Consider the following 72,089-nt stretch of genomic DNA (forward strand, 5'->3'; position numbering starts at 1 on the left):
ATCTTACACAAACTAATCCAAAATATAGAAGCAATGGAAATCTTTCTCAATTATTTTTATACGTACAACTTTACCTTGATACTAACCCCTAATAATCTTACTCATGAACATAGATATATGTCTTTAAAATGTATTACCTAACCAATTCTAGCAATATGCAAAAAGATAATGTCATGATTAATTTGGTTTTACATAAGCAGTAAAAGGTAAACTTAAGATTAATAAATCAATTAATGTATTTAACCATATTGACAGGTTAAAGGAGAACATGTATATAGTAATTTCAATAAGATGCAAAAAAAAAAAAAGGTGAAAATGTAACAACCCATTTATACTAAAAAAGAAATTTAGCAATCTAGGACATGAAAAGATTTTTTTAAGTAAGGGATGGGTCATGCTCCATACTACAGCAATTGCCATATTTAATGTTGAAATACTGAATATTTTCCCCATTGAGATCAGGAAAAAGATGAGGATATTCATTATTACTTCTACTCACTATTATACAAATGGTCACAGCCAACACAATAAGGCAAGAAAAAGAAATTATATAAGGATTATAAAGAAAGAAACTAACCAATCATTACTGTACTGGAGAAAATCCAAAATAATCTAGTGATGGATAATGAGAATTAATAGTGACTCTAACAAGTTTCCTCATATAAAATTGATATGAAAAATAAATTTCATTCCTCTATGTCAGAAATAATATGCTAGAAAACAAAATAAAAAGATACTTGTAATAACATCAAAAATGTTGAAAAAGTAGGAATGTTAACAAAATTTAATTTCAAAATCTAATATATTAAGAGATGCATAATCAAATTAATAATCATGGTTTTACAAATAAAAACCACAAAGTGATACCATTACCACTAAGTTGTCTAAAATTTAAAAGTCTGACATTACCAAGTATTGAGAAATCTGTTGAGTAATGGGAACTCTAAAACACTTTCAGTGAGATTGTAAATTTTAAAAATCACTTTGAAAAGCCACTTGACATTTAACAGTCAAGCTGAAGACGTCATAACTAGAGACCCACTATATCTACTCCTAGGAATATATGTTCTAGAGAAATTCTTGCACATTTGCAGCAATATACATATATAAGAATGATTATAGCAGCATTTTTTGTAATGTCCCAAAATGAAAGCAACTGAAATGTCCATAAAGAATAGAACGGATAAATGAATTTTGATTTAATTATGGAATACTGTGCAATGGTGAAAATGAATGAACTACACCTAGGCAAACATTCAAATCGTGTTTGACAAATTGTAGCTTCAAATGTGGCCTGTTTTTGTCAATAAAATTATTCTGGAATGCAACAATCTTTATTCATTTACATAGTCTGTGACTGCTTTCCTAGCTTTACACAGCAGAGGTAAGTAGCTGGGACAGAACTCATATGACCCACAAAACCCAAAGTTTTTACTATCGGCCTTTTACAAAATAAGACCCTACCATTGTCTTAAATGAATCTTACTAGCACAATGCTTACCAAAGGAAACAAGTAACAAAGAATATATACTAAGTTATTCCATTTATATAAAGTTAAGAACCTGGCAAAAGTAAATTATATTGCTTAGGGATTTATACATATATGGTAAAATTTTAAAGCTATTTAAAGAAGTGATTATCTCAAAAAGCATAATAGGGCTTATTTTGGGAGAGGCTGAAGGGTTTCAGATTGTGAAGGACACTAAAGGGGGCTTCCAGGGAGCTGACAGTGACCGGTTCCTTAATCTGGGTGGTAGATACATAGGTATTCAGTAAACTAAATACATATGTATTTAATACGGTTTTCTGAAAGTATGCTAAATTTTATACTGAAAAAAGTGAAAAACAAGTAAGTACTGCTGCCATTATCTAGTTTATAACTTTCAAAACAAAATGTATGGTATTCTAACTATATTCAAATTTAAATGTGAAAGGCTTAAGTACCAATACATTTTTAAAAATAATAATTGACTCAAGTTCTGATTACTCTTTTCTCACTGTTACTAAATTTCAACATGATTTATATCAAAATGTTAAAAACAGCCAATGTAAAAAAATAACTTGCACAGGTTCATTCACAAAATAAATTATCATTTCTATTACAATAGAAATGCAAGTCCTGGATAGAATGTCAATATGCATAACATATTAGCCAGAAATTTCACTCTAGCTAAAGTACCTTTAAGCAAATAATAGTTTTCTTTTTCAAAAGTAATCAGTAAAAAAAAAAAAAGTCTTTTTTCTTTGCTCATTAGCATTTAAGATACAAATGTACAGATACAGGTGCTAATATTTTTTGTTATAGCTTTATTGAGCTATAATTCATATACCATATAATTCACATATTTAAAATGTACAGTTCAATGGACTTAATATACTCATAGAGTTATGTAACAGCCAATTTTCATTATCCCCAAAAGAAACTAAGTTAATCTTTACCCCTAAACACACTACCCTCTCTCCCAGCCATAGGCAGCTTCTAATCTAGTTTCTGTGTATATATATTTGCCTATTCTGAACATCTCATATAAATGGAATCACATAATATATGATCTTCTGTGTCTGGTTTTTTTACTTTGAATAATGTTTACAAGGTCCATATTGTAGCATGAATTACTACTTAATCCTTTTTCATGATCAAATAATATTCCACTGTATGGATATATCACTTCTTGTTTATTCACTCATCAGTCAATGGACATTAGGTTGTTTCCATCTTCTGGCTATTATGAAAACTGCTGCTTGATGATTTACATACAAGTTTTCATGTGGACATATTTTTATTTCTTGTGGGTACATACCAATGAATAAAATTAGTCTTAACATTTTAATATTTGACTTGTACCTGACTACAACAAACTATATACTTCAGAAGTCAAATTACAGCATCTTTAAATTTTTTTTTAGAGAATTGGTTTTATGAAATTACTTTTTATTTAGCTTTCTAAAGTTGATCACCACATCACTGAAAGAACATATAACTTTTAACATAGTATTACAATTAACATCACATTTATTCTTCACCTACTACAATTAAATATGTTCAACTACAACATACGAATTTTAAGAAATAGTAGTGCTTTAAGCTCACAGAAAGTTTCTAAAAATATTTCTCACACATTGAGAATTTTCTCAGTTAAAATGAAAATGCTTCTAATTATCTTTATATAAGAATCTCTTATATGACCTATCATCCCACATAGATTCAGAATTCAACTGAATAAATCCAAATACATTTACCATTTTTAATGACACCAATCTTCTGCAATTTAGAAAAAGTTTTCTTAAAATAGGCCAAAACAAATTGACAATTTGAAAATTTAGTACAAAACTATTAACAAATACTAAAAAAATAAGTGTTCCATGAAACTACTTATTTGTTCAAGATTTACCTATTTGCATAACTGTAACAACCAAAATTTGAATTCTGGCATTATAATTTTACAAGTGAAAATAAAGATCCTCAGGTCATCAAAATGAAATGGAGGGATTGCAAGCCTCTCTACTGCCTTCAAAAATACAAAGTGCTAAAAATTCAAAATGAAAAAGAAAGCAACAATAACTAGAAGTAAAGAGAACTGTGAGAGGTTAAGAAGAGTAAAGGAGATTAAGAGTTAAGGGGAGTTAAGGAGAAAAAGAGACAGAGAAAGAAGAGAAGCAAAAAACAACAAAAGAATGGTTTCCTTGCATTTTCTTGATGATGAAAGTCTGCCCAGATTTGCATAGTTCCCAGAGATGCACCACAGCTAGATCTGCAACTAACAGGCAAAAACCCAAAGTGGTGATATGGCAGAACAAAAATCTGAACATCATATTCAGCCAATCGGCCTCAATGACAGGCATGAATTCACACACACTACTGAGTAACATTTTCTGCAGCCAAATATGGATGTGTGTGTGAAAAACACAGTGCATCTGCTGGAGGACTCGGGGAGGAGAAGGACTCCAAAGTGGCTTTGAAGAAATCAGCATCCTTCACTCTAATTAAAACCTACTTTTATTTCATTTGTATAAGGGTGTCAGGTTCGATTAGAAGCCACATATAATTTGGCTCTGAGAAGAATGGTGGCTTTCTTTCATGAAGAAAAATAGGGGAGAGGAGTCATTCTTAAATGTTATCATCAGAGGTACTGAGGGCAGCATGCCCACTCACAGGGTCATTAACGTCCCCGGGGAGGGGTCTAAAGGGTCTGTTGTCAGCTATGGAAGGATTTCAGGCTCTCTTGATAAAGAAATACAGTAACTGTGTATCCAGTTAACTGGATACACAAATTCATTAAGGAAAGCAAAGAATGGCAAATTTTACCCTCAGTTTGCAGTTCCATGGCCCAGCAGAAGAATGTAACCGAATTCCTCTGCGGTTCTTGTTTTCTGTGTACACTCATCTGGGGGTGTATCACATAACATGCCTTCTTGTTGGAGGCAGTTCCAAAATACTTAATTCAAGCTTCCTTATTAGCAGCAAGTGGGTCTGTTGAAGCTTAAGAAAGCCATTTAATAAAAATGAAGCCACCCAAATGAACATGGATTGAAAAAAAATTTAGATTGATGGAGCTAGGTTGGTCACTGTAATTACGGAAGGTGTATCATTTCCTAAGCTCTCTTTGCATTAAGTGTATGCCATACATTTATCAGACATAATTAGCACTTTAGGTGACAATGATTTGATTTCTTCCCTTGTAATAAAAGCTCCCTGTGTTGGCATATACATTCAGAATGGGAAATTGAACACTGTTGCTGTTTATTCCCCTGAGGCAAAATTTAGGACAAACTGGGGAAAATATGAAGAGGGCTTACAGAACAGCCCTTTGTGAATTTTGCAAACAGAAAAAGAAAATAGCTCAATAAAAGCTTTTAAGGATCACAGTCAAGTGCATGCTTTTTGAAAGCAAAGGATATCTATGGAACATTTCTCCACTTTCAAAGTCAGCATTTAACTTTCCTTTAGAGGTGAACAAACCCACGCTAAATTGATTCGTGGGCACGACTGCAAAACTGGACACATTTAAATTACTGTGTCCGAACCAGGAAAGTATCTGTGCTGCTGTCTCTGAGGGAACAGAAGAAAATTCTTCTAAAAATTATTTCAAATAAACATTGATTCTTTCATTTCCATTTCTATCGCCACAATTAAGAATCCCCTCTTCTGTGAATTAAAGTGTTCATATAAAGGTTGCGAATTTTTTTGTATAAGGGAAAAAGGAGATATGCAAGCTGCTAATCTAGTGTATCTAACAAATAAAGGTTACATACTCTTGAAATCTGGAGCCCCATGAGCAATACTATGAAAACTTAGGCTTCTGCATTTAAATCTTCTTGGATAGCCATTTTCTTCTCTTTTGAGTCAAAAACAAAATGTGACGTTGAGTTAGTTGATTCTCCTGACTGCATAAATTAATCAGAAAGGTAGTCCCTGGTAATGATTGTTAAAATAAAGACTTCCAAAGTAAATCTAATGTTATTAAGGAGCTTAATGCAAATGTTCCCACTTACACTGAACTTGCCAACTTTGTGCTTAATCCTAAGATTCATTCTACTAAGAAGCTGATATACAGATAGACGCCTCTTAGAGGATGACTTTGCAGATCTGCCTCTATTCCAATGATTCTGACATCTCACAATATCTGGAAGTAAAGACTATGTGAGAGTCGTTCTAACTGCATATATCACCTTTCCTCAGGGAATCTTTATTTCATATTTTCTTAACCTCACATGGACTTCTTATTGACCTAAATAAGAATAGGTTTAAAGAAATGCTTCTGAGTTTAATATGAGTTCACATTTAAATCATGTGTAAGTAATAAACCAGAAACACACAGTGAAATTCTTTGAAAAATTAGTATGAAAAATTTGCTTATATTGTAAAAGAAAAAAATAATAGAAAAGGCAACTGTTTAGACCTTTTCAGAGTTAACTTATTAGAATTTAGAAATGTGTAAGTATGATAAAATTTCAACAGTTGTAGTCACCCTAGTGTTCTAAGCGTAGGTGTGAGTAAAGGATGTGTGAGGTATTTAAAAAATAATTTCCCTTAGCTAATTTTTAACCTGAGCCCAGTGCAGGTTAAGGCCACACAAAGTACTGTTTATGTATTTTCCCTGATAGTTGTTTATTATTTTGTTTTTTCAACATAATAGAGAGTTAGTTTAGAAACGCAAATCTGATCTCTGTAGGTTTGTATCTGTAGCATAGGTTTTTTTTTTGTTTGTTTGTTTTGGTTTTTTTTGAGTATGGGCACAAGGGACTGGAAATAAAAAGAAAGGAATGAATCACATTACAGGAGAACTCAGGGTTACTAGGCAAAGCCAGGCTTAACAGAATGTGGCTGCCGGTGATGGCCGACGTTCACTCCCTGATCCATAATTACAGAAAGAGGTATAATGAACTCCCCAAATTACAAGGTGATGTAATCACCTGTTATAGAAACAATACTTGCTAAACCTAACTAGTTCCTAAACAGGTTTACAACCAGTTATTGTAAGCACTTTTATTCCAATGCAAAGCCTTCTCCTGGATTTTTTCCTTTCTCTCTCTCTTTTTTTTTTTTTTTTTTTTTTTTTTTTTTTTTTTTTTTTTTGCTTTTTCCACATAATCTTATTTTTATAATCAATGCCATGAAATTTTCCCCTCTCAGGTGAAAATGTTAAATAGCCATGACCTATGATCATGAAGTCCTCTGTCATTTCTCTTTAGATGAATGTCTTTTACCTTTATGATAATGTAGGCACATGTACACATAAGACATATAGGCAATGTCTGAAAGCACTTTTGATTTTTCTCTTATACTCCCCTAGGAGGATGTAGGGAACCTCACGTCAAAAAACCTCACTTTAGAACAATAAATAAATAAACCAGCCCCAGCCTTCCTGAGGCTGGCCAACTCTAGCATAAGTAATTCAAGAGGCTGAGAGATGCCAGATAAATTTGATTACTATAAAAGATGGGAATATGTTTCTTTCCTTTGAGAATTCACAAAAAGGGGTCAAAAACAAAGCAATGCTGAAAGCGAACAATTTCATTTCGCCTGCAATTCAAAGTGAAAATTCAAAGGCAATTTTGCAGGAACATTTTATCACAATTTTATAGACCCTCATTTCCTGCACACATCACAATCCTTAATTTCTGAAAGAGGAAAGCAAGAAAAGGGGAAGTGAGGTGGGGGGAGAGGGTGAGGAGGCTGAGACCAACCGTGAGGGGCTTTTTCTTCCTCTTCTTTAAGATATAAATGCAGATATTTATAAAGCAGTGAGGGATTTGTAAATCTTTCTTCAAAGCTGAACCTACTGCTGGGATTGTGATTTGCTAAAAGCTGCTATAGGCATACTCCAAAACCCAGCAGGGTCATCCCTCCCCTTCCAAAAAAATGAAAATTAAAAATAAAAGAAGCAAGGACGGAGCAGGTGGAGGGGGGAGCTACTCTGATTAGTAATGTCTCGACAGACATAAGAGATGGGGAAAACTGTTTTCATTTTATACATTCTCCTTGAATCATATATGTATTTTTTTCCTTTTCAAATACACAAAAAGAAAATTTTAAATTCAGTACTTTGCTTCCCATCCTGTTGTCTCATTGACTCTCCTTGATGCCGTTTGAAAACGGCAGGTCATTTCTCAAAGACAGAGTGTTCAGTGGTTCTTTGGAAGGTCACAGTCCAAGGACACATACAACAGGCACCCATCCAAAGGGTACTTGGACCACTGCTACTCCCTGCCCGCAGGTTTTGTCTGGTGTAATGAAAGGTGTGGTTGGTTAGCTGGGAGCATGAAGATCTGATTTCCAGTTTCAATCTTGCCAGTAACTTCATGTGTGATCTCAGAGGAAAGCCACAGACTCTCTCATTTCCTACTGGGGATAATAAATAAAAATCCTACTGGTTTCTCAGGGTTGTAAGGATAGCAGAAAATAACAAGGGGAAAATAGTTTGCTCATTTTGAATACTGATGTACCTGCAACACCCAAAAAGCATCTGGGACAGAGAAGCAGCTGAGGAAATATTTGTTGACAAAAGAATGAATGCAGGTTGAAAAACATAGTCATGAAAATCAGAGGAAAGGTTACAATAGTGGATTCTAAAGTGAAATCAGTGATGGATACTGCCATGAACTGATGTGGCAGGTATTTCTTTCTCACTGGGAAAATTAACCACTACTGGCTGTAACCATCTCGCAGCCCAACCTCACAGCCTTACATATGTCTGGACTCAAAGGGCACACAGTGGGACTGCAGGGAACATGGCCTGTTTGGAAATGTGACATAGTGATTTTACGTTTATCTCTGAATAGATACATTGTTTTCAGAGAAAACAGGATATAAAATAATTTTCCATTGGGAAGGGGAAAATGGTTTTAAAAAGGAAAAGGAAAAAAAAATAAATAGGAGAAAAACAAAATCCTTTCGTAAGTCACTGCTTTCCAAACAGAACCAGGCACTGCTGCCAGTGAGGAGGGAATGTAACTTTGCCAATGGTGTTGCTGACCTTCCTCTGCATGTCTGGCACCCTTGTTTTCTGGGGGAAATTCTTGGGATGCCCTGGCACTGTTCAGTGCTGATTTAAATTCCCATTAAGAACAAACTGCAACAGTAGATGGAGGAACTAGGCTTCTGATGAGTGCATCATTAGCTAATACAAAAATCCAACATGGCTGAATTTTATAGTTAAAGGCTCTGTATACAGCTGTATGCAGTGTATAAGTTTTGTGTAATGGCTGCATATTTATATTCTTTCAGGAACCTAATTTTTAAAATGCTAGTCCCTGATCCAGTGATTGCAATTGGCTTAAAAAATCAATCAATCAATATCTATAAGTAGCCACAGATTTATACTGAAACTTGAAATCCCACTGCCATCTTGGATCTTCCATCCTAAAGAGCTACCACATTCATTTACATAGGAAGAGACCACCCACCAACTACAAACTATGTGCTACTCATATGCCAACTACAATGAGACACAGCACATACTGTACAAAACACTCATTTGAAGGAGCTGCCACCTGGTTATATCCAGCCAAAAAGAAAAAAGGAAGAAAGAAAGAAAAGAAAACAGGCAAATATACAAACCATGTGTCAAAGATGAAATCTTAGCAAAGCATTCAGATATCTCCCCCCAAAAAGTTATTTTATGGCAGTAACTTTTCTTTTCCATACCAACAATACTTTTCAGACAGATGATAATTAAACTATTTCCAAAGGTATTTAAGTTAAAATATAGAATGGTATAAACATGCTGTCAGTAGCACAATTATGACCTATTAGGGAGGGCAGGTGCCCTCCATTTATTCATTTATTCAACAAATACTTTGCTAGTGCCTCCTGTCAGCTGAAGATACAACAGTGAATAAGAGAAGTATGGTCCCACAGAGCTTAGAGTCTAATAAATAAGGAGATGAATAAATAAGTAAATAATTAAATGTAATGTGACACATGTAATGAAAGGGGACATAACTGGTGCTTTGGGACCACTGAGAGATGATCTCTCAGATCATGATTGTACTCCCTCACTTTTGAAAAGAGAAGCTGAGACCCTGAAGGAAGGCATTAAGTTATCCAGGATGATACAGAGAGACTGTTCCAGCAAACTGAAGGATTTGGAAGTGGGAGTGTGGCCTAGCGAAATGGATAAATTTCAGAATATCTGCTTTACCAAGAAGAGCCACCCCAAATCCATTTCAGAAGCAAATGAGATACAAACATTTTAAACCATAGGTAAAGGGATGGTGTGGTGTCCTGGAAGAACAAATGCTTCTTTATTGTACCACCATAGCAAATTTTGTGATTTTTCATCAATAACCTTTAAGCAGCCTGAGCGGAAGTTTGCAGACAGTGGATTAGAGAGTTAATTCCTATCTGGAAAAGTGTATGTGCAGATTGGTTTAAAGGCTTCAAACCTCTACATCTTATAAGGCCTGTAGGTCTGTTACTCACACAGCAAAAAAGTTACACAAGATTCCATCCTATTATAACCATGTCTCAAAAGAGTCACCTACTGTATATGAAATAGCCAATCCTTCTAAAGTAGTTCTTTATGTACATACAAAATACTTGTGTTTCAAAGAGAGCTCTGACCATCAACTATTAGGTCTCTGAGCACCTCCATCAAAATTCTAAGGGAGTTTAAAAAATTTCTTTAAGGGATGATGGAAGTTTATAAACAAAACCCTTTAAGAAGGAGAAGATGTTACTATGTGAAGCAATGAAAATTGTACCAAAGAGTACCAATGAAGGGCCATAATGTCAGATCTGTAAACATCAGATGGCTGGTCACTTCTTTTTTAAAGTAAGGCTTACTGAAGTATAATTAACATGAAATAAAATCCACCCATTTCAGTGTATGGTTTTTTGAGTTTTGCCCAAAGTGCAGTCAAGTAACCAACACCACAACCAGGATACTGCAAAGTTCCATCACTCCCCCAAAACGACCTTGGACTTTCAGTCAGCCCCTTCTCCCAGCCCCAGTCCTTGGCAATCACTGATCTGTTACCTTTCCCTGAAGTTTTACCTTTTCCAAAATGCAATGTAAATGAAATCAATAGGATGAAGATTTTTGAGTCTGGCTTCTGTTACTTAGTGCAATGCATTAGAGATTTATCCATGTTGTTCATTTCTTTTTATTGCTGAGTAGTATTCCATCGTATGGATATACCATTGCTTATCCATTCACCAGTTGAAGGACATTTGGACTGTTTCCAGCTCTGGGTGATTATGAATAAAGCCACTGTTAACTTTCATAGACAGGTTTTGATGTGAACATAATCTTTTCTCTTAGGCAAATCCCTATAAGTACATTTTCTGGGTCATATAGTACATGTATATTCAACTTTATAAGGAGCTGCTAAACTGTTTTCCAAAGTGGCTAGACAATTAGCACTCCACCAGCATGTATGACAGTTGAGTCACTTATTTAATGTAAGGAGCTAAAGAGCTGCTAAGCAAGTTGAGTTAAAAGTATTTAAGAAAATACTGGGCCCTGATATTTGGACCTTTGAGAATATTTTTAAATTACATTAATAGAAAGGATAACAATTAGTAAAAGAAAGATTAGCTCCATTTAATATGGACGGAACCAACAATCCCATTAATAATTCTTCAGGTGAGAATCTATGTTAGAAGTCACAAAATCCATCCCACTGAAGTTTTGCTGTTACTGAATGGTAGCCTTGCCTTAGCTTACATTCATCAGCTCCTCTCCCACTCACTTTCGCTCCCCTTGCCCAAATCTCAGGTTTCCAGAAGAGTCAGTTTGAATACCACTTTCTCCTAAAGCACTTTGGTCAATAATAATCAGTCCCTTCTCTGAATTTCTACGGCCCTTCTAACTCCTCATAGTTTATAACTTCATTATATACCCCATGGCTTGTATTCTATTAATAACATGTAGATTATTTTTCCTCCTTGAGAATCATAAGCTTCCTATATCAGGACTGCCAACAGAGATCAATTCACCTAACTTAGATATATCATTTAGGCCAGGATAGGCCTATGTACACCAGACTATTTTGTGGTACAAATGTCCATCATGTTCAAGGTCAAACACAGTAGCTACAATAAATATCCAAGAAGACAAAAAAGAAATGTTCGACTCCAGAGTCAATTCACATCCACCTGGATAGTCCATGCACATAAGTCATGATGCTTATGTCTAAATTTTCCATTGGAGATGTGGCTTAACTAAATTCAACTAGAGAAACCTCCACTTGATCTCCAGATAACTATCTAAAGGGAATTAGAAGATGCACCACACATTGTCCTTTGGTTCTCCAACCAACAAAGAAACTCAGGGAAAGGTCACCTATTTTAACAAGATGTACCCATCCAAAGAAGCCAACTACTTAAAGAGGGCTAGAGTAAACTGCTAGGGAGAAATAATTCCATGGATTGACAGTCAGGCAAAAATGTTAATGCAAAGACTTGAATGCTAAGAAAGGGAAGAACACTGCCCATACATTTAATCTGCTTTTCGTCTTTACTAGGCCTAGAAAAAGACATCTTAACTACTTTCACTTTAATTTCAAATTAGCTTGCTTCCTGGTCTCTCAGATGCCAACTCAGTGCTGCTGAGACTGTGGACGCATTACTGGTAAATGTCATAGCCAAACCCCAAACAGCTTTGCTGGAGTCTCTTTTTTTAAATCTCAGAAAATCACCTTTTATACCTTTATTTAAAACTGTGATCTTGAGCTAAGCTGTTGTACTTGACTGTGTCCCTTTAACCTAGGAGGGAACTTACTGCCAAAAAATGTTATTGAGGCCAACAGCTTAATAAGTTTTATAGAAGATTAAATATTTATATGAATAAAAATAGCACCTGCAGCGACACCAGGAAGGATAAAATTACAAGGGCTATGAAATCTTCATGCTTCAGGGCATAAATTGCTTACCAGCTGGATGAGGTGGTTTTCCTCACGGAACAACTCTGCACTGCTAAATGTGTCTTCCTGAGAAAGATCGCAACACCGACCACTTTCTGGACCAAAGACTAAACCAGAAGGGCCATTAAACTGTTGGTATGCACCCAGTTCAAGGTGGCACAGCATTTAAGAAGAGGACATGATACCATACCAACCTAAAATACGAAAAGAAGGATGTGAGAGGCCAACTGGGTTCAAACTGAATGGATATAAGAGGGAATTAAATCATGAAAGACTAAAGGACTCAAGAAGGGGAAACATTTCTTATTTTGGCAGCCATTATGGGATCACTGCAATGAAGAATTTAGGACCCCAGATCTTAAAGCTAGTTAAGAAAAAAGGGGAATGTAGGTCATCGGAAACTGCTTAGGCTAAATCTGTTCTTTCTTTAGCATTTTCCCCCAAGGTAGAAATAGAACGTGAAGATTATCAGTAATACTTCATTCTTCTAACCTTGCTAGAGCCAAGGCCAACATTTGACTAGAGAGGAAAACAACAGGGGAAATAAAATGAAATAAGGAGAAAAATCAGGAGAATAATAAAATATGTGCACCAATTTTTAGATGCCAGCTTTGACTTCTCCCAGCACCAACTATACAATGGCATTTGCAAATGACTCCTTTTTCTTTGTGTGTTACAGGAATAATAGCAAATATCAATCAAACCATTTTATAAATAAGATAGATATTCAACCAAGTAAAGAGTAGCACCCAGCCAGGCAAAGTATGGTAATAAGGTTAATATCTTGTTAGCTTTACTGAAAATTCACTTGACTTCTCAAGTTTAGATAACCCAATGAGCATACACATTTTCTAGTTACTAATATGACTCAACGTACAATTGCATAATTAGTTGCTTTCTACAGAAGGATTATTTAAGAAACAGTTACAGGCTCTGGGAAGATGCTCTTGTGTAAAACAGTGCAGAGAAGTACGTGATGGGTGGCCTTCAGAATGACTAAATGAACAAAAGACTCCTGTGGATTCTAATGACACTGATCCACTTATGAATCGTAAATCAAATGGGGACCCTCTTGCAGTTCAAAGATTTCCAAGATTTCTGGAGAGAATGTGCCATCAAAGCGGCATGTTATCAGCCAGGATTAACCATATTTGCTCACCTTCTTTTAAATACAGTGCTTTACAATCTCAGACAGGTGCTGGCAAGGACTAGCAGAGGTGCAACAGCAGGAAAGATGAGGGAAAGGGGGCAAAGTAAACATCAGGGCCTGGACTGGGGTCTTTTAGAATCCAGAGTTTTGCACAGAGATGGCCAGGGCTGAGAGAAGCAGAGAAAATCCAGGCTGATAAAGATGAGCCGTCACGGCCTAAGTCAGAGAGACAAATGAATGGTTGGTATCAACAGGAGCCGTTTCTTATTATTTTTAGAAAGTCTTTAATTTAATGCATATTTTCTTGGCTGAAAAGGAAATAGTGATATTAACAAATTGGTTTTATTTCTAACCTGGCAGGCTGCCTGCAGTGAAATGTAAATACATGTACATGGGAGCTGGGATTAGCATTTACTGAAGAAAAAGAGTAGTCAATATTTTAATGAGGAAGTCTAAGAAAGCAATTGCATGAAACACACTCCGATGTCACAGGGGAGCTTTTTAAGTTAAGCCAACTAGTTCCAAATTACTACTTTTCTCAGCTTCCTTTAAGGGGAGTTTAGACTTACTTAAAAAAAATACAATTGTGGCATTTAGTCTTAAATATCATAAAATAGCTGTAATATTCATCTCTATACATACATACATTAACCTATATACATCTCTCTCATTATATATCAGAAAAAGAATGACATGCCATTCTTCAGTTAAATGGCCCATTTAACAGTGTCATCCTTCTGCTTTCTTCAAAGACAGAAAAACTAGATGAAGAAAACTGATAATATCCAAGATAGGGGGAGAGATGCAGGGGAGGGAGGATGCGTGATAGGGAATACGGTTAACCAAAGCAAATGAAAATTGATAGTTTAAGGACAGAGCCATGTGTATAAGACAGGTTTGGGAGCAAACAAAATAGTTAAGAAAAACTCTATCATATAATTTCTAATGGGGCACACTTAGGAGACCTGTGTCCATCTTCGATTATGATTTTATCAAGATTTAGGAAAAAAGAAAGGAACAAGGACATTCTGGAAACAAAGTGAATAAGGTAAACCTAGGAGATAAATAAGAAACCTAAAATATCACCAATATCTCAGAAATTATTCTTCATGCTTAAATGAAATCAAGTGATTCTAAGTGTACAAGACTTTTGTTTTAACATTTCTGAACTTCATGGTATCCAATAGGATGAATTACTTCAACAACACTCATTAAAATAGCATTTCCAATATTCTCATGAGTGCTATCAAGACCATATTATGTCTGACAAATATTTAAGGATTTTACGCTCTTAAATTGACCAAATTTTACCTACTCTTCAAAATTCGGTACCAACATTAAGTAATAAAGACAAGAGCAGAAATTAGTAAAATGGAAAATAAACATTACAGAAAATGATCAAAGTCAAAAGCTGTTATTTTTGAAAAGAATCATAAAATCAATTAAAAAATCAATCACGATAAGATAGAATAAAAAAAGAGAAAAAGTATATATGATCAATACTAAGATTCTGCAGACATTAAAATGATCATAAGACTTAAATTGTTTATACTTCATACTTTCATACATTTATATTTATATACTTTTATGAATATGAATATCTGTATATCTAAAAGAAACTATTACACATAAAAATGAGAAGAAATATACCCAAATATTCAAAGCCATATTATGTTTATTAGACAAAAACAATGTTTCCAATTTAATTAAGAGATTTTTAAAAACATGCTACATTCCCACAAAAGGTCTATAGTATAGCAGTGGAAATGAGTAAAATACATTTACAAGCAACAAAATAAATGAATCTTGGAAACATAATATTGAGTGAAAATTTGTCACTCGCACCAGTCTACATTCAGCATGGTACAATTTTTATGACACCCCCAAATTTTAAGAATCTAAACAATATATTCTTCAATTCAACATACATATTAAATAAAACTGTTATTTGAAAGGCAAGGGAGTAGTGAGCACAATACTCAGAATAGTGGTTATTTCTTGGGGCAGGATGTAGGAAGATGCCAACAGGTAGATGTCAGGGCCCTGCTAGTGTTTCTCTTCCTAAGCTAAGTCATAAGTTTGCTGGTAGTCACTTCATTATTATGCTTTATAACATACATATATTACATATTTCATTTTGAATATATAAAATATTACTAATTAAAGTGGTTGTAAAAACATCACAAAACCATGCGCATAAACAGAGCAGACAGGAAGAGAGCTCCTATTTCTCCTATTGCCAAATGACTCCTCCACCCCCCATTATCAGCAAGTGAGAGAGTCCTCAGGGACTCAGCCTGCAGATCTAGGTGATCAGAAGACTAGAAGCTGTCTCTATTTCAGGCAAGAGCTGCTTGAGGAAAAGCTGGAATATTTCCCCACAAAAACATCTATCCACTAACCTACCTGCCATCCATCCAGAGACGCTAAATACAGAAATTTTAAGAAAGGGATTGGGGGACAGAGGCAGTATAAAATCTCCCTGGGAAGTATCATTCTCAGAATTAAAGTACAGAAGTTAGGGCAGAAGAGGGAGAACAGGAGTGTATGCTGGGAATTTGAATTTTGTATGTGTTCCATTTGAACAGAGATCAAGACTTTCAGGAATTAGATCTCTAAATGACACTCCCTGTAAACTGGGAATTGCACACTAGGAGGTATGCACATAAGTACATCTTCCATATATAGATCAAAGAAGGAAATCTGACCCTCACACAGGAAGACAGACACAAGAGCAAATCCCCAAGTCTGCTGACAAATAAATACCAAACAAAGCATCTATGATAAGACTACTGCATAAAAAGGTAACAAAAACATCCCACAAACTCAGAGGAAAATCATTGCCTCTGAAAATGTTATACTTGAGGAAATAGACCTCATTATAAAAGGTACCCAAAACTGTAAGAAAAATGAAATATGAAAAAGTAACAATAAAAAATAGAAAGATGGATGTGGTAGGAAGAAACTACATGTAACCAAAAATGCATCGGCAGAAAGCAAATCTACATTAAAGGCAGTAAATACCAGAATGAAAATGTAGAAAGAGCACAGTATAACATTTTAGAGAGACTACAAATCAAACACACAATCTAAGGTTAGATTAATTGGCCAAGAGAGCAACATAGTGAGGAATAGAGAGATGTTCGGCATGAGTGCCTTTGGTTTCCAGAGTCCCTAATAGGAGTAGAGTGAATTACAGAAATGACCTCAAATTTGCCCACTCCTTGCATCCATGACATCATAATATGACATGACAGCTCTTCCAATTAAGATCTAGAGTTCGTTTCTCTACCCCATGAATTTGAACTAGTCAGGTGACTTTCTTTGACCAAAGGAACCTTAGCAAAGTACACAATCAGAGGTGTGAAAAGTGCTACTGCATTGGAGTTTACCCTTGCTTGCTGATTTATGAACTCTGACTTGTGTCTCTAACATCAGACACTTGTGTAAGACCATCGGGATCACATACAGTTGACCCACCCACTGGATACAGTCACATGAGTGCACACATGGGAGACTTACAGCACCGCCCAGCTGAGCCCAGCCAGAGAGAATCCCAAGCTGATAAATGATTGCTGTTTTAAGGCACTAAAGCTGGAGTGGTTTGTTATGCAGAAAACCTAACTGACACAGAAGCAGTCAGCTGTCAGTGATATTCTCTGGCCCAGAGGGAGACTTTGGATCTGAGCTCAGTCCTAGCTCACCTCCTCTTCCTTCTTAAATCCTCTTCCTGTTGGATTTAATCATCTATTGGGAAGAATCTGAACTAGTTGTGCATTAAGAGGGAATGTTTCAGAGTTATGAGGCTTTGCTGATTCTCCAGCTAAAGACAGTTCCATTAAAGCCATATTGTCATAGAAGGGCAGGGAAAGGGGGCAAGGGAAGCAAAGTCAGTGCCACAGTAACCTTGAGTAGGTTAACCTTTAAGTAAAACCTTCAGCTTTGTGGTTTCCTGGGAAGCCTATTTCACAAAAAATTCCTAAAAGCAAAAGAAAAAATAAGATTAAAAGAATCAGAGAGGAAAACGTACACATGAAGGTAATAGATGGGGTTTACCATTCATTCATTCATTTATCTGTTAAAAATATGTATACATTTATTGAATGTCTAGAATGTGCCAGGCTCAGGACCTATATATCCAGGTACAGAGTAGTGAACAAAACTGTTATGGCTCCTGCTTTCATGGAATTTATGGTTTCAACATCCAGATCACTGAGGTTCTTGAGAAGATAAGAATAAATGTGACAAACCTAATAATTTAAGGTATAATAGGTGAAAACATTCAACAACTGAAACAATTCCAGTGGATACAGATGAAAAGGTTGATTATTATCAAGGCAAACCCATATTCAGATGCATCTGGTCAAATTTTTGAGTTACAAGAATAAAATCTCACAAACATCCAGGCATAGAAAAACAACAACACACACACCAATGATTCATATACAAACAAACAAACAAAAATCAGCCTTGCTTCAGATATTTCCTTTAATGCGGATATCAACACAACAAATTACAGAATTCTGAAGGAAAATGGTGCAACTCAAGAAATGTATATCTAAACAAGGAATAAAAAAATCTGCACAAATGTGTGATTTCAGAAAACATACCAACAGTGCATCCTTCCTGAAAAATTTTCTAAAGCCATACTGAAATCCAATGAAGGTGTAATAAGAATTAGAAGCTTAGAAAGAAGAAAGATAAGGTATAATGATCTAATTAGAAATAGTGAAACTAGTTAAACATAAAAATAACAAAATAATTACTGCACATCTATTTTAAAAGCTAAATAAAAATCAAAAATATTATTCTTAAAAAAATAAGGCACATGCTGGATGAATAATGATTTTTTAAATAATATTTTTTCTAAAACCTGAGATTATAGAAACAAAATCCAAAATATAGGGCTGGGAGAGAGCAATGGTATGTACGTGGTGTTGGAAAGTGTGCTAAATTCTTCCATTTAACTAGAGAATGTAAAAATGTTGTTGGCCCTTAAATCTGACAGGGATGTATAAATTAAAGAATGCTTTGGTGATACTTCAATGAAAATAGAATTTAATACCAAACATGTCCTCTATTAAACATTAATAAAGAATGGTATAGTCTACGTGCTCAAAGATAGGGAAGAATGGGAAAAAATCACTCAAAGAATTTAAAATAAAACATAGTGAAATAAGTGAGGCTAATATATTGTTTATGACAATATTTGAAAATTACTTAAACTTCTCTGTGAGAAGTCAAAAGTAGAAAACTGAGCCACAAAATAAAAGCCAACTACCTACTTATTACAAAAGATACACCTAAGACAAATGAGTACCAGAAGGATGAGTAAAAAGATGCATGAAGATATGTTATAGAAATACAAATAAAAAGAGAGGAGAGGTTCTAACATTAATATTAGACAAAGAAGTTTCAAGGCAAAGCACAGTAAAATGTTCAAAGAGAGATTTTATATTAAGGCAGTAAAACTCAACACAAATATACAATGTTTATGTGTCAAATAGTAGTTCTTTCAGAATTTAAGTATTTCTATAAGTAAGAGTAAAAGAATAACAAGAACAAATTACTAAAGGACTTCAGCATCCCTCACATGCTTCCCTTCAGCATGCTCAAAGAAGATCAACAAAGACAAAAAGTGAATTATGATATAGAACTTGTTAACATAATTAGTAAGATTAAACTCTCTACTCTGGATAAAATAACTCTCATCTCCAGTGCCCATGGACTCCTTCCCCAAAATAATCATACACTCTATTCCATAAAGATAATGTCGATAAAATTCAAGTAAAAGTCATACCAGGTATATTTCAGAGACTATTAAATAAAACTAGAAATTAATAATAACAGATAAAATCTTAAAATTCAACCACTTTAAAATTTAACATTACTCTTTTGAAAGAATTTTGGATCATAGACGATATTAAAATACTACTTCAGGTTATTAAACAATGAATGAAATTGGTTTTTACTAGTAATTAAATTTAAATACATTATTTTAAAGTGAATGAAAACAACATATCAACAACATATCATATGGCATGGCTATATGACATGGCTAAAATGAAAACCATGGGAAAATTAATAGTCTTAAACAATTTGAATAGTAAACATGAACCAAACATGCAACTTAAGAAGATAGTAAAATAGAAAAACTATGGAAATAGTAAGTAAATTCAATAGTTGGTTCTTTAAAACTAACTTTAGCAAAGCTAACCAAGAAAATGATATCTCATTAAGAATGAGAAAAATGATTTAATAATAGATTTATAGGAATATTTTTAAAATTATAAAAATAGTTTGTATGCATTTATAACAACAAATTTAACCTCTAGATGAAATGATATTTCAATAGGAAAATATAAATTACCAAAGTTGATTCAGTAAGGGACACAAGACAACCTAAACATAAAATAACTTCAAGAGAAAATGAGAGGTTTCAAAGAACTTATCCCCCCAAGAAGCCAGACGCAGACATTAATTCTCTCACATCTACAGAAGAGGGTGGTAACTCCATGCTATCTAAACTCCTCCAGAGCCTGGCGTGGAGCAGGGATGGGGGCTAGGGCAGATGGAGAAATCTTGCTAATTAATATTATGAGGCTACGATTCCCCTCATTCAAAAAATTAACAAAAATAACACAAAAAAAGAACTTTATATATATAACTTAGGCATTTTATGTAGAAACTCTAAATAAAATTTTATTGTGCCTTAGAGATGCTTATTTCTGGTATGCAAGGATGGATCTATATTAGGAAATCTACCAATAACTAGACACACAGTATCTTCTCCAGTGGAATGACTCAGTGTTACAGAGATGCCAATTCTACTCCAATCATCTACAAATATAATCCAATTGTCATCAAACTCCAACATGAACAACATATATAATAGTCAAGAACATCTGGAAAGAGAAGAACAGAGTCAAGTTTGGCATTACCAAATATATACCAAACTTAATGAAATCATATAAACAGTGTACTACCTATATAGGAAATTATTTACATTAGCAAAATTAGAAACAACCCTACATATCCACTGTTTAGTAAAACTTCTTTGTGCTACACTCATGTAAATGAATAGCACACAGTGATAAGAAGTTACATTGTAGAAGAGCATAGAAAGATATTCAGACTTTATCAGTAATTGGAAATAAAAATTTACAAATAAAGACAACAGAATAATTTTTTTTATAGAGTGCAATCTAATCACAGGGGATAAAAGCCTTAAAAGATATATACCAAATGTAAACAAAAGATATTTTTCCATAATGAGATTAAATGTTTTTTAATTTTACAATTTGGGGTCTGCAATATTTCCCCAATTTTTCAAAACAAATATATTGCTGCATTTTCCATAAAATATTATTTTTAAAGGTTTTGTCCTCTCAAATACAGTATTCTATTAATTTAAGTATACTTATTCATGACTGGAATTCATTGGAAATATATATAAAGGAATTGGTGCTCTGTGCCAATGATAAGCATCTGGATATGACTCACCAAAAAAATGACTATATGTCTGAAGGAAATATTAAAACAAATAGCCCAGCACTGCAGTGATTGCGCAGAACTGTATATATTCTCTCTGTGCACTGGACAGGAATTTTTCATTTCATACATCATTTACAACTTGCTGCAGTGATTCTGCAAAATCAGTCCATAACATTAGCACACATAAAGAGAAACACCCAATGTTCTCATTGTTGGAAAATTCAAGTGTTTTGGGCTCCAATGTGCACAAATGTCAGTATTTCATTTAACCAGATGTTGCTCTGATACCCAGGCTGAGGGCACCAGATGATCAGACAGGGATTAAATTTCCAGGGTCAAGCACATTGACTTCTTAAAGTCTACAGTCCAAGTTCAGCTTATGCTCATATATCTACTTAATTTTTAAGACACAACATTGTAAAATGACTATAACTCAATAAAAAAAGGTTAAAAAAAAAAACCTACCTGAAATAAAAGAAAACAAAATGGTGAAGGTCATAAGCAAATCCCTCCAGAGGGGTGGATTTTTTTCATGGGAACCAGCTCTGATTTCTAAAATATTTTATCAAGGCATTTGATACCAACCATCTGGTTTACTCAACACTTCATCAAATCAATGTCTGATGTAGTCACCCAAGTCCTTGCTCTTTCTTAACAGTTATTTTCAAATCACAGTTTGGAGGAGTATATTTCCAAAGCCATACAAAATCTTGCCTTATATACTTCAGGTCAAAGAGAGAGATGTTTTCCTGGACAATGAAACACTCTCAAGGTCAGAAGCATTGTGGGATAGGAAAGAGGCATAGGAATGGCAAACTTCAACTCGTTTCTGCTTCCAGTGTCCCTTGACACTGAAGCTCTTTCTCTCCACTTCTTTTCCCTACGTAGAAGAATCCAGTCCAGTTTTTCTGGTGAGTACATTTGCCGTATCCTCAAGTCTAGCTACAGCCATGGAAATGAATTCCAAGAAATATTCAATGAATTTCAAACAACATCCTATTTTACTTCTTTATGGATTTTCCTATTACTGTGCTTCATTCATTTCCAGAATAAAGAGGGAGGAGTCCACAGTTAACGCACAGTCTCAACAAGGAATGTAGCCATGAACCATCTATATGACACTCACCAAGACCAGCCATAACTAACCACTGAAATTACCAAAGCTTAGGACTTAAAATGATAATACTTGCCTTAGAAATTGCCAACTGTCCCTACTTACATACTAACAGAATCTTTAGCAACTGAATTCATTTTTTCAGGACCAAAAGTTAAATAGTTCCCGAGTACATCATACTGTACAGAGGGCATCAAAGCACTAGTGACAAATGTCAAATGCACATTGGAAAAATCAGAAAAAATGTACAGGAGCTTGGAAAGTAAAGCCATAACATTTAAGTTACTCATTTTAATGTCACACATATTCCAAATCATGTGTAAGAAATCAGACAAGAGAACACACTCCCTGCTGAAATCAGACTTCAATTAGTTTGAGTAAAACAAGGCACTCTGCAAAAAAGATTCCAAAGGTAATTCTAGGGCATCCCATTTGGGATGTGTGTACATACCAAGGTGAGGGTTCTTTTTCAATTTATTCTTCTTTTGTTCACAGAAGAATTCAAGGAATCCAAGGTCTGTAAGTACGAAAGAAAAAAAGTTTGGTTTAAGGAAAAGATCTAGAAAATAGCAATCAAAATGATCAAGGAGAATTGAGACTTGAAATATGTGCCATTGGATAAAAATGAGGTATTCTGAGTGGGAAGTTGATAAAAATCTGCAAGTCACGGAGGCCATGGCTAGAAAGAACATGGACTGCTTCATCACATCTCAAAATGCAAGTATTGTGTCCAACTGAAAAGAAAGCCTATGAAGTATTATTCATTGTCCTTCCCTTCCAAAAAAGAGGTAGAAGATGGTAATAGAAATTCATTTCAGAAATAATAAATTACTAATGATGGACACATTTTAATTTATTAATAGTTTAAGCACTTACTTAGAAAAAGACAAATGAATTTGTGTTTTTCTTATAGGTCTCCATCTGAGAAAAGTGCAAAGTGACAGCAAATTTCTTCTCCAAAAATAATTAGAGACGAGTTCTAAGTTGAGGATGGAACTCCATGGCAGAGTATATTACGTAAACCTGCATAACCATAACACAAAGGTGTAATGTAAAAATAACCAATTTAAAACTGCTTCTTGTTCTGCAAAAGATCTGAATTTAAGGGAACCCCTACCTCATTTGTGATTCTGTGTAGGGATAAGTACCTTAGCTATTGTATAGAAATTAGCATGATTCATATATTGTCCCCAACATCATGTAAACAGGATGACACGGAGTCCAAGTAAAAGATATTGTATGCAAAGAGTGAGTGCCCAGGAAGAATAAAAAGTCCAGAAATCCAGCAAGAATTGCAGAAGCAGGAAGTCACTACAAAGGTTTTGGTTATTCTGCCCAGTGTTAGACTGGAAGCAGACTGTCTTTTCGTGGATTTCTGGTCTTACGGGAGACAGTAACCTACTGTTCACAATTTGTGTTTAGTAGAGAAGTGAAAGTTGAGATGGTCAAACATGGTAAACAATGGTTCTATAAACATATTGCCATTATTCCCAGACTAAAATGGGTATGTAAATTAGGAGGGCATGGGAGGAGGGAAGCATTTTAATTGCAGACAATTGTTTCAGAAGAGCAATAGTAATTGATCCAATTACTGGTTACTCTACAAAATAAATTTAAGAATCATTGTTCAAAATCAAGGTTCAAGAGTCTCACCAAATGAGTGAAACATGACTAAAGTATATTTTAAAAGTAAAATGTGAACCTTACAAGGATTGTTTTATTAAAATGACAGTTATGGAAAACGTGGGGAGATTATGATTAGGAAGGGTGGAGCTAACCATAAATGCGAAGAGAGAGAGCCAAGAGGGAGAGAATGAAATTTAATTCAGAATAGGCAGGAGTCTGGAGCAAGTCAAGCCCTGAGCTCTGGTTATTGTTCCCAAACCATTGTAAAGATAAGCACACTTTATGGAATATTATTCAGCTTTAAAAAAAAAAAAGGAAGTAAATCCTACCATTTGTGACAATGCGCATGAACTTGGGGGACATTATGCTAAGTGGGAGAAGCCACCTACACAAGGACAAACACTGCATGATTTCTTTTCTACGCAGTATATAACATAGTCAAACTCAGAGCAGAGAACAGAATGGTAGTTGCCAAGGGCTGGGGAGAGGACAAAATGGGGAAGTATATTTCCCGGGTATAGAGTTTCCAATATACAAAATGAATAAATTTTGGAGATCTGCTGTACAACATAGTACCTATAGTTACCAGTACAGTCCTGGTATTGTATGTTTTAAAATATGTTAAGAGGATAGATTTCATGTTAAATGTTCTTACCAAAAAAACAAACAATAAAATTACCAAAGAACACAAGGATATTATTGGAGGTAATCAATATGTTTAGTACCTTGGTTGTGGCAGTGGAATAGTGGGAGTATGTGTATGTCCATACTCATCACGATGCACATATTAAATGTGTACAGTTTTTGTATATCAGTAATACTTTAACAATAAAAAGAAAATACCTTGCTAAGTGCTAAGCTTATTTAGTATTATCAAATGTGTGCATTCTCAGATAGGAGGTGTCCTGTGACATGTATCTGATCCTGTTCTCCAGGCTTCATATCCAGTGCTTCCTCCCATGTATAAATTGCATTCAAATTTAAGTGTTTTACTCATAAGGAATCCAGGAATGTTGCTTTAAAGAAAGATTGCTCAAAATGCAGATATCCTTTAGGAGAAAATCCAAAACTATTTCATATGGAATGGTCATAAAGAAATTCATCATCTATACAGTATGTAATTCATATATTAGACAATGATTTAAAAGAAAGATAAATAACAATTGCAGATTTTTGGAACCAGACTATACTGTAGAGATTTTCAACATTTTTACTCTCACGGTTATCTTTTATTGTAATCATGTCAAGTACACAAATGGTATTTATTAAAATGTTGTTCCATTTTGAAACCATCAATGAGGTACATTATGGGTGAATGTACAATTACCACTAGACTTGACAAATGTTAACAACAGCTCAAAGCCTATGCCACTTCCTTTTCAGATTTCTGGAGGTTGAGCAGAGGGGACAACAGTGCATATAAAGGTGTGCCGATGTCTGCGACCAAGGTGGAAATTACCGATGAACAAAATGTAATCACAGTTTGTATAACCATTCATACATATATTAAGCCACTGTATAATGTTTTGAAAATATGTAAATACAATCTGATTTAATAAAGTAAACATGTCATTTTATTTTCTTAAATGATTGAGATTATATTCATATTGTCACAAATTCCCCGGGTCATTTTACAAACCTCTACCAATGCCAAAACCTAAAAATGAGTATAAAGCTAGCTATACAACACGTTTCAGGGATTTTAAGTGATCCAACATCTCCCTTTGCAGCAAAGAGAGGGCAGTACGCCATTCAGCTTCAGAGTGTCTAAAGCAGAGGCTGGTAAACATTTTCTAGAAAGGGCCAGATAGTAAATATTTTCTTCCTTGTGGGCCATATGATCTGAGCCAGAGCGACTCAACTCTGCTCTTGTATCAGGAAAGCAACAGCTGTGTTCCAACAGAACTTTATTTACAAAAACAGGAGGCAGAAGGGATTTGGCTCATGGGCTGTACTTCCACCTTGAGGTTCATTGTTAGTAGCGATTATTTCTGTTACATTTCAACAAGGCTTATGTATGTGCAGGCATGAGTGATGACATGAATTTTAGAAAAGAATGAGGACATAAGAACTGAAGCAAAATAAGCACAGGAAAATAAGATGAAGGCTAATACAGGTACTAAGTAGCTCTCATATCCTAGAACCCAAAGCAAAGCATGCTGTGTGGCGTAGGTAGAATACTTGTTCTTCAAAGATGTCCATATCCTTCTTCCCAGACCCTATGAATATATTAGGTTACATGTAAAGGGGAGTCTAGGGCTGCAGATGAAATTAAGGTTGCTAATCAGCTGACCTTCAAATAAGGAAATTATTTTGGATAATCTAGGTAAGCCCCATGTAATCACAAGGGGTCCTTTAAATGTGGAAGAGGAAGGTAGGTGATCAAGAACCAGAGTTAGAATCATGACAAAGACTGGAGTGGCTGCTGCTGGCTTTCAAGATGGATGGGGGCCATGAGCCAAGGAATGTGGGCAGCATCTAGGAGCTAGAAAAGGTAAGAAGATGAATTCTCCCTTAGAGCTCCAGGAGGAACAAAGTTCTGCCAACACCTTGATTTTCGCCCAGTGAGAACCATCTCAGACTTATTCTAACCTCCAGAACTGTAAGGTCAGAAATGTGAATTATTTTAATCTACCAATCTTATGGTAGTCTGTTACAGTAACCAGAGGAAATTCATGCATTGGTCCATAATATAAAGTAGAAATCTGTGGTAAGAGGTGTATTATTTAATAATAAATATTACATACTTAACATGGTACCCCCAATGACTATAATGGCAAGTTCCCTGGACTTCTTCTCTGAAACAACACTTATGTAGGCTGAGGGCACAACGGCAAATCACAGCACCTCAAATGCTCTTCTACAAAGAGCCAACACCATGAGAGGTATGTCATTCTCTAAGAGTCTAAAAGTGAGGATCAATCTTAGATTATCTAGAGCAATATTCTTTGAAGTCTGGGATGTTATTACAAGTAAAGAGAAAGAAATTAGTGTTCACATGTGTGTAGGAAAGATAGCTTAAACAAGATTAAACAGTTGTCTTTATGTCGAACTTCTCTGAACTCTTAATATGCTTATGTGAACGTCCAAGAGGATAAGGATATATTCAGGCCATTCTAACTATGAGTCCTTTTTCTTTTCCAGGAATATCAAAAGTCCCATGCCATGCATAACTCATTTTGGAAAACTTTGACCTACAGCAATGGGCAGATCCCACCAACGCTTGGGGAATTTTAGCATGCTCTCCAGTTGTTAAGAAAACTGATGCTTCATGCAGTCAAGTGATTGGTCTCTAAAGCTGCCCCGTGTGATTGATGAACAAAGGTCTCAGCCTGTCATCCATGCTGCAAACATCCAGGAAGAACCTTCCTCTGTTTAGGAGGAGGTCTCCCCCTAAGCAGGGCATGTCTGATATACTAACCCAATGTACTAACCATAAAAGTGGACATTCCTATTCTTGTGAGACACTCACTAGAATAACTATTAAATCTGGTAGCACGTATTTCTCGATTCAAAACTCTTTCTTTAGGAGAGTCCCAAAGTCTATAGCCTTAGCACAAAGGAAAGGAACATAATGTAGGGCGTGTCTTGGTCTAGGCCCACGTGCTGTTCATCACCCGTACCAGAATAGAGCCTTTGTTCACACCCCTGGTGTGAGGGGAGGAGCTTAATTTTTAGCACCCCTGTTTAGAGAAAAAACTGTGATGTTACAAGAGACATTCTATGACTTTTCCTCTAAGTTCTATTTTTTTTTTAATTTTAATGAGTTTCCAAACTTCTGGATTTTATTACTAGATAAATTGTGTTGTTAAATGCTGAGAATTGAGAGCTAAGCTACCTACAAAGTGGCCCCATTGTGTATTTTCAGCTCATGTACAATAAAAAAGGGAAAAACCATCATTAGCATCCTCTTAAGAGTTAGTAACTGTTAATATTAAAGATCACTCTTCTCTTAGGCACCAAAATTTCTACAATATTTGTAGTTTTGTCTTTAAGCAATGAATCTTTTTTCAATTTAAAACCCCAAATCCAGTTTAACACAAATCAACCCATTTAAAATGATCTAAGAAATATGTGCCAAACAATTGACACTGTTCCAAGATATAATAAATTAAACCTAGAGGTGCAAAGTTAGGAGACATTATCTTAATAATGCTGCATTTCTTCCAACTCAATTTTTCCCATCAAGAAGCAGTTTTTATTCCTCCACCCCTTGAATCTGAGCTTGGTCATGTGATTTTCTTGGCTAATGGGATATTTGCAAATATGATACAAGCAGAGTCTTGAAAAGTGTGTGTTCATGGGGCCTTTTCCTATTTCAGCTGCCACAATGTGAATAACCCCCTCCTAGATGCTAGAGACTTGTGGTCCAGCTGAAAGCTACTACCACACCACACATGTAAGTGAGGCTTTCCTAGACCATCTGCTCCCACTCCAGCCACTGAGCCCCAGGTGAGACCAGCAGCACTGCCCAGCAGACTCTAGCCCAAATCACTAACTTAAAGATTGGTGAGAAAATTCAATCATTGTTGTTTTAAGCCTCTATGATAGGGGGTGGTTTATTACTCATCAATACATTACTAACACACAGACCTATTTTTCCCCCATATCAGACTAAACATTGTAGAAAGAAAAGCACAGAAGAAACTGCAGTTCATAAGTAATTAGATTTCTCACATGTTCATCGACACAGGTTATGTGGGGTCTCTCAGCAAACACAAACTGGAGTGGGTTCTTGCTGCTACTGCTGTTCTTGCTATGCAGCCTAGTCAGTCAAAACGAGTATTCTCTAGAAATGGTCCAGGTGGTATTCCCTTCTATTTTCTAGGAACTAGCCTAGAAAAATCTGTTATATCAGTAAACCTCAAGAAGTTCCATCATCTTCTTCCACAACTGAATAAAAAAGCCCAAGACTGTGCTAAAAGCCAAGTATTATAAAATTTCTATCAAAATATTGGCTGAAGAGACCCAATGAGTTTAAATATTACTACTCATGAAAGAGTAATATTACCTTCCATCTTGAGAGTACAAAAATTAGGACTATGAGCTTTCAAATAAGACAGATATGAATTCAAATCCTGGCTCCACCACTCAACAGCTGGAAAACTTGAGTACTAACAATAGTTACAATAATAGCTAACATTTATTAAGTTACCAAATATTACACCTAATAAGCAATACTACATAATCCTTACAATAACTCTAGAGGACAGGTTCTATTCATATTCCCACTTCTACACTGAAGTTTGAAGAGATTAAATGACTTCCCAAGAAAACACACCTGGTACATGGTGAAGCTTGTATTTGAACGCAGGCATTATGATTCCAGAGAGTATCTTCTTTACCATTTTGACATACTGTCTCTCAAGTTATATAATCAAGTCACTCATTCTTTATTAACTTTTCATTTATTGAGTTAGTGATTCATCGATTTAATCATTCTAAAAATATTTAAGGAGTATTTCTTCCATGCAAGAGATTTGAAGTGCTGGGGAATCAATGGTAATGTGGTCCCTATCTCAGTAGAGTTTCTAGTTTAGTGGATAAAGGAGATGCAGATCAAATAACCCAGCCTCTCTTTATATCAGCACACTCTGTACCTTATTTTTAGACCAACATTTTTCTACTGGAGATTCATGTCACTCCTTTGCCTGAGATTCTTCTTCAGGATCCTGCTGGTTTTAAAATGTGTCCACAGATTATTCAACATTCCTCCCTTCAAGAAGTGAAACTTAATTTTCCTCTTTTAAGTGTGGACTGGACTTACTGACTCGCTTCTAATGAATAGAATGTGGTAGAAGTGACAGCGCGTATGGAAGACATGGCTGGGGAGAAGAGGTAGCAACTCTCTCCTAAAACTTAGAGTATCATCTCTTGAGAGACTGCTAGAGATCAGTGCAATCTTCAAATGGAAAGCTGTAGAGGGGACCTGGTGGATCAGGCTGGGAGTTGCATTAATTCCTTTTCATATAAATAAATCTAGCCAGATGTATGGCTAGACCCCAACTAAATGGAGGTTTTATTTCATCTCTTAATTATGGCAATTCTGGGAAGCTGAGAGGAGAAGGAAATGAATTTAAGGAAGATTTCAAAGTTGTAAATAATTTTAAAGGATCAGAAGACTTCAACACACTAATAATAAAGGTCACTTCTCTCTCTCGCCATATATATATATATATATATATATATATAGGACATCCTTCAGCTTTACTTATTCTTGAAATCATAACAACAAAATTATAGATTGACATGAGTAATGTCTGAGCCATAAGAAAATTGAGAAGTACAGAAATGTCTCACCCAATCTCTGTATATTTGTAATTGCAAGAACTACTCTTCCCAAGGAAAAAGTAATTACTGCCATTCCTCAGTTGAATTACAGTGCCATATCTTTGTCCAAGTGCAAATGCTTTGGTCTATATGTTAAAGTTTGCAATTGAACACTTTACCCATCTGATTTTAAGGGGAATGTGAATTAGATGAGGTTTTTCATAGTGAGAATTTCAATGAAAATATGCCATTTCATTTCCAGAGCATCAGTGCTTAATTGTCTAATTATTCCTGGCATGAAAGAAATGAAGTTAACATATGGTTAAGGTAGAAAGGCAAGCAGAATGAGCTCCCAATGAAAAAAAAATGTTTTGAATTGTAGAAAAAGTTTTGAACTGTGCCATTTCATTTTGGCTGGCAAACAATAAGACACTTAACATGTGAAATTAGACCCATTGAAAAAACTAAAGAGTATTGTAGATGAATGCCAAGTTGTTCAGTAAGAAATCACAAAAAATTTGGCAAGAGCTACAATTCACTTGAGGACTCCACAGGTCTCAGAAAGTAAAGTTAGCAGTAACTACTCAGCAATCGGGAAAGAAAAGAAGGACTTCTATGAGGACAGAGAGCCCTTGAGTTCTATCAGCTTATAATAAATAGCATTTCAAAAGTAGCACTTTTCAGAGATAATATATAAATATTTTAAGTAGTGAAGCATAGGTGTGGGCTATTTTTTCCTGTACTATGTCCAGAAAATCTGCACATACACATCAAATTCTGCATCTAGGGAATCTGTTTTATTGTGATGTTTGCATTTTTAAACAATGTGCCTGACCTATTTGGAGGTTAATATAAGTAAGTGGAGCCTATTTGCTGTTTATTATTTATAGAAGATTCACTTTGGATTAGGGCTTCTCAAGACATTTGTGTTTGCGCTACATCATGAAGTTTTCCTGGAGAGCTCCCAACACTGTAGCAGGCAAGAAAATGACAAGTGAGAATACAGACAAACCTATATCCTGCACTAAAAAGGGTAAGATGAAAGTCAAGCTCTTTCCTCCTTGTAAAGGCCACAGTGGGCTTGTCTAATAAGCACAAACTTGGGCTCCTAGAGTCTTATAAAGGAAAGCCCTGCAAGTCAGTGCAAAAGGTTCTTCTCTTCAGAGGATCTCATCTACAACATACAAAATAAAATGTCTGTCTTCCATTTATGAGATTTTCTTACAATTCCTTTGCTTGTCTTACACCTACTGAACGAAGCAACCTCTGAGTTTACATGTCTCAGGACTGATTATAAAACACCTACAAATGGCTCCCAAGATGAAATAAAGAAAAATAAATTATAAATGAATTAGTGCTAAGTGAGTTCTGCTATCAACATTGTCTTGTAGGCTACTTCTGGACAAGGTGACAGCTCCATTTCTACAGACTCAAATAACCACAAAAGTTTTAATACTTACATTTTGCAGGTTCTTTTGGTTTTGAAGGGATAAATTCTGAGAGCAAGGATGGCCCCTCTGAGTAGCTTTCCCAGTGATTGTGCTGGGAATATGAACTTCTCTCAATGGAAATCAGCCCCATCGCCCACTGCATCTCTCTTTTTTCATTATGGTAATGAATGCTGGAAGCTTTCCAAAATACAAAGCCAACTTGACAGTGACAAATATGAAGCAAAGGCCACACGATGATTAAGTCACTTACTGACCAATGGAAAAAACAGCCATGGTTGACCCAAGAGTTAGAAAAGCCAAGCATTTCACTAAGCTGAGGAAGTTCAGATCCATGGCATGGCTGTTATAAGAGGTGAGAGAGATTTGTTCAGATCAACAACTCTGCCTTATTACTGCAGAGCTATTTATACAGGTGATTAAAAAAGAGCCATATATTTCTGTCAAGAGAATGAGATGAAATAACCTTTTTAAAGCACTTAATACGGTCTGATGCCTAGGTCGCAGCAGGTGCTCAATAAATGCCTGATTCCTCTTCTCTCCCCTGACTCTATGATACCCGTTGGTCTCAGCATCCCCACTGCCTTCTAACATGCTTATCTGCTTATCCTTAAGCTCTCCAGGAAGGAATCAGTTGGACAAGAGGTCAGAGCAACAAAGTAAACATACAGGAATGGCAAAGGAAAGGAAGTGGAAACCAAATCATGTCATGAGATCACTCAAAGTTGATCTGGCTATAGTTTATGTTATCCCAAAAGCAGACCTTGCGGCAAAGATAAGAATACAAGTAGTTTATTTGGGAAGTGATCTGGGGAAAAATCTGCAGGCATGAGACATGGAAGGGCTGGAGGTAACAAGGGTGCATTATTGAGTTACTGGGCAATTGGAGCTTAAACCCACAGAGGGCTCTGGGAGATGATGTATTACATGCCCCATAGTTACTCTAACCAAGGGAAGAAGGAGGGTGTATCACCAAACCTTCATTTGTCAATGCTTGATGGTTGCTTCCAGTGCCATCAACTCTCTGGCAATTTTGGCTTGCCGTACTTGCTGGCCCAGTTGAGCACAAAATCAGAAAAAAATATCCTCTGGCAGAGAGTCACAGCTGTTCTCAATAAGGAGCCTTCAGCGTCAAGAGGTAAGTGCCCATAGGACGTAGGCGGGGCGCATCAGGGTCTGCCAAAGTGACTAATACGGTTTTCAAAGTGTAGAAGAAGTTGAAATACGGAGTAGCACCTTGAGATTAGTCCTGAACTTAACACTCAGACTCTTGACACTTGCATGGTGGCTGTTAGGATCACCATTAGCCAAGACGATAGTATGATGAGCTGAGAATTTGGAACTGAACAGTCATCGATTAAAAAATACCTTAAGCTATTTTTTTTAACTCTTATCAACTATTCAATCTGGAAAACTCCTCATACAAATTGGTTTTTAAGACAAACCAACAGGAACTGGATGTAGTATATTGCTGAGCTCTAAATTCATTGCTTTCCTGTGTGTGGGTTTGTAAGTAATGTCAGCCTTATCAAAACTACCAGATTTGTGAACATAGTAAATGGAGGTCTGATCCATTCTCTAGTCACTTTCCTTCTCCCACAGCAATCCTGCACAAAAGACCTTTCTTAATTTCCATTTATCCATTTGACTTCTGGTTTTCATATCTTCAGTCTTTCCAGAGACATCTAGAAATAGTGAAAAGACTATTTAAACGTAAGTTGTAAGGAATAAAATGTTGGTAAACTCCAAGCTTACCTTGCACAATAATCAATAGTGACCATTATACCTCTCATGTAGCAATTAATTCTAATAGCAGCAATCTGCTTCCAGACCATCAAAAAGGGACACAATAGTCAATGAAGAAAAGAAAGGAAAAAAGAAAAACAAGTAGGAAAAAAGGAAGGTTTAATTATTTATAAAAACTTTGCTGGAGAAATAAAGAATGGAAATAAATGTGCCTTAACTGAAATAACGCTTAGAAAAACCAATTCTGAGATCACTTATTGCTGGTTTTTCAAGACAGAACTATTCTGTGGAGTTAGGAAAATGCATGTTTCTGAATTTAACTCTTCTATTTACACACTAAGAAATAATCAGAAAACTAGAGATTACGTAAATGTTATGAGGTGCACGGTGTTTAAAATATAAAACTTTAGAAATCATCAATTTTCTTCAAAACTTCATGTATATTTAAACCAAAATGGACCATGGTTTAAAAATACAGATGCAAAATGCTTTGTTTAGCATATACAGTCAACCCTCCATAACCTTGTGTTCTGAATTCATAGGTTCCCCATCCACAGATTCAATCAACTTCAGATCAATATAAACAAGGGAAAATAGTTCAGAAAATTCCAAAAAACAAAACTTGAATTTGCCACATGCCAGCAACTGTTTACAGAGCATTTACATTGTACATTAATACATAGCATTACCTTGTACATTATAAGTAATCTAGAAATGATTTAAAGTATCTGATAGCATATTTTAAAGTGCATGGGTTATATGAAAATACTATGTCATTATATGTAACTTCAGCATTAATGGATTTCATTATCTGGGAGAGGAAACCTGGAACCAGTCCTCCAAAGATACTGATGGATGACTATATAAACATTAAACTGTCACCCAATTATTAAAATATCCTCCCAATTACTTACTCTATTTTTATTAGATAAATAATTTAACATTATTCCCAAGCTGCCAGATATCTGACAATGGAATACAAGGTAAATCACCACCAAGTCCCCAAGTCATTAATGTTGGAGAATTTTGAAAAAAAAAAAATCTCTTGTTCTGTTTCATACACTAAAGAATGAAGGTTTTTTTTTTTCTCTAAAATCCTATGATAGATTCACATTCCTAACCTAGATATGTGCTAAATCCCTGCTCTTAAATGTTCCTATTCCATTTTTCTACCTATACAAACATACTAATTGTATCCCTAAAAAGCTTTCCTCACTTTTCTTCTGTGGTCATTAGAAAAATAAAAACAACAATGACAACTCCAAGTCACTTAAGAATTCATGAACAAATGTAGATGTGGTTATATGGATGACTTAATATACATACATATATTTCCATTCCCTGAGGTAACCTAGAAGCAATGACACACTTCTAATAATGAGCACACTTGGAAGTCTAGATCTTGGTGTCTAAATACCACTATTCAATAAAAGGAATCAGGGCTTCTTAAATCCAAGGTAAATCTGGAACATCTTGTGGTGCCAGAGAATAAGAAAGTCCTAAAATAAGATGAGGGTAAGTTGGGAGAACATAGGAGCCAACCCAAAAGACTTCCCAATGGTGAAAACTGGAATAATTTGAGCCAAAAAAATTAATAGTAGTAAAATTAACAATAGTATTGGGTTATAATCTATGGAATAAAATAAATATCCATGACTTCATTCTGATATAAATAAATACTGAATAAATAAAAATAGTGGGGAAAGGACAACTTTTATTTTCAGAAGAATTTCAATTATTCAACATGGAAGAAATAAGGAAAACAGAAAACTCCATTAGAACACCACAGTAATAGTTGTTGCAGGTAAGATCCACTGATGGATGCTAAAATTAGGTGAAAATTTGAGGAAAAATAGGATATTTGCATAATCTCAAAGCAGCTCCATCAAGATATTTATCTTAATATCACCAAGGGAAAAACAGTAACTTTGCAATGAAGAAAGGCAGAAGTTACCATCTTAACCAAGTAACCCAAGTTAACATCATCAGTAATGAGACATATCAATGTCACCTACCCCATGACAGGATGGACTGAGAAGAGTGAATCACCTCTGTGATATTCTTGCCGAAACTCTATGACCTCAATCTAATTATTAAAGAACATCAGAAAACCTCAAATTGAGGGGCATTCTATGGAATAACTAACTAGTACTCTTCAAAGCTCTCAAAGTTACGGCAGTCAAAGAAACACTGAGGAACTGCCACAGATTGAAGGAGACTAAAGAGACATGACAAATGCAGTGTGTGGTGCTGAACTGGGTCCGGGAACAGAAAGAAGACATGAATTGAAAAACCAATGAAATCTAAATAAAATGTAAAGTTTAGTTAAATGTATTCCTTTGATGTTAATGTCTTAGTTTTGATAATTGTACTATGGTTCTGCAAGATGTTAACATCAGGGGAGGCTGAGTGATGGGTATACAGAAAGTTTCTCTACTATTTTATAAATTTTCTCTAAGTCTAAAATTATTTGAAAATAAAAAAATAAGAAAAAAGAAAGATGAGAATTGAATATAAAATGATAGAGTAACATATTTCACATGAATGAAAGGGTTATGTTTCATGGGTCACCTGCTGTGTTAGTCACTTCCTCGAATGGTTTATATTTCTCTACTGGCTTCACTTTCAAAAGCTTTTCATATGTAGGTAAAAATTTAGACTGCCAAGTGTTTTTATCATAAGCCTTTAATAGTGTATTTTTGTCAACATCTGTATAATAAAAATGGTCATGCTCTATAATTGCAAGTAAACAGATTAACTAGCATTTATTAAGTACTTACTATTTGCCAAACACTGTTGTAAGCGCTTTGTATGTGTTAACTCATTTAACTTGCTCAAGAACCCTGTGAGGTAGATCCTATTATTATTCATACGTCTACAGATAAAAGAAACAAGTGGAGTTACTGGGGATTGAACCCAGAAACTCACACATGCTAGGCGCACACTCTACCCCTGAGCTATACCCACTCCTCTGCTTTCCTATACTTTTAATCACCACTGGGCTTTGCCTGTAGAGTAATGTCAGGGCCACCATGCGAGGTCAATCCTACCCCAAGTTGCAAAGACACAGAAAGACCAGAGGATAAGAAACTTCAAGTTAATATTCTGAAATACTATTCAGGTGGACATTGTCACAAAGCATGCACGAAAAATTAAGAAGCATTCCTCTCTTCTGAAAAATTAATGTTTTTGAGGGTTCTGTGCTCCCTAAAAGTTTCATTCCAAAGCCTGCCATATATGTTTTAAGGAGTAAAAAAGACAAAACCCATGTGATCAGAGACAAGATAAAACTTAATAGATTCTTGTAAGACACTGTTATCCTTCATATAACCATGCTTTTAGAAATTCTTCAAGTGCATGTTCTTTACTCAGTGAATGGTAATGATTTCTGCTGTTGAAGAAAATATTTTGAGAATCTGTAGAATACATGGTGTTTTCATAATACACCTAAAGTCTATTATGTAAATACACAGTGCATTTTTTGAAGCACACATTATTTACCCAATAGATTAGGTGTTTAGCAAAGAAGCTATTACAGATTATTGGATAAACAGATATTTAGGCCATTTTCAACCAATTATTTAAAACACATGCCATTAAAAGTTTATTAGCATGATTCTTTTTACAGAACCATCACCAAAATCATTAAAACAATCAAGGTTCTATGGAGACAATTAAAATATAGCAATAAATGAACAATTTGAATTGTAATAAAAGCAAGGATCACACCACAAAAGCAAGATGTACTTTAATTTTTTTTAATGCCTCAACTGTTTAATGTCACAGCTCAAAACACCAATTGAATCGGCCTTATCAGGAGCCAAACCTTCAGTCACAGTTAGTTTTGTAAAATCACTGACTTCATATTAAAAACTTGTGAAAGTCTTTTGTAGCAAAGACCGTTCTCTCTTACTTTTAAACCTGCCCTCACTTTTTAAATTTTACAATAGAAGAATGATTCATACTCTGCAGCCTCCCTTTTAGTTTGTGTATATCCACCCCATAGACCAGATCTCGTATCTCAGCTGAGGGAAATGCAGAATTGTAGATAGAAAGGAAAATAACACAGAAATACTAGAGCACCGTCTTCGTGGGCATAAGCCTCCACAACAAACAAAAGAAAATCATTCATTATTCCAAAATACACAAATCAAGGTTTGTTTTTTTTTTAAAGTTCTTGCTACAGAGGCAGCAATTCATCCATCTGAATAACATTTAAGCAAACTGGCAAATGTTTCCAAATGTATTCGTGAACGTGAAAAACAGAAACAAAAACTTCTAATTATATTTTCAGAGTCTTCAAAAATTGTCTGGATATGAAATTCAAAATTCCCAGGTCATATTTTATCCCGAAAAGAAAATGGGAGTTAAATTAGAATTCCTTGAAAAATAGGATTGATAATGAAAATACCCACAGAAGGCAGGCTGCAATTGCTCCGCCACTGTAATACAATCTATTCCAGAATAATTTTTCTTTTTATTATTTCATTAAGTTGTATCTCACTAAAGTTCCTCTTAGGATCTCTCGGCAGCACCAAATTTTTCATTGAGAAAACGATAAATCACTGGCCTAAATTACAATTTAATTATAAACGCCTTTGCCTTCTAATGCTGCCTAGGACCTTTTACCCTGCTACATAATTCTAAAAAATGACCCCTGTCATAATTTCCTTCACTAGAATAATATGGGGAGATCTAATCCCGAATCCTGCTGTCTTATAATTTAATATAAGAGGTAATTATTATTCAAAAGATAATGTTGCAGATATTGAAAATATTCTGAAGTTTGAATCTAAAAAAAAAAAGGCAATCTTAGGTATGTGGGAGCTTTCTATCACTGTACCTATCAAGAGAAGCAAGAGGAAAGAAGCAAAAGGGTTTTAATGAAAAAAATATTAGAATCTATATACACTGGTGTTTTGTATTGTGTGAAACACATTTATATAGTCTTCGAACCATGGTTAGATATGAAATGCCTCATTTCCAGACTCAAGGAACCAGAGACAGCAATGCTGCAGTGAGCGACAATTTCTTTAAGTTCCGAGTCTGCTTTAGTGATGGGGGGAATAAAAATTGTACGCTCTTTCCACAGTCACAATAGGAGGGTTTGGGTGAGGAAGGGCTGCAGAAACAAGGGAGGGGGATGAACCGAAGTGACAAGCAGAGGAGTCCTAAAGCAGGATGTTAGGACACAGCTCAGAGCAAGGGCTTCTTGGGGACACTTTATTGGCAGCATCACACAGCCTGGATGGGATATATGGAAAAAACAACTTGGCCTCCCCAGCAACAATTCAGTACTGTGCTGAATGGTGGGCTTTCTCTCTTCTAGAATTCACAAAGAGGTAAACCAAGAGAAAAGGACAGGTAACAGTAGGTGTGCTGACCCCTCATCGAAATTGACCTGCTCTTTAACCCCTAAGAGTAGGAATATAAATTGCATTCAGTCGGTGCCCAAGAAATCACAACTTTCCCACCTACACAGGTATTGGCCCCTCCACTTCAATGGCACAGGTGAGAAGTCAATTGTGTTGGTGGGAGATTCTACAAGGTGACCTGAAAGGATGGAACAGTGTAGAATTCAGGGAGCAGATCCCATGGATGAAATTAAGCAGCATTTTAGTGGAAAATGGAATCCAGTGTTCACAAAAGTGGGGAAAGACAAAGGGTTTTTCTTAAATTACAAATGTCCTTGAGAACATACATCTAAGTGCTTCGTCTACCGTGCTGGCCTGTATGAAATAAAGAGCCCCTCTTTCACTTTGTTCCCCCTCCTAAAAAAAATTCAAGTTGTGGTGAAATAAACCATCATAACTATCTAATGACATGGATACAATTATATGAGGTAACATTTAGATTGCTGGGTAGAGGAGGTGGAAGTAGTGATGGTGGCGACAGTGCAAAAGGAAAAAGAGCTAAGGATAAACAGATTTCAGAAGAGTGCTTTGAATGAAATGCTAACTCTTGCCTACCAATTCTAGACGAGTCAGCAAATCTCTATACAGCTCAGTAAACATCAAACTAAAAAGTACACAGGGCTTTACTGCCCTTTTGTTTTGTTCTGTTCTTGCTTTGGGAGCAGTTCATTTAAGATGTAATAAATTGAAAAGGGGCTTCCCCCCACCCCAGTCCCTCCATAAATCTCAGGACAGTGCAAATGAGTTATGCCTCATTATGGACAGAAAGAAAGGGCCTCCCTAGGTGGGGACATCCTCGACTACCGTTAAGGCAATCATTAAAAATAACAACCCACCTAAAGAAGAAACAGAGTCGTTCTCTCAAAAGATATATATTAATTAGCCAATAATATTAAAACTAGGTTCTGTGGGTTCAAATAGGAATGGAAATCCAGAATGCAAGAGAAAGCAGAAAAACTGATGTGGGAGGGGAAAGGGGAAGTTTATAGGAAGAAGGTCTATAATTTCCAATAGCAGTAGCAGGGAGAGCCATGAAATGGTATCCATAACGAACTAGTAATAAAGAAGTGTGTGGAGATTGGTGGACTGTGCCTACCTGCATCATTTCATGAGGAAGAAAGATTTAAGAGTCCCAAGAGGTTCAGGGCAGACATTCGAGTGGACATTCCAATAACTAAACAAAAGTACATTAAGGTGGACACACAGGTAGACGGATCGGAAAGCACAGACAGGCAATCTTCAGCTTTAAGATGCACTAAAAATTTTCTGCTTCACTGTGGTACATTTTCAAGGGACCCCAGTTGTAACAAGGTAGAATGAATGAGTCCAAAGTAGGAAAATAAAAGGCAAGATGAAATTGAACATTAGGTAGTCGTACAAACCAAGTCAATTCTATATTCACTGGCTAATTCTGATCACTCCCTCCTATATTTAAAAGTACTCCATGGAATTAAGATCATTCCACAAAGTGATAAATATCTGTAAGATGTGAGCTGAGCACAAGAAAATCTGTTTCCTACTAGCAGTCACAAAGCAAAACCACTTATATCATTTCAGATTAAACAATTCGAGACTAAAAAAGTGACAGCTCTGCTCTTTGGTCCCTTATACTACATGAATCCTGATCTTAAAAAAAAAAAAAAAAGGCACATGCAGTTAAGTGACTTTGTCCCTGCAGCAGTACCTGTAAGAGAAAATAAGATTAAAAAACAAAATGAGGTTGGAAGCATATCGTTTAAAGTTATCAGGACTATGTATTTCATGGAGGGAAGAATTCTGATGGTGCAAATCCCCAGTGGTTCATCCATAGAGCACATAGTCCACATGCCAAGGTATCACTATCCACTGTTGGGTCACAGGCAACTGTTGATCTACCTGGTCATTTACCCTCATCAGAAAGAGGAACCATTCCTGTCATTTGTCTTGGTTTTGGTGGTCCCAGAAGCAGCCCTTGAAACAAGGGTTTAATTTTAAATAATTTATTTTAGAAGTGATCCAAGAATTGTTGGGAAAGGATGAGACCATGAGACAGAGAGAGTGAAGTAGCCAAAAATGGTGTGTCATCAAGCAAGTTACCAATGAGAAACTGGACCAGAATCCTGCTGGGGAACTCAGCCCATGTAGATTTGCACCTCATAGCTGTCCCATCTGAGGGATAAAAGAGGCTTAGTATTTATTTGCCATTTCAGTAATGTGCTGATAAACCATTAACAACAAGTATTCCAGCAGGAGTGAGAGTGGGGTTGACAGATCCCTGATTTGCAGCATTTGCCCATTTCCATGGTGTAAATTCTCTGATCGTGGCTGATTTCAAGCTACCAACATAATATCGTTGAACATGGAGCTGAGAAAAAAGTAGAGCAACCAGTGCTACAAAGCATTGTCAACTTCCAGATACAAAAGACAAGAGTAGATGGAATTGTAAAAAGTAGCAAAATAATTAGAAAGTAATGGTTGATTACCTTTATTTTTAATATAATTTACTTAATTGTAAGCATATGTGATTTAATTTTTAGTAACAGCTGTGCCTAACAACCGACTCACAAAATTCAAGAAAAATTTGCAATCAGGCCTTGCAAGTCAGTATGAGCCAACTCCAACCCATCGCACAAATTCCTTCCAGGCATTGGTTGAAAGATGCACACCATGGGGATGTATATTCCTGGTACTTCCACTGTGAGGTGTGCGCAGCAAAGTGGACCGCGGAGGTCAGACAAAGGAGATGTTAGCAGATGGACACTGGACCATACTCTTCACTGAGTTGTCCTGCCATGTGATTTAAAATTGTGTCCAAGACAATTCTGTTCACTTTCCTCTCCCCATTCCACAAATCATGAATCCTCCTGAACTGAGTGGTATAGGGTGAGGCATAGAAAAAGTAGAATGACTGTACGAGTAATTTCAGTCTGAGTTTTATCAATACTTCTTGATCTTTTAATCTAACTAAATTGATTACAATCATCCATTTTTGGTTGATTACTCAATTTTAGCTTTTAACTAAATCACTCACCTCTCAAGTAAGCATATGCAGCTGATTTAAAGCAACAAAACCCTACTGAGCTGGAAGGTTAACAACACAAACTCCAGATGATGCTGTGCATCACAGGTTCATTATGGGAAATCCATTACTCCAGGAACAGTTATTGGGTCAACTGTTCATCTGGATCATGGGCTTGTCCCAAGAATGTTCTAATTCTTATCTTCTAAGTAGTAGAAGTCCTATCAAAACTGTGATTATATACTATTCCCTTAGCAAAACATAGCACCTCCCTCCAAGGGCTTGTTTTTAGGATCGAAAGAGTTAACACATTAAGCACTGGGATCAGAGCCTCATAATGCATTCTGCTATTATTATCATTAATTATCTATAAAACAGTAATGACAACGTGATTACCTGAAATGAGACTTATGCCCAAAGTCCATCACAGATGCTGATTTTCATTTCCAAATCTATCTTTTTAGATTTCTGGTCTTTCACCCCCAAAACTGCAATCATCACCAAAACCAACACCCAATCACCCACTAGTGTCCAGCACAGAAGTAAGTAGAGGAAAGATTGCAAACAGCTCAGATTTTACTTCCTGGCCTAAAATTAAAGAAACCTGAGTGAATATAACAGTGAGTGCCCAGTCTCCAGACCCATAAGGAATGTAAAAAGAGCCTCTGTGTCTCCCTTCCTCCACAGACAAAGGTGGCTTTCCAGGGAGATCCAGGCCGGGTCTGCCTCCCCACTTCTGGGAGCCACAGGCCCCCGCCCGCTCCATCCTGCTCAGTAACCGGGCATCAAACAAGAGTAATTGACAGCTTCTCTCCTCCAGCCTCCCCTCTCCGGGAGCAGTTTCCCCAGGAGCCGCCTCGTACAACCTCAAACACTTTATTACTGGTCAATTTGGGTTTCCTGCCCACTTTAAGTGGCAGTGCTGAGGGTCTGCAGCTCTCTCTAGTCTTCATTGATCAATATTAACAGTCACTTTCACAGCATTTCCCTGCTACTCAGCAAGGCCGGGGACCGGCTGTAAATTACCACACAGCCTGGTCATTACCCCGAAAGAAATGCTGTAATTCAAAAGTTAGGGCTAATTGTGAAAATAATTTCTGTCGCGCTCCTCAGTTCCCGAATCAAAAATGAAGAGAGAACTCTGAGCTCGTCCATTTGGGGTTTGTTTGTTTAACCAGGGTGTTTAACGAGATTTAACCCCCAGAGATACACTCTCTACCTGGTATTTAGGCAGACGGATCCACCTCCCTCAAACGCCCCCACCCAGGCAAACCTTCAGCTCTCCAGACAGGTGGGGGAAGAAACACCATCCTATGAAGTTTAAACCTAAGGTTTACAGTCAATGCATTACAGGTATGAAAAAAAAAAAAAAAGTCAGGATGTAACAATTATTGGCTGAGGTTCACATAGTAATATTTGTTTATGGGGTAAAATTTAACAAGAAACAAACAGCAAGTGTTGTTTATAAGCAAATGTGAACCCTTTAAGGGCATAGAGAGGCTTTGTAAGTGCAAATCCCCAAACCCAGCCAAGAACTAAATGGAAATTCTCTGCTGCTGGCAGCTGACTCACATGCTGAAGGTGACAGAGCAAAAGCGCCACCAGGAACCGGCCTTCTGAACGTGGGGGGGATACTCTTGTGGTGGGGGCTGCGGGGCACACCCTTGAGCTGGGAAAAGGCTGAGCCCAGAAACCACATGGTAGGCCCTTGATTTGGAAGCAAGAGTAAAGTCTGACTACAGCAGAGAAAGAGAGAGAGAGAAAATAAAAGGCTGATGGAGAGCAGCAATAATTATTTTCAGACCCAAGAGGGCCTTTCTCCTCCAAAGATGGATTAGGTGTGTCACCTACAACCACGCCAGCCAGGCTGTTTTTCCACTGCCTTCGAAGAGCTGCCACAGAAGGCTCTGGAGGGAGCCCTCACTTTGGCTGGAAGGAGGAAATAACAACAAATCCATAGAGGGGTGCTCAGGCAGCTGCCACGTGCCAGGGACATCCCCTGGGGCCTGGCCTTGGCCACACCCTCGGGGAAACCCAGTGCTCAAACAGCCGGAAAGGGACAGGAGGGGCACAGAGAGAAGGCAGGGATCTGCCGAGCACCTAAAATACTACAGTCCTTGGAGAAAACAATCATTCTACTTACTCTCTTTAATATACAAGCCTCGGGAGAAGGTCGAAGAACTGTCAGAACTGGTCCTAGAAAACTCGTGGCTCATCCTGGGCCGCAGTTTTCCTGCGCTTTCTTACCACCGGGGCCGCAGCGTTGAGCCTGAGCTCTGCGCCTGCGCCTGTGCCGAGGTACCCCTCATGGTGGCCCCGCAGCCTCCACGCCGTGCCTCGCGGTTTACAGTACAGGCTGCCCTAGTCCCTCGGGAGGCAAAGGTTACCCTCCTTTTGGCCTTCTCCACAGTGGGTCGTCAGGAACAGTCTCACCTCAAACCCAGACCCCTGAAATGTCCTGCCCTCTGCCACGCCCCTGCCCGAGTTGCAGTCAGAAATGAGCTTTCTTGGGCCCCATCTTCTACCTGTCTGGGCAGGCAGCACCAGCCCGTTTGCCTCTTGATGGTAGGAAACACGCCTGCTTCTCACCAGCCCCTCAGTGCCCCGCTCCCCAGTGTGAGCGTTAGAATCCCGTGGCCAGTGGGGAAGAGCTGGGGGCTGGGGGCCAGCTGGCTTCCCTGAGAGCCCTGCCCTCCCGAGCACATCCTCCCCGTGGAAGAGGAGGAAACCGGGTCAGGGCAGAGAATCAGAGTCGGTGTTCCCCAAACTCTACTTCATCTTCCCCAGGGTGTGTTTTTAAGCCCTTTGTTTTAACCGTAAGAGGGAAGGATAAGTAATCTTGGCTCCTAGGGAAAAATCATAACAGAAAGGACACTTCGTTCACGGCCCAGCAATAGATGGTAGCTTTCCCCCACGAGGGAGAGAGGCCGATCAGCTCGAGGGGCCCGGACACAGCAGAGGCGGCCACTCCACGGGCTCCTCGGCGGTTCAGAGCTCTGGACTCTGCTTCTGTGCAGGGACTGGCCCACCAGCCTGGTGATCAGCCTGGCTGGTCTCCCGGCTCCAGGACCCGGAGGGGAATTAGACACCAGCCGCCCCATGCTCTCTTTTGTTTAGGAAAAAGGAGAGAAAGAGAGAGAGTGAAAAATAAAATCCTCGATCGTTTAGTACAAGTCATTTTACATGCTGGGATAATGAAGTAGAAAAATGCCTTCAAAGAACTGATTTCCTACTTTTAACTCACTGCCAGCCAAGCTCTTTGTGAGGCCTCTCTGGAACATGCATTCCCGTCCCACTCAAACAAAAGAGCTGCGAATTCATTAAACTATTTAATTATGCCTTTTTATTTTTCTCCATTAGCAAGTCCTACCAGCACAAAGTAAATAAAGCCACCGTGGTCTTTCCCCAGCAGACTGACTGTTTTTATTCTTTATTCAGTTTACAATATAAAGGGCTATTTTTCCCCCTCCTCCTATTCTTGGCGAGTTTCCTAGTACAAACCCTGCAAATATAAGCACCCAACTGTACATGCAATGCATGAAGCTAGCACAGGAGCATTCAGCATTGCAAGCACATACCCTAGACAGCTTTCAAAGTACCCGCAGCCAAAGGCAGCCAAACAGCACTTTACAGCCAGGCGCGGAAAAGATATTAGTTTTTTTTTTTTTTTATACTCTAGTAAATTTGCTTTTTACATCTATTTCTTTTCAGAAGGGCTTGTTATTGAGCTCACTGTCCACAAATTCCATTGATCTCAGGCTGTGACTCAATCCATATGCTCACGCTTTGACACCAGCACAGCAAGCAAGCGATACAAATCCTGTTCAGGCTACAAACTTATTGATTTTATAGATTTCCCCCAAAGTTGTGATAATGATATATCATTGTTAAATTTGGTAGAACAAACTGCTTTCCCAATCTGTCAATGCGAGCATGAAAACCAATTCACAGCCTTGTTTAGAAGGCTTTCCCATCAGAAGAATAAGTACAGCCAAAGGAAGCAGACCACCGATACCTGGCCGCTGACACTGGCTTGATGTATGATTCCTTCCTTGCTGCCCTTTCCCAACCCGCAGCACGCTGGGCTGCCAGACTTGTGCTTCCCGCTACAACTATCCACAGGGATTCCTCCCCAGGATGCTCGGTATTTATTATTAACATCTGGGAGCGTGCTGCTTGGGTGATCCACATCGGAAGGTTTTAAAAGACAATTTTGGTAATTTTAATATACTATTCAGATGCAGTTGGACCCATTAGGATCCTGGAATTACTGACTTTAATAGGTCAAAAATTTTTTTCTGCTCTCTCTCCCTCACCTTTGGGAGTCAAGGCAGCTGCTTCCAGCAGGGGGCAGACATCAGACGACGTTTCCTTTGAAAGGATACTCCTTCCCATCTAGCCTGTGATGGGTTAGGTGGCTTCTAACTCTCAGCTCATGGCCTACAGATAAGGGCTAGAGCCTGCCTTCTACCAACCTGGTGCAATTTCATTAGCTTTACTTCTTCCCAGGGTATTTGTGACTCTGCTTCTCAAATCATGTCCCCAAGTATTCATCCACTCAAGTACCCTCTGAATGACCCCACCGTCTGCCTCACCTTCTGCCTGTGCGTTCAAATACTTTATGGCATGGAGATGTCTGCCTAACTCATTTTAACCTTCTATTCCCAGCTTCTCCATCAACTGCACTATGTTTTCAACCATTATTGGGTTATTTCCTTGGGTCAGGATGACTGTGATTATTTTGGATGTTTCCAATGCGTCCACTTCTGTTTCTAAAATGTTAGTACTTGTGCAGGCTCCTTTTCTGTGCTTGTCTCACCATCTGCCCTTCCCTACTTTCCACTTTCTTACTCAGGGACTCTCATGGACTCCTCTCCCACACTAACCCATTAGTCTCTTACCAGTAACTTAAACAAAACAACTTAACAAAACCATCAGAAACTCCGCCAATTTCATTTCCTCAGATAAAAACCAAGTCTCTTCCTCTCTCTCCCAGAATCTTTCTTTGCCTTCAGAGTGCCTTCTGCTTCTCTGTTGCCTCCCTCCCTGCTCCCCAAATTACAACTACCTCTTAAGGAGATACTGTCAACCCCCAGTCTACCTGCTTGACTTAAACTGGGTGCCATGGGAAATGTGGTCTTGTCAGATCATTTGCCAGGTAAAATACCAACTACTTGAATCTCCATAGTTTTATTTTCCCTTCATGTACATCATCAATTCCGACATGGGCTATAATCTCATGTTCCATAGGAATTGAATGAATAGGATCCAAGACCAAATGAGATCAAGCACGCATGCCAGCACTATGTGACCAGGGACAGACCCACTTGGCCTATTCACTCAAGTAGACGCAGGACTAACCTTGCTTATCCTCTTTAAATGTAATAATACTGTACATCCTCATAGGATTTTTATGCTGACAAGGGATTTTCATACAACTTTCTCACAACTTGTGACAGAGCTTAAGGAACTTCCCCATTTTAGAGATGATGACATCATGGCTGAAATGCACTAAGGGTTGAGTTAGTAAGTAGCATAGCTGTTTCTTAAACCTAGGATTTCTGGGCTATGAATTTAGTGGTCTTTCCAAAAGAAGCGTTTTTCTCTCGATGCTGATTATTTAAACAACAAGCTGCATAAAACCATTGCATTCTAGGTACTTCACTTCCCCAACCGATCAGTTGAAAAATCATTTTATTGACATCTTTTGTCTGTTTTTAAAATCAACTGCTTCATGGCAGCAGTTAATTTTTAGAGTCCTCTCGCTAGGGAAAAAAGTAAATACAGCAGTGGCCCACAAGAATTATTATGGAAATAACTCCCACTCCCTTCTGAAATTCAGGGGTAGGGTGGGCTGGGCTGGGCAGGACTCATAATCTTACAGAAAAAATAGTCCCTAAAGTAACTTGTGATATATTATCTTTTCAATGATCACTAAGATGAGAGATTTAGAAAGCAAAGACAATTTCAAAACAGCCCGAAAGTACAAGATTGTTTACATTCCTAGACGCAGTATGGAATTCCCAAAGTCCTCGCAAGAGAGTTTCCAGAAAAGCATTAGAACAATAAGTCCCCAGCCAGGAAATCAACAATTAAATAGGCTGGCTAGTCTCCTTAATCCACCCATTGCAACTTCAGAAGGGTTTACCCGGGTAATTTGACTCCAGGCTTTCCCACATTGGAAGGGCAGAGAGAAGGATGCACCTTTCCAAGAGAAGACGCAGACAATTAAATTTTTATGATGAGTAAGTTTCCCCCTCCCCCAGAATTCTTACTCTGAACACACACACACAGACCAAACCGCCCTCCTGTTCATAATTGCACTGGTCCAAGTGTGCAGAGCCTTCACACAGAATGATGGCTTCCCCTGTCTCCTGCATTTGTTCGGCTCCTTTGGGAGGAGCAATTTACAGAAAGCATTATCGATTTTTGCCATAATAGGTACAGAGATGCCTCACCATCCCTACTCAGCCGGCTCGCTCTCCGCATCACAACTGTCAGGCCAGTTTGTGAAGCCCCGTCATTATTTTTTTTCAAGTAAATCCATCACAAGCTTGGGGTAGGGGGAGGTGAGGGAAGTGATGAAAATAAAATTATTTTCACCTTGCCATATGAAAGAATGCTCGTGTCCTTCGTTGAAAATGAGTGCAAGCACCATAGTTCAGTGGGAAAAAAATGAAAGGAAGTGAAGGAAATTTGCAATATCTCAGAAAGAAAACCAGATGAAAGACAAGGAGATCTACTCGGGACCTTATTTGAAATATTTTTCATGCAGTCACACCTGGGCTCCAGATCCCTGTCATCCTCCCCAGGGGGCCTAAAGCACCTGCAGACACTCTCTTTGGTGTGGAATAAAGGGAAAACAGACATATATTTACTCATTTGTTTATTTGTTTATCTATATGTGTGCATCATGGGATGGAATTCACCTTGAAATAGACCACCCACCTTTAACAGAGACCACCAGTTCCCACTCTACTTCATTCCTTTGTGCCAGAGGTTTCCTTATTTTCTCCCACCCATCTCCTCACCTCCTCCACCCTCCCTCATCGTTCACTAAGGGCCTCCCCTCCACCCTTTGGTTACTGATCAGCATGCGAATATAAATACTCCTTACTTGAAATATTTCTTAAAATGAGAAAGCGACTCTTAGAAATTCTATGGAAAACAAACAGAGGGGAACACCACCCTCAATGTGTCACTGATGCTCAGACAAGCCTTTTGATATTCATAACCCGCCTTGGTTGGTCATTGGTAGCTCTTCTAGCAGGTCTCCAAGCTCGGCAAGGTTGGAGCTTATGTTCCTTCATCTGACGATCCAGGCTTTCCCCTCCCCCAAATTCCTAAACACAGCCTTGTTTGAGGCTCAGAAGATTTAACCCAAGAATTGGCTCTGGATCTCATTCCCAGATCCTCAGTTTATTAGCCATGAAAAGTGATAGCCGCTTAAGATTTTATGAGACCTTGTTCCAAAGACGGACCACAGACAACTGCACAATTACACAGCACTTTGCATACAGCCTGCCAGCCTCTGGCTCGGACCTAAGTAGCTCAACAGCCATCAAATTGCAGAATGAAAAGTGGCCAGTTTGCTCTCGATAAAAGGCAAGGATTTGGTGCTGTTTTGTTCCAAGTGGTGCTTTCTTGAAAGGGCACACTTACTCTGATATAGATTCAACACCAACCACAATATCCTTCCCCCTCTCCCTGCAGCCCCAGCCTCTCCATCCTCCAACTACAAGAACAGGCCCTTAGGAGCCCACAAGCTCCTCCCTTCCTTTCTCACAGCTCCTATTTGGCAGGCACACTCACAAACAGCAAGTTTAGGGGGACTGAGGTCCAGCTCAAAGAGGCACACCTGGAATGCACTTGGACCCTGGCCTTCTGTGGCTAGACCATGAACTGAATAGCTTTTAAAAACAGAACCCAGCCCTCCTATATCAGACCATATGGAAAATACATTGAAGTCAGAGTAAGAAATAGAATTAGTCCCATAAACCCTGTAATTCTGATTGCGGCTGCCTGATTCTTTGTCACCCTTGATGATCCACGTACTCAACTATACCACGGCAGTGTACACTAGATTCCAAAATCCTATGTAGCAAGAAGGAGAAACAAGAATCTTGGTGAGTCTGAGTCTTTTTTAAACTGTATTTCAATCATCCCACCAGAACCTGGGGTCTAAGTAATGCTATTCAAGCCCTCTCCCACCCAGGAAGATTAACTGTGGGGCCCTGGAGAGACCATGGTGAAGAGTCCCACATTTTTGCAAAATCTTTCAAAGTAAGATACACTATGCAGTCAGTTAAGGCCACTGTCTCTTTTCACATTGAATTTTTTACATGTCCTCTCACCTCAGGTGGCACCTGAGTGGTCATCAGCATTTTGTGAATCCAGTTACATTTAGCTTGGCTTTATACAAATATATTTATGTGAGGTTCAGAGTCATGTCCATGAACACCTAAGTCATTGCCATTCAACTCAGTATAGGAAAATGCCAGAAGCACCCTGCTCCCCAAACAGTAACTAATACTCCTGGCACAGAGACACATACAACTACAACAAAAATGATTAGATGATAACCTACTACAGTCTTGTATGAGCCAGAACCAACCGTGTTAAGGGTATTACACACCTGACTTCATTTAATTCTTACAACAACAGACATTTGCTGTTTCCCCAATGCCTAGAACAGTGCCTGGTATTACAGAATAGCTGTGCAATAAATATTAAAGAAAGGGATAAATAACCCACAGAATAATGGGCAAGAACATTAAAATAAGATTTGCAAAGAAAAGGTGTAATGGACCAATAAATACTCATAATCAATGAAGTAGAAAATAGGACAAAAAGATAATATTTTCTAACACATGGGCAAAGTTTCATTTGTTTCATTTTTTAATGACAATCTTTAGTATGGAAAAGAGTTGCAGACATGGGTACAGGGGTATAAATTGGTACAGGCTTTCTGATTACAGTCTGGCAATATTTATTAACACTTTTCAAAATATTCATACTCTTTGACCACAAATTTCAGTGTTTGGGAATTAATCCTAAACACTGGAGCATTATGTATAGAAGTTAAGTAATATCACAATATTATTTAAAAGAATATATAGTATCAGTGTTCATTTTGATGGTTAAATGTTAAATAGTGACAAAAATTTGGTCCCTTTGTATGATAAAATGTCATGTAGCCATTTTAAATCATGTTTTTAAAGAAGTATTTAATGACAGGAAAATACACTAGTTACATTTGTACAATTTTGTGATGTCTATAAGAATATACCTGTGCATTGAAAAAACTGTACAAGACTACACACAGAATATAAAGAGGGGTTATCTCTGCGTGATAGTATTACAGGTAATTTTTTCTCCCATACTTTTTCATTTTTTCCAGGTTTTCTAAATGGAACCATTTCTTTCTATAAATATTTACTGATAATTTTTTAATATTATTTTTTAAAAATCTGAAAACATAGGACATCTAGGGTACAGTGTTCATTTTTATTCTGATTGTTCACAGAAGAACAGATAATTTATTAGTTGTCCTTCCAAGTTAGTATCTTTAACTTTCTCATCAGGAAAATAGAGCACTCGATCCCTTCTTTGAAAACAGCATGACAGCCGAGGGGGCTATGTGTTGTCCACAGACATGTTCTGTTTGGCCAAGTGGTATTTTTAAAATTTGAATTTGAATGCTTCTGAGCAGGGTCTCCTTTTCCAGTTCACCACTGTACTCACTTATCCACGCTGTCTTACATAATCCTACACCAGCTCTTGAATTCCCAGTCCTTGGATTCACTGGCCTCTATCATAGTCATCTATTTTAGTGAACTAAGTTTATCTTGTGAGAAACAGAAACTCTAACTGGAACGTGAAGCTGTCATTAGCCTTCTTCCTAAATGATGCACTAACCTGTGTACCATCCACCTCTTACCGCGATATACACTATCCAGGGGCTTACAGAAATTTTAGGAAAGCTCCCTTATGCTTTATAAGTAGCATGGAAACATAGGATTTTAGCCAATTTTTGCTGCTATAACAAGTATCATAGACTGGGTGGCTTGTAAATAACAAATTTACCTTTCACCATTTTAGAGGCTGTAAGTTCAAGGTCAAGATGCCAGCATATGTAAAGTTTGGGTGACAGGCCTCTTCCTGGTTAAGGACTGCCTACTTCTCATTGTAACCTTACATGGCAGAGAACAGAGAGGGGCAGCAAGCTCTGTCCTGACTCTTACCAGGGCACAGATCCCATCTATGAGGACTCCACCTCATGACCTCATCTAAACTCAGCTATCTCCCAAAGGCCCCACCTCTTAGTAGCATCACTTCTGGGAGACAGGGTTTTAGCATATGAATTTTGGGGAAACAAACATTCAGCCCTTAACACATAGCTTCTGGCTGTCGCTCTTTATTGAAAGCCTAGAACGTACCAGAAAATATGCTAGACATTTATAAATATCCTTAATCCTCATAACAATCCTAGAAAGTTGTCATTATTTCCATTGGGTAAATGGTCAAACACAAAAGGATTTAATAATTTAAATTAACCACCATTTATTGAGCACCTAGTACACCAGGCCCTACATCAACAGGCTGTTGACAAAGTCTTGTTCTTTCTTCTGTACCACCCTCCTCTCTGTCACAAAGGATCCTCTATGTTATGCCCCCTTATATCTCCCAATAAGGGTACCCCTGTTTAAGGGATGGCTAATAAACTATTATTCAATTTTAATCAATTAATTAGTGAATTTTGCAATTCTTAAATAAGTCTGGAACAATATTAACTAAGAAGAATGACAGGAGAATTAGAATTGGATTTGGGTTATGGTTAGATATGGATCCACAGGCCCTTTTGTGCAATAGTGCCAAAACAAAGGTACATCATCTTTTTTTTTTTTATTTCCCTCCTTGTTTGTCTAGCTGCTAACTACATGAAGGAACAAAGAAACAGAAATGAATGATCAAAGAGGGCAAGTTTACCACTAATATAATACAGAAAGGAGTCAATGAAAAAAGATAACCTAGAAATGGTAAAAACAGTGGGTTAATCTGGTATCAGGGCTGTTTGTTTAAGTGTATCTGGGTACCTCCACACAGAACGGGTGTCCCCAAGGCAGAGATAGGAATAGGTAGTCTTGTGTTTGATTCTGGAACATAGCTCCCTTTCAAGTCACACCTGGGTTAGGTGTTCCCACTGTTCTTTCAAGGGCTCTACTTCTTCGGTAGTTCTGAAGATGCATGCAAGGAGACGCTCTTTGGTTCTCCTGCCATAAACCCAGTCTCTAAGAGAACAATATCCTGATTCTGGTAAATGTGCATGGAGCAAGGGAAATTACTATCAGCTAGGCTCACGTATCACCACTAGTGAATTACCCAATTTTGATGGTTATTTCATTTATTCACTCATACAATTGCTAGTAAGCACTGTCCACATGCTTAGGGCTCAAACAGGTACTGAGCCTGTAGCTGTTAATAAAGAAATAAGGTCCCTGCCCTCATGGAACTTACATGCTAATTTAACAACAGACAACAAACAAGTAGTATTCACATTCTGCTTAGAGACAATGATTCAAAGAAACCAAGGACAATGATGGCACACTCAACTGATTGACAGTGCCTTGGAGCATGGCTCACTGGACTTATGAAAAATACAGAGTCACACAAATTCCAACAGTCAGAATTCAATTTCAAGCTGGGCTTGAAACCTGGGACAAGTGTGGGACACCAACACCAACTTCCTAAAGCTAACCTTGACTTTATGAACCAAGAAATCCTCTCACGCTTAGCTCCGATTCTTAGTAGCAAAATTAAGCTTCTTTCAAATGCAGAAGGTCTTTGCTCTCATCTGCCTTTCAGAGAAGTTAGTTCAAAGTGCAGCTGGCAGAATACACCATGAAATGGCATGAAAATTAGACATGCCCAAATCTCCCGAAAAGTGTATTTTTTCTAAGGAGGAAGTAAATTGTATTTGTGATGAGAAGATTCTGAGTGGGGATATAAACCATAAGACACTTAATGAAAGTGCCTCCAATAACCTGGATAAGAATAACTCACAGGGAAGAATAACATTTCTGTGCAAAACTGGATCTAATGCATAGAGAGTCTGTATCTCTCTGGAAAGGGTATATTTAAAAGTGTTTTGGAATCTGATCAAATAATAAAAGAATATGCAATCAGATATTAAGAGAGCTTGGCATTTCTCATCTCTTTCTAAGCAGAATGAATGAATTGCATGGTTCTTGCATTTCCAACCATCTCAGGACGGAACTCATGGATACTCATGTGGCTGCCTGATAGCTATGTGGTTGTAAAGTTAGACGCTGAAGCCAGATGACATAGTTCAAATGTTCTCCCTTTCACTGATGAGTCCAGCCCTTGCCATTCATTTTACCAAAGCAGCTCAGTGTTGCCTCGGACTGATTATCTAATAACACCCACTACAAGGGACATAGCCCTAGCTAGCCATAAAATTAGCTTCCACTGTTGGTTCCCCAGACAGTTCACAAAAGGTTTAGACTGGGAATGCAGATGAGATGAATTTGGGTTTATGTGTAAAGAGTTTACTAGAGATCTAGGGACATATAAAAAGAAAAACAAGCAAAATAAGATTCAGAAGTAGGTTCTGCAACTGCAAAGAGACTCATTCCAAGTGCTCTTTGGAAAATTCAAAATGAGAAATAATGTGAATATTATCCATCAACGTTAAATGTGCCATAAAACATAAAGCTACTAAGCCATTAAAAAAATGTTGCTGATTAATGAATAAGGAAAAATGTTCAGAATGTATTGCTGAAGTGAAAACACTGATTATTTATACAACTTAGTAGGATTCCAAACAAATACACAATTAGGAAAAATATGAGATGCATCTGCACCAAAAGTTTTACAGTGGTTGTTGCCACAAAAAAGTAGAAATGGAGCAACCTAAATTTTCTTCTTTTTGTTTATATTATTTTTGCAATAAAAAAAGATAAATTTCTCACATATGTGACTTAAATAATTATAGAACTAATTGGTCATTAAACAAAACCCAAGAATATCCTAGTGGTGTAAGTAGTTAAAGAAAACTATACCAGTATTAATAGGTGGGACAGTTTTGGCATTCATCTGCAAATCAATCACCACTGATCTGTGATGAAGTATTCACTAGAAAATTAGAAAAGAATGGATAATTTGATGACTTTTCCATAAAAATTAAATTATTCTTCTGAAAGGATTTTTAAAGTCTGAGATGGTCTCCTTCCCACTTTTTTTGGGGGGGGGGGTGAGGATTAATATCCTTTCTCTCATGAAGTATGTTGCTGATGGTAAATATTAACTGTGTCTGCTTAACACTCTTATGCAACAAAAGGCTGACAACTCCTGTGCCAGCTTCCAAAGATTAAAACCACTCTTCGCTAGTTCTAAAAATTCAAATATGGGGACGAATTATCTATAAATGGTGTGTTCCTATTTACACATATTTTATCAGAACAAGATTTGCAAACCTATGGTCCTCAGGCTGAGTATACCCTGTAAATGAATTTGGTTTGCTAAAAATTGGGAAGTTTCTCATGAACATCTTTTACTGGGCACACATCTCCATAGGGCACCAAGATGCTAGAGTTGAGGATTATTTTTTTGGTGGGTTTGGAATCCCCCAGTTTGCCACAGAAAGCTGTCTGGCTGACTTTGGTCATTTTTGGTCCTTGTAGGCATGTGAGTCTGCCACTCTTTTAGGAAACACATTAACTGCCTTTTCTCAGGGGAGAACTTTAGGGGATTATGGAAGCCATGTTCTGTTTAATGGGATTGGAAAAAATCTAGCCCCAATTCTTCTGTGCAGCAACTTCTTGGACTGTGGTCCAAGAGCTTGGCATCACTGATCAAAGTTCTAGCATTGGCCTTTCAGCTGTAGCCAGTAGCCATGGCTGGAAAGAAAATCAAACACAAAAAATAACCCTCTAACATTCCTTGTATCCCTCCCCCCACCCCACCCCCATTATCCCCTTGGGGGGTGCCTTATTTAAATATTTTCTTGCCTTGGCTTTCTCCTTCAGAATCACTCATACCATAAAAATAAAGCAAGAAAACACCAAGAATTTTAAACACCTCAGTCTGTAATGGGATTAGAGCATCTGTAAGGTGTAAAAAATGATTTCATTGTTTCCCATAAACTGGCTCCTTCCTTACCAGAAAGGGCCTCAGTCAAGATCTAGAAAGCAACTTTTAAAACAGCATGTATTAAATCTGACAAACATCTGGTCAATCAAATTTACAGCAATACACAGGGTCTAATAAAGGTTTATTTCTTCTTGAAGAACAAATTTAAAGATTTTTTAAAAGCTTTTATATATAAAAAGAAAACTAGACCTGCATTTTTGGCCCAGCCTGATTTCAAATGCTCTGTGTTCTGCCAACGCCCAGCCACAAGGGTTCTGTTTCCTCTAGGCAGCAGCCAGAAAGACGTGCTCAGGCTTGCAGGCCTACAGCTCTCCTGCATCATGCTGCCAAAGAAAAGTACCCAGCATGGCCCAGGATGTGCTGAGTTTGAAGCCGACTGTGATCCTCAGTGGGACAGAGGCCAAGGTGGCAATAGGAGGTCCCAATGAAGCAGGGACCTTCCCTCATTCTGCACCATTTCTCTTTGTCGCTGCCTGTGTGTGTGTGTGTGCACGCACACGCACACGCACACACACACATGCATGTTGGAGCTGGGGGTGGGGTAATCAGAGGATGGGATGGAACACAGAGGTAAGAGACAGAAATGGATAAGCACTGAGGAGCTACCTAAGTCTCTCCTGCTATTCCCTTCTCTACTTCTCTCATACCAGCAGCTATTACGAACAAGGTCAGGACATGAGGTAAGCTACTTAGAAGAAGGGATGGGCAATGCTGCTGAGAATAAAACCGAGCTCTCCCTTCAAACCCTGAGTAATTCAGGTTACAGAATAGGACACCCACTCAGACACAATACCTCCACGTGCCTGACACACCCTTGTACCTTATGCTCACCAATCCTCTGTAGTAGCCCTATTACCCACAGCATAATGGGGGTGATATTTTGAAAATATTAACCTATTTAATTTTTTCCCTTAAGTGGATTCCTCTTACCATCCATTAAATAAATGTATTCCTCTGTTTCAAGGAAAGAGTAGATAGGTAAAAGCACCCCTTGATGGAACTAAGCCTGAGGCACCCAAATCAATTAGCCACAGAGTAGAGAAAATATAGGAGATGATAAAGAGAAAGCAAGTAACAGATCATATACAAGCATCTTGAACTCCCTTTGGGGTCAAAGCTCCAGAGAAAGACTGAGAGTGAGGGGTGATAAAAACCTTCACATAGAGTTATCAGCAAAGCATTGTTTAGAAATGGTTGAAGGAGGTTTAAACGATGGGCTAGAAGGAAGTCTTCAACCTCAGCAACTTGGGCCAAATACTTCTTTGCTGGAAAGGTTGCCCTGTGTATTATAGGAATTTTAATAACATACTTGGCCTCTACCCACTAGATGCCAGTAGGCAATCCATGCCCCACCCCCACCCACATTGGGACAACCAAAAATATCTTCAGACATTGCCAAAGTCCTCTAGGGAGGGGGCAAAATCACTTCCTGTTGAGGACCACAGGACTTGAGAAAGCACCCTAGTTCTCAGAGCCTGAGACAGAATCAGGCAATGAAGGAGTACCACATGCCTTGAAAGCAGTGGACAGGAACTGGTGAGAGAACTAGCAGACTAGAAGACACCACACATGGAAGGGAATGCCAAGAGGCAATGCCAAGGCCACTGTAGACCAGTGAGATCCAACTGGACTTCAGTGGGCACCAGCACTGAATGTGAGGGCCCTACCCAGGCCACCTACACTACAGAGGAGACCTCAGGGTAGCATACATACTGCTGCTAAGAAGACATATTTCTTCCTGGTACCCAGAAGCTACTAGAATTAGATGGTTCAAAAAGAAAGAAACAAACCTCCCTGAAAGGATGTTTGGATCTTCCATTAACCCAGTATTTACCCTAATCAGAATGAATACAACCTACAGACTGTTGTCAAGGATTGTGGCAGGTCAAGAGTAAGATGAGACCGGTTATAATCAGAGTTATAGCAAGTGTCCAGGACCTCTGAACTCTATTTCAGACTTTCTTACGTTCCCACTCAGTTCCTAGGTGTCAGCCCCTGACTTTGGCTGGTAACTCTACTACCCTTAGCATTGGGATATGCTTTTCTGTCTCTTCCAGCCTTGGATTTCACTGTTTATTAAAGAGTCAGGGCAATCTCCAACACGGAAAATCCCTAGGACACTACTCATTGCCTGGTGTTGCAGCTGAACAATACCCTTGGTGGTCAAGGAAGAATCTCATTGCTGCAGACTTTTCTGGATAGTAGAAAAGTAGAAAAGCTAATAATTAAATATGCTAGAGCTGCACTGCCCAATGTTAGCCACTAGCCACATGTGGCCATTCAAATTTAAATTAATAAAAGTTAGATGAAGTTAGAAATTATAGCTCTTCGGTTACTATTATGGACACAATTGTGTCCTCTGAAAATTCATATGTTGAAGTCCTAACCCCCAATATCTCAGAATGTGATTCTATTTGGAGATGAAGACTTTAAAGACGTAATTAAGTTAAAATGAGGTCTGTAGGGTTGGTCTTAATTCAATCTAACTGGATCCTTGTAAGAAGAGGAAATTAGTACACACAGAGAAATACCAGGGATGCTTGTGCACAAAGAAAAGAACATATGAGGACACACAGCAAAAAGCAACTATCTGCAAGCCAAGGATAGAGGCCTTGTAATGAAATCAACCCTATCAACACCTTGATCTCACGCTTACAGCCTTGAGAACTGTGAGAAAATAAGTTTCTGTTGTTTAAGCCGCCCAGTCTGTGGTATTTTGTGATGGCAGTCCAAGAAAACAAGTACAGCCACACTAGTCACACCTCAATAGCTGCATGTAACTAGCAAGAAGTCCTACAGGACAGTGCTGTTCTAGAGCTAATGACAGGTGAAATAAAGAGAAAATGTAACTTGCTGTGGCCCACCACTCATTCTCATACATGTTAACTCTAGTGATTTATCGGCATTCGTGTTGTCTACTTAACCACTCTTCTTTTTGCCTCTTACATTCAGTTAAAGCTTAAATAGCCAAGCAGAGGACTTGGGAATCTGTAGCTTCCTCCTCCTGCTTGTGACACACACACACACACACACACACACACACACTCACAGTTATTACTGTACTTAATTCCCTAAACCGTGTAAGCGATGGGTACCAGAAGCTACTGGTGCCTCCCCTATAGCCCCTCAAGCCATCCCAGAGGCAGCCAGCATAAAGTTCCCATACATGTTGCTTCCTGCTCTCCCTAGCCATGGTGGCGAGTTCAATGGGGACAGAAGAGAGGACTGAAGTGCTAAGAACCTGATGCTCAGGAATAACCTTCAACCAACAAGGGACAGAGTTATGAATAAATGCTTTCTTGTCCCTCAATAGTCTCATCATGAAGGATGGTCTACATGGCCGCTGATGACCCCCAACAGGACGAAGCTCCAGTTGCCCACAGTACTAACCTACTTTACCACATCCCTCATGGGCTGCCTTCCCTTGGCCCACGCCCTTCTGGCACAACTGGGACCATTTTCCAGATGAACTACTTAAATCAAATCCTTGCCCTAAGGTCTGTTGTGGAGGTAATCCCAACTAAGACACCAAGAAAGACTTGGCAGCCTTTCCCACAGTCTCGACATACACAAAGGATAGGAACTAAAATTTACACGCAAATTTTAAATGTGTTTGACACCTTTTGACCTGAAGACCCAAGGGTAGTCTTCTTAACCGTAGGCACTGTTGGGACCCTCTACTCAAAAGAGGAAATATTTAGATATGCTTCTACAGTATAATCTACAGGCTGCCTTGACCAGGTGTCCCAGCTGACCCCTTCCTAGATAACCAGAAAAATATAAATAGGGTAATTTTTAGAGACTAAACTAGATAGACTGGTATCAAAGCACAAAAGACTGATTCTTCTGCACGGTCAACACAGAAGGCTGCCATGGAACAAATTGCTATTTTTTCTGACTCTCCATAACAAAATGATGAAAACCCTGATGATCATTTAAAGGACCCTTATCTAGTGTTAATGCAGAGGAGAAAATGCTCAGCAAGAAAATGAGAATAAGAAGCATTACAGCAAATGGTTCCATTCATGATTTTGCTACAGCTCAAATTATATTACAACAAAAACTATCATTAATTCCTGAGTAATCATCCTTCCTACCAAAAAAAAGCGTAAGTCTCAGTAGACAGTTTATTCATATCACATAAATGTCTAGTGCATTATACATAAGAAAGCCAACAGTTCATTTTAAGAGATTTGACTCCTGGAAGCCTAAAGAGTGGGCAAGTACCCAAAGACATCCTAATTTCATATGGTTTCTGCCTTTCTCTGAAAGTTGGCATCTGGTTCCCAATTGTACTCTTCCCAAGAGGCCCACTCCATGCACAACTCAAAGGAACTTAAGCCTCATCCATGCTAATGAGTCTCTATTGGTCCAACAAAACAGAAAGAACTCGAAAGCTTAGTATTTTCAGCCCCCCCTTTTTTTAATCAAAGACTAAGTGTCAGGTAGTAGGGAGCTCAGGGACAACCTCCCTGGCCACCACTTTTGTACCGTGAAAGCAAAATAGGCAGAGGAATTCCCAAAAATAAGACACAAAACTGCAAGCTCTATACAACACTCAATGGAGGCCCTGAACTTTCTCCATAGGTGTCGCTGTGGTCCTGTCCAGGGCTTAGTGGAACATCTTTGAGAGGAGAGGCAGCTAGAAAAGAAGAGTGAATACTTGAAAATTAACGATGTCAGTCTGTCTTCATATATCAAGCTAATTTGAAAGGGCTTTAATTTTCTTAAAGGATAAAAAAAGGTTTCTTTGCTAGATTAAACTTGCGATTGTCATTCATATATTGTTTATAAGGTAGTCATCTCTTCGCTCCGTATTTTTTTGTTTTTGATTTTGTATACTAGTTAGCAGTGAAGACTTGTCTGCGTGTATCAGAAGGAATAAAGAGAGAAACGTCCTTAACTGTCAGTTTTAATAAGAGGAGTCAACATGCCTCTATTCAGGTTAAATATTGTCCTGTCACATTTCAATAGAGTCAACAGATTTTTTTAAAAGAAAAGTCAAAAGCACTGTGTATGCAAAAAACCCTCCCTGTCATAGAATGTCAAAGCCCTTCTTTATCTGGGGGAGGGGCGTGGAGGTAGGACAGAAAAATCTTTTGTAAAATGTGAAAAATTACCACTCATAATTGGTGCTGACATAAAAAGGGCTTTTTTTTTTGTTAGAAAAACAAAGAAAATCTCTAATTTAATAATCACCTGCAAAGTGTTATTGTGATGGGAACAAAAAACACACAATCAAAGTCATCTTTTCCAAGTAACTATAGTGTTTTTAAGCAATCACTGCACTTTACAGAAGCTCATACACATAAACCAATGATGTGCAGAGAGAGAAAACACTACTCCGAACTCCTCAACGAAAGTTTCTGAAATAATGAGTGACAGGCTACAAGGGGAACATGTAAATGGGGCATTATGTTCAAAATAAAGCCAAACAAGATTTTTTTAACCCAAAACATATTCCTGTAAGTAGGAATCATTTAGGCTTAAGTTGCAAGAGAAAAACCATTCTTCATGGGAGGCCTAAAGGGTTAAAGATACACATTTTAGAACAATGCACTAGAGAGAACAGGGCATAATTTTGAGTGGATAACAAGTTGTAAAATAGACTAGCAGAATAAAGTCATTTTTCTGTTTCAAGTGCCTGCTGATTTGTTAAAAATGTGAACCTCAGTTGGAGCTTTCAGGATTCAACATGTTTTTTATTTGCCTAAAACACTGTAATTTTAGAAATTATTCTAACTCTGAATGAAACGATTTCCATTTAATAACCATCTCTACCAATTAGATCAATGTAAAAAATATGTGTAGCTTTCTAGACTAAGTAGTATACAGAATAATTTCAAGTTTGATAACATCAAACCAAGTGGGATCCACTCTCCTAAAAATGGCAAGGAAGACTGACTCACAATTTCAGCATTTACTTATGGCTTTACCACAACTTACTGTTTCCTTGGAATCATCTCCTTGCCAACAAAGGAAGATCAGAGTTGAGAAAATACATCAAGTTTTTTTTTTTTAAATTAGCAATAATATAAACATACAAACAAATTAATTTTGCCCTGAGTAGGGTGATCACATATTCTTATTTGCCCAGGAAAATCCCAGCTTGCTGCTGCTATCTTGGTGTCCCATTTGTTTAGCTCTTGTCTTGGATTTTTCTCTTATTAATGAAGAATCATTAGTCACAACTGCATTGAAAAAAAAAAATCCAAGATGGATCTAGTAGACCTGAACTTTGTACTTCCAGCTTTTGCCATTGTTTACCTGTGGATGAGACGCATGTGTGGTAACAGAATTCTCACATTAGCGCATGGCTAAATCTGAAAGATGACCACTTTAGCTCGTATCTCTTTCCTAGACCCTTTCCAAGGGCAATACATTCCTCTCCTTCAAGGACAACTTGCAAGGTATTCACTGATAAAATAAGCACTTAGGAAGATCTAATTCCTCTGGTTCATGGTGGTGGTGAGAGAAATACTTATCACTGTTGCCTTTGCTGGATTCTTACATGCCATTGTCTATACCTGTAAGATGTACGAAGGTGGTGAGGTCAGCAAGAAAAGTGGAAAATTGTAACAGTCCTGTCATGGATCATATAGGAAGTAGTCTGTGTGGTTTTATTATTGGGATTTGTTGTTTAGAGTATGGTGAGAACCTACAACTACGTATTTATTTATTTATTTAAATATTTGATAGTGATTTTTTACTTTGCAATAAACTCTTTAGCCAGCAATGAGCTCAAAACCACAAAAATACATGTTTAAAGAAGACTTAAGTTCTGAATTTCTACTTCTTAAAAAAGCTGATGAGCACTTATAACTTGCACAAAATATGTGTTATCATTTACCATCCACCATGGGGAGCTCATAGTGGTATCACTGACTACAAGAAAAGCAAAAAACATAAATCTGCTAAAGTAGTATTTTATTCTACCTTAAAAGTTAGTAGCTATTTGAAGAAGGTTAAACCAAAGAAATGATGATTTAATATGTAAAGCTATAGAAGGTTCAATTGCAGATCACTCTGTGAATCATGACTTTTCATTTAGATCAAATGACTCTTTCTTAATTTCACTCATTTTACATTTTAGTTGAAATAGATGTTAAAATTTACATTTTTATATACCCAAAATTATATTAATCAATTGGGTTCTAGATTTGAAGCTTTGAAGAACTACCTTAAAAATCAACCTACATATTCTACAATGATATTAATTTTGTAAATAAATCAGTCTTCTAAATTTTGCTTACATTTTGTTCAAAATCACTAAGAAAAACTTTAATCAAGTAATCAACAAATGAATATCAAAAATCTACAGTCCGAAGAATTCAATAAATGACCATTACTGGAAACAAAATTTGTATATAGGAACACATTAAAATTTATCCCCAAAAGAGCAAGAAGGAAATTCAAACATATTAAATGATGAGAGCAAAATAACATGCAAGATGTTATTTTGAAATTCTATAAATATGCTTTAGAATATCTCAAGTTGTGCAAAGAATATTTTGGCAGAGATCTTCTTTAAAAATCATATGAATTTATGTTTTTACTGGGATACAATGAAATTGAGAAAGTCTATGATTCTCAGGCATCTTAATTTGGCAAACCATTCAAAAGAATTATAACAAGACAGATAATCTGAAGAGTTTCACCTTATAAACTTTTTATCACAAAATTTTTCCTTACTTAAAGCAGTAACATAATACCTGTGTAAACATTTTGGCTGAAATATTTACACATTTCAATATGAGAAAATAAAGAACTGAAGATATATTCCATTTAGTAGAATTTTTCTCTGAGATTATCAGATACTCCAGCATTCGTAGAGAGAGTAATTTTCCATTTAAAAGTGTTGTGGCTTACAAAGATCAGTAAACTAATGTATCAACAGTTTCAAACAAATGAACAAAAAAATCAACTCTGAAAGTTAGAGCAATTTTATGAAAAATTAAAAATGATAACATTGAAAAGTATATTTTTAAGAAAACTAGTGATATTCAAAATATGGCTAATGTGCTTACAATAGTATGTAAATATATACTAAGAATAATTATTCTGTATATATTCTTTAATGTTCACATAATATAAAAGATTTTTACTTTGCATAATGCTTACTGATAGGTGTTATTTTAATTTTTAAGGATTTACATTTTTAAAAATAATTTTTGATTAGAACCATTTATAGGCCCACCAACACAATGAAATCTTGTTTTTTATCTTTTTAAATTGTGACAAAATACATGTATAATAAAACTTACCATTTTAACCATTTTTAAGTGTATAGTTCAGTAGCATTAAGTACATTCACACAGTTGCACAATCATCATCACCATCCATACACAAGAATTTTCCTCCTACAAAACTGTAACTCTCTACCTATTAAACAAGAACTTCTCATTTTTCACTCCCCCCCATCCCTCGCAACCACCCCTCTACTTTCTTTCTCTATGAATATGACTCTTGGTGCTTCACATAAATGGAATCATACACAGTTACAACAAAACAACTTTTGATCAATCAATAAGTATGCCAAATTAGCTTTCTCTTTGACTCTCAAAAAATATTTCTCATTTAGAGTACAAATTATATATGGTCAATGTATATATTTAAGGGCTGTCACTAAACTATGACACTTTGTTATTCACGAAGAAATAAGGTTCCTAGAAAGGTGCCTTCCTCCAATGTGTGAGGTCTCCATTACATATCTGTGTGCGCAGAGATGGTCCCTTGTGAGTCATGTCATGTAGTGACTCTGTGTAGTGCCAACTTAAGTAAGCAAGAACTATCACTTTCCAAGATTCCTTTCCCTCCAGAGCTTCAATTTAGCATTGCCCACAAGTGAGATTTTGTCTTAGATTTGTAAGGCAGAGCGAAGCATAGCCTTTTTTTTTTTTTTTCCCCAATGCTCTGAAGGTTAGTGAATCTGGTTGGGCACCAGGCACAGAAACAGCTCATATACATTGTTGGGGATCCATCGGCCCCTCCAGGTGATGTGCTGCTGCACATCCAGCTCTTCTGGATCTGCTCCTTCTCAGCCCTTGGCCAGATGCATGCACAGCTCCTTGGTGAAGGGCACCATCTTCTTTTCCTAATCATCCAGTCTCTTAGAGACTGGAAATAATCAGAGACAGACTGGGATCCCAGTCTGTGTTCAGGGATTCAGTTATCCTCATCTTCACTCTTGTCCATTTCAAGCTTTTCTTCCAACTACTGGCCTGACTGACCAATGGCAACCTCAGTTCCAACACAGAATGCCTAGGCAAGAGCCTGCATGGACCAATCTACCAAATCCTACAACTGTGTGGGGTCTAAACCCTATCATCAACCCCTTGTTCTAATCACTCAAGATGGCTTGCTTCTCTGATTGAACCCTGACATATCATCCCAATTCTTTAAAACCAGGTGGTTCCTTAGATTTTTATAAGCCACCTGCGAGATACAAACACTGAATTTCATAGCCACTTTGATGTTTATGATTGCTGTCAAATGATATCTGGTAAATTGAAATTAAAATGACTGAAGGAAATAGAGAGAGGAAAATCAGAAAAACGCACTGATTTTTTTCCTTTGGAAAGAGCAAACTTCATTTCTCTATGCAGAATAAAGGCCAAAGGGAGGGGTGGCTAGCTACCTTGCAGGGATCAAATCAGATGCCAATTCATTCCTCCTTATGGAAACCTTTCACTGCATTTTACCTTTGCACATTTTATCAGCCACTCCATTCATTTAGTGGAATATTCTGGCACAATGGGAAGGCATGTGGCCATCCTTAGTACATGCTAGACTCAAACAGTGGCGTTACCGCAGATTTTAAAGAATAATGCCAGTTGGGGCTTTTAAGAGATCTCATATTTGTGACAACATATGCTTTATTCGTTGTCAGTTCTGCCAGATCCTTCCACCACGGAGGATACAGGGAAGGGTGGGCAGGCAAGCTAAGATGGATATGTCGCCAGCTACGTTCTGGTCTTTTCCTACGGTATCTGTGAGTTCATTCTGGATAACGGATAACTTTGTTTCACAAATACAAAACAAACCAAAAACAATTTAACCTGGTCCCCAAATTCTTTCTTGTTTATAGTCATCCCTAATGGCACTAAGACAAATGCCCCAATTCTCAATTGTCTTGAAGTTGTTTAAGAGAATGTCTGTGCATTTTACCAGCGTGAGGAGTAACATCACTGCCATTTATAAAAATATTAATAATTAAAAATCTTTCCCCAGAAAATGAATACCATACAAAAGCTATTCAAAGCTTCAAAGGAAGGGCTCATGCCAGCCACATATATTTAGCCCATTATAGTTATTTCAATTTATTTCAGGAGAAGAGAAAAAAATCTCACAAAGCTAATATTATAGAGTAAAGTTTCAGGGATCCGGGAGCTATTTAATCATTTTGTGTGTTACCCTGGCTTTTCTGCAGTCTCTTTTTCCTGTGGTTTTGTTCTTGTGCTGCTCATTAGCACCTCCCCCAGAGAGTGGGCAGGAAAAGGGAAAAAGAGATAAAACTCAAATCAGACAATTTTATCAGTCAGCCTGTCAACAAGTTGACTATATTGAGAACCCAGTGGGTGCAGAGGTACTTTTTAGTAGCTCTGATAAAAGGTTTGGTGGGGGAGGAGGTCAAAACTAATGGCAACATTGAATTTTTTTGTATTAGCAAGGGCTTTTATTGATTGGTGCTCTCCACATCTCCATTAGTGCAGATAATCAAAAGTGGGGCAAAAATAATTAAGCATCTGTAGAACTTTCTTAGAGAAGACATTTACAAAGCTATCACTTTAATCCCCAAGAGCTTGAGGACCTTTTGGGCAGTTCAGATAGACAACAAACAAATTAATTTCCTTTGCTTTGTCTACATTCTTAAAATTGCACTGGAAGGAAAAATAAAATCCATCACAGCAGGTTCTCTAGTTCCTCAACAACCTTTTCCTTTCAACCTGATTCCAGCTAGGAGAGAGGCAGGACCCATGGAGAGGATACATCTGAGTGAAACAAGGAGCAAGATCAGCCACCAGAACGAGCTGAAGCTGACAATGAAGGATTGAGCTTGGCACAGACGCAGTAAAATTAACAGTGTGTGCTCTGCACAGCAACACAGATGTCCAATCAACTTCGCTGTCTGCACCAAGACACAAAATTTCCATCATGTCGTGAGGCCACTCAACATGTGAAGTTCGCTACTTCTAAGGCTGAATGAAAAAGAACCAACCAGGTTTTCTCGCTCTCTCTTAAGGGCATTTTAATATTATTTTAAGCCTAGAGTTCCAAGGCATAAGAAAAGATGATGTTCTGTGGTGGAACAGTACCAGCTGTAATGCAGAACTCTTGGGATGTTTGCTCCAAGTTGCCATCGTGAGCCTGGTATTCTGGAAAATTCACCATGTTCTAACAGGTTGTGTGGACCAGACTTGGACCTGTCTGCATTCAGTCATTCGTCCCTCTTCCCTATAGCTGTGTTTCTCTGCATTGAATTTGTTCCCTTTTAAATACCGAAGTGGTTCCCACTTTCCTGGCTGGACCCTGAATGACACCGAGGAGTGCATTTCACAGATTATTTGCTAGCATGACAGCTGACTCAACAGCTGAAATCCACTCTTTGGTGATCTTTTCTTCTTTTGGAACATGGTTTCTCAACTTAACAGCACTGTTGACTCTGAGCTAAATAATTCTTCATTGTGGGAGGCTGTCCGGTGTATTGTAGGTTATTTAGCAGCATATTTAGCCAGGGCCTCTACCCAGGAGTTGCCGGTAGCATCTCCCCAGTAGTAATAGGCATTGCGAAATGTCACTTGGAAGGGAAAAATTTCTCCCCCCTTGTTGATAACTGATGCTGTAGGAGATAGATGGCTAGAGATCTGCTCAGACACTTTGGTTCCTCCAGCCGCATACCTAGTCAGTGAATGGGGTCTTATGGGCATGGAAGGCAGGTAATCTGATTGAGGGGCCCTTGGTAGCCTCTTCTAATTATTACCATGGGTTCTCAAGAGGGTGGGAGAAAGCGTACCACAGTTATCCTCAGTTATCCTGAGCCATATTGATGCTGAAGAAGAGAACCAGTTTCCTTTCTCACTCGGGAAAATGCTGACCTAGGCTGAGCTGTGGTTATGAAAAGGCCAAGGGATTCTCACTATTTCTCTTTCTTAAGAAAATGTGGGGACTGGGGCCTCCAGGTGTGCGCTCTTGCCTGTGTTCCATCCACTCTCACATCCCCACTTCCCACCCTACATGTTTAAGTCCAAACCTGCCAAGTATGTGTGCTTGGACCTGGTACGCTTCTTGGTGACCATCAGGGTTTCCTCCTCCCAGTCCCTTGTCTTTCAAGAAGAGCAAGGAAGGTACTCTGGCACCTTCCACACAACCTGGTGCCAGTCTGGTTCGAGCAGCCTGGAGGTAGCACTGTAATTTAATTAAATGCCACTGTCCCCTCCCCCACCCCCGGTATTATATTTCAAATGCAAATAACTTAGTAATGTGATATTGCAGCTGAGACTTTAAACTCGAGGAAATCAAGAAAATCAAGTTATGGTCGCTCCTAGAATTACATTCCTCTACACATTCTTTGGGCACTGGGCTTGCTTTGTGCTGCTAACTACCATCAAAATCACACTGAAGTGACTGAATAGTCACTTGGCAGGCTGGGGAACTCTGGTTTCTAAAGGGTCAAATTCTCGCTGTTAAAATGAGTATCCCTTAAACTGGACTTCCGGAGCTAGCATAGGGGCTGTTGCTCAGAGCTATGAATGACAGATGAGGGAGTTTAATCCTAGCCCACATCCATCGCTGGCTAACTGTCATGTTTTTCTCTTTGGCCCTTCACTTTGCAAATCACACAAAAAGTGCCATTCACATTCTTCAGCAAGATGTTATTCATAACAACATGAGAGTCATTTTACTGGGCTTTGAATGCATTTAAAAAAAGCAAAATATGTATGAATGCAAAATTCTTTAATGCTGACTTTAGACATTACATAATGTATTTCTGTTGGTATTCTCCAGGCTGGGGTCCAGTGAGACGGTACTTGATGGACACAGAACAGCCAAGCCCCAGGTTCTCAGCCCACAATGAATTACTAAAATAGCTAGCCACCCCCAGCCTTCAATCGTGTTCCTCATTATGGAATACAAGGGGGTCGAAAAGTTAAATCTTTGGGAAAAAGAAGCCTTCCTTGGAAGGACACCCTGAGGTTGCCTCGTCATGACATGGTTGATTATAAGATGGCCATAGTATCTATGTGGTTAGGAGTTTGAACAATTTTTTTATGTAAGAACTTAAAAAGCATCTCCATTGTACTAGTTTCTGAAATGTTCTTACGGGTAGGGTGTACAAAGGTAAAAATGGGCCATCTCTTTTTCAAGGTATTTAAGAAGTGATCACATGCAGAATATCAGCTTTATAAAAATATCCACTTCACAAGTCAAATAGGTTTGTTACTCTTTCCAAAGTGGTAATTAGGAAACATTGAAACTTGAGTTTTCTTGAGTTTCTGAATCCTGGAAGTCCATGTTCCTTCAGAAGCTCCTCTTCTTCCATGGCCCAGAAGCAGGTCATAAATTTCTCTCACAAATAGAGTTTCCATAGCTTCCTCCATTGATGCTATGTGCGTGTTAATGACATGGATGGAAGGTGGAAGAAACCGTCCAGATGCACCCAATTGTATCACAGCCAACTCCAAGCAGCTTCAGATAGTTTGGGTAGCGGGCACCTTTGTTCCTTAGAATAGCCCTAGGCACTCCAGTGAACACCAAGGAAACGTGACCCTTGAGCCTTATCAGTGGGAGACACAATGCCACGGTTTCCAGGACTATTGCATTCATTTACTTATCTCTGTATTTTTTTACATCCTTCCTAATTCTTAAGAAAGACTCACGCCTGCTTTCCAATTACACAAAAATAACACTAGGCAACCTAAACGAAAAATTGAGAAGGAGGGAAAAGAAGGAAAAGCACAAGGGACACAAACTGAATCCAGCAATGGAAGAACGCAAAGTGGCGTGGAATCTTGTGTACTTGTTCTAAACAAATCACCATTTGGTTCTACAGCTTTCTTGCCACAAAGCCAAAAAGGGGAAACTTGGTCATTTATGAAGTCCCCAGTGTCTCCAAAAGTGAAAACAAAGCAGGAGCAGACGAGCAATGCCTGATGCCGAGATTAAGTGGGTCTCCGTTTAGTACATGTCACACCAATATCATGGTCATCAACTCGCAACCCACTCACATTTCCAAAGCATCAACCTAGAATGATTCGTTACTTAAACCTTTGAAGAAGAAAGCTAGCTTCCTAGGATCTTCTTCCAATGAAGTTAAAGCTACTTTTAAATGTGCATATGAACACAAACATATATTCTCTGCCAACATACTTCCTGCAGTTCACTAATTTTAAATGCCAGTAAAAATAGTGTCTTAATGGAATGTCTCTAAGAGAGCAGAACAGCTCCTGAATCATGTACAAAATGATGTTTGAAGAGGGTATGCATATAGATTTTTTTTTTCATAGCTTCCATTAGATTCTTATAAGTGTCTACCACCCAAAATGGTTAACAATATTTCTCACCAGCACTGGATGACTGTTTGGTTCAGGACTTTCACCAGACCAAGGAAAAGTATTCTATATTGTGTCATTTTGATCCTTCAGTGACACACAGAAATTACAAAGACTTTTTGGAGGGGTAGGAGTGGATGTGGTCAATCTGGTTTGTGACTATTTGGAATGTCAGTCATAGGGAATATAAATAGAAGCATCTTGTCAAAATTAAGGTTTAAGCATACGGAGCAAGTAACCACTGGAAGAGACTGGTCACCATTACGGAGGCAGAGTCAGGATTCTTTCTACAGAGCCAGGAATTAGCTCTGAGCTGACCTGAGTATACCCTGTCTCTCCTTGTCTAGTGGACAAATGTTATCATAAGAATCATGATCATAAATGTTACCAAGCAAAACCCCCAAAAGCACTCCCAATCAGGAAGCCAGTAGGCTCATTTTTTTTTAAATTACAAATAATTTTTTTTCTTATTTTTTGTCATTTTTTTAATACAGAAATATGTCATAGCCAGTCAGAGTCCTGGAGACTCTGGAGAGTCTCATTCTCCAGAGAAAATCACAGGTAACAACTGAGTATCTGTTTGTACAGAACTTTATTCTTATGTGTGTGTCTGTGTCATTTTTACTTACTTAATTCTTATATAAATGAGATCATACTCTGCATACTGTACTACAACTTGCTTTTTTCTGCTTAATAATGTATCTTTGGTCTCTTTTAGGTCAGTTCTTATAAACAGACATGGCTGTCCCTTGTGCTTGCAAATGTTGTGTCCTATACAGGGAGTCAGTCGATTTCCTTCACACTCTCATCCTTTCATAGAAGTTCACTGCAAAGACACAGTCTGCAGTTGATTTCATCAAATTCCTACTTTGGGATATGTCTGAACGTTCATCTTTCTTATTACAAGCTACAACAGAATACATACACATATATTGCACCCTTGTGAAAGCATTTCTGTTATATATATGCATTTTTTTATGTAACAGTGTTTCCAAATTTCCCTAAAAACCAAAAAGCTCCCCCGATTTATGCTACCAAATCAGAATTTAAGAGAATACCTATTTCCCTGTTCCCTAGCCAATACTGGCAATTATCTAACTTTTAATATATGTAAATCTTATATCTAGAAAATTTAATCTAAGTTTTATTAGAAAACACACACATACACACATAACTCTCATACATAATAAACACAAGAACCATTGTATTCCTAATCAGAATGACTATAAATCCTTGTGAATAACCAAATTCTTTTTTAATCCAATGGAATATTACACTCACCATTATTACCACACACTGCCATCTAGAAAGAACTGATGGGCAGTCATGAGAAGCTCTCAGGTCCACTGCCAACAGTTGTACTGACTGTGTGCACACAACTCCAGGGGGCACCATTCGTGTAGACTACACTGGACATGAATGAGGGTACAGCCTGCACAACCAGACACAATAAGCTTATGAGAAGCTGCTTCACTGGGGATCCAGAATGGCATCCCTTCTAAATAACAGCCTTAAAGCCCAAAGTTAAAACCCGTTTTTTTCCTTAGTTCTACAGAGCCAACCCCACCACAGACCCAAAAAATCAAGCCCTGTTGCATGTGATGTCAGCTCAGCAAAAACTTGGGCAAATTAATCCTTGTAAGACACTATTCATTAGTATCTAAAAGATCTTTGTCCCATTTGTTCACCCAAAGGGCATAACATTAAAATGGCATGATCTCTTGTGACGTGCAAAACTA

The sequence above is a fragment of the Camelus bactrianus genome, chromosome 9, assembly GCF_048773025.1.
Source record: "Camelus bactrianus isolate YW-2024 breed Bactrian camel chromosome 9, ASM4877302v1, whole genome shotgun sequence".
Lineage (NCBI taxonomy): Eukaryota > Metazoa > Chordata > Mammalia > Artiodactyla > Camelidae > Camelus > Camelus bactrianus.